This window comes from Chenopodium quinoa, unplaced genomic scaffold, assembly GCF_001683475.1.
Source record: "Chenopodium quinoa cultivar QQ74 unplaced genomic scaffold, ASM168347v1, whole genome shotgun sequence".
NCBI classification, from domain to species: domain Eukaryota; kingdom Viridiplantae; phylum Streptophyta; class Magnoliopsida; order Caryophyllales; family Amaranthaceae; genus Chenopodium; species Chenopodium quinoa.
The window spans coordinates 6,679,149-6,751,237 of record NW_018745410.1 but is presented as its reverse complement, the minus strand read 5'-3'; the positions used below and the strand labels follow the sequence as shown (position 1 = coordinate 6,751,237).

At 38.3% G+C, this 72,089-nt stretch overlaps 1 protein-coding gene and 1 long non-coding RNA gene across 2 annotated transcripts in view; both read left to right on the top strand.

The window, feature by feature from the left end:
• Window positions 1-991, top strand: part of LOC110713224 — a 1,003-nt gene extending 12 nt beyond the window's left edge. Inside the window, exons 1-3 of the long non-coding RNA XR_002509821.1 lie at window positions 1-122; window positions 549-672; window positions 830-991. The exon at window positions 1-122 is cut by the window's left edge and continues 12 nt beyond it. This is a non-coding gene — a long non-coding RNA (uncharacterized LOC110713224). The remainder of the gene's footprint in view (window positions 123-548; window positions 673-829) is intronic.
• Window positions 992-23,217: 22,226 nt separating this feature from the next.
• On the top strand, window positions 23,218-23,792 carry LOC110713288. The gene is made up of 2 exons (XM_021891747.1): window positions 23,218-23,239; window positions 23,284-23,792. The coding sequence occupies exons 1-2, from the start codon at window positions 23,218-23,220 to the stop codon at window positions 23,790-23,792; spliced, it is 531 nt and encodes a 176-aa protein (XP_021747439.1).
• Window positions 23,793-72,089: the final 48,297 nt, after the last annotated feature.

Genomic DNA, 72,089 nt, shown 5'->3' with positions numbered 1-72,089 from the left:
TACCAGTTTTAATATTTGACTGCCCTGTGGACTCATTCTGTTTATTAGATGGTTCAAAGTCTGGTTATGGGCGAAGAGCTTAATTGCATGAAGGACAGTGGGATGACATCCATGTTATTGAGGTATGTCTACAGACTATTGATCTTCTACTCATTAACTACTCCCTCCCTCCCCAAAAGTTCGACCCTTATGGCCAAATTTTAGTCCCAAAGTGATCATGCCATTTGCATTAAAATATTCATCAATTTGCAACAGTATTTGTGCAAAATTACCTTCCCATATAAAATTTTGTTTTTCAATGTATTTTTATTACTTTCTCTCTCTTTTTTTTAAACCCCATGTAAATTTAACTTTTCAATATAATTTTACTTCATTTTATTTAACTTTCTTAATACCCACGAAATCAACACAAAAGGGTCGTTCTTTCGGAGACGGAGGGAGTACAATTCTATGCAACCTCATTTTGTTTTAACATTTTTCTTATCCCTTAGATGTTTCTCGATGTCATTTTACTCATCAAGCACCAAATTATTTCAATGATAATATAGGTGCGACCTTAGGACGAAGGAACTGCAACGTACTGTTTAATCAACACTGTCATGCTATCTTTGACTACAAATAGTGACTCCTGCGTGCGGGACATTTAGATTATCTAGATCTATTAGAAGACAAGTACGTGTTCTGCACTCAAAAACTGTGACCATTCTAAACTCAACTTTACAATGTGTTTCCCTTTGATAACTGGGGCAACTACTAGAATACCACATAATTTTCACTTGCTTAAACCCTTTTCCTAGGTTTGTACGTAAGTTTTCTTTTCATGGTGTAGATGAGTATGCAACTGTCAGTGGCTAAAGGTCATCCTTGTGACATGGGAAAAATTATTGAAGAATTGGAAGGCAAGCTACGAAACTCACTAGGTCAGGTACTATGCATGACTGAAAATTTTATGCTTTTGATAGTTTATTGGACATGCCAGTTCGATGCACACACTCCATACCTAGACGGGATTCTCTATGTAAATATGTTTGAAGTGAGCAGCTTTATACTTATGCATATGTTTGGACTGTTTTTAACTGGAGACCTTGCAGACTAGGTGGTGGACTAGGGAATGACTAGAGTTAGAGGTATTTTATGAGCAATTTGGGGTAGGAGGACGTTAGGGTTGATCAGAATCTGTTTCACCTGTCAAGTGCATTTTCAACTTTCATCTTCTATATTTATCGAAATGAAGTGTATGCTTAACTGCTTAAGAGGGTCAAAGTTGCTAGAATCAAAGGGCTCATTAGGAATGATTTTCATGCGCTGCTTTATTAGACAAGTTTGATGCACAATCTGTACTTGAAAAGCTTTGATGCATATTATATGTGTTTATTTTATCAGTTTGTGGTGTACTTCACATTGTTCAGTTTCCTATTTTTTAGTCAAATGTGGCATTTCTTTCTTATGCAATGTTCATTAAAGTTGGGTTATGTTGGTTAAATTCTTTATAAAAATTATAATATATAGTTTATTTTATTAGGCTTATATAATAATTTTTGTAACTAATTCTTTTTTATTTTTCGTTCTTGTAGGTAAAAAGGAAACTGCAAAGCACAAGTTTTACTACTATTTATTTTTATCAAATTACATATAATGTAAATATTTTTATTTTACTTCAGTAAAAGGATATGAGGGCATAACTCTTTTTTTTTCCCTGTTTTCGTGCGTGTAAGTGAATAGTACTGAATCTTACTAATTTCGGATATATATTTGTTTGTATGGATATTAAACATCCTCCAAATTTATTATGTGTTACGAAATTTATATATTGATCTCAAAAAATATCAAATTTGACTTATTTAACCTATATCTGACATTTAAATTTTTTGGCCACATGAGGCGCGACAAAGATCGGCTATACAAGGTCAGTTATATTTTGTGGCAAACAAGCATATTAGCAACGGTAATATCTGTGGTTAGCAAGTTTATTAGCCACATTATAATTTTGTAGCAAATTAGTTAGCCTCGTGAGTATCTTTTGCCACGTGAATACCCGTGGCATAAATTTCAAAATTAGCCTCGACATCCTTTTTCCCATGGCAAATTTCTTGCCTCGGCCTCTTGTGCCTCGAGAGTAAATTTCATAATTCCCGTGGCTAAACTGCATAGCCACGGGAATTTTAAACTTGTGCCACGATTTCTCTCGTGGCATAAAAGTCGATTTGTTGTAGTGCTCCCTTGGTTATATTTTGCTCGAGGACGAGCAAAAGGTAAGCTTGGGGGAATTTGATGGGTGTCATAAATGACACCCATTTGATGAGCATTTAGTTTGTTTTTACTTTCTTTTCATAGCTTTCTTTCTTAATAAATGTTTAGTTTTATGCATTTGCTCTTGGTTTTACCTTACCGCTCTTATTTTATAGCTTTTGTGCATTCTGTTGGTTTTTCTACTCTTTTCTCCTTTACTTGTTTTATCTTCATGGTTATAGGTTTTGTACGAGTTCCGGTGTAGACACCCATTTGTGTCTCCCCAAAACCAAACCTAGTGATGAACACCTTTCTCGTCGAATCATAATCGAATGAAGTGAAAGTGTGGAAACTTTAGTGTTGCGGATAGTTTTAATTTCTTTTTTTCTTCTCTCTGTTTTTGAAAACTTAATTTTAAGAAAATAGCCAATCCAATTTAATTCGTCCATGATATGAGTCCAATAGTAGTGTAATTGGATGGGGCTTGACAAGAGGTTTTCAACGATATAGTATAAGCCCAATTCCGATGAATATTGAGGAAGTTATGGCCAATTTACTAAACTGGGCCCGTTTTGAGCCTTATATGCGGCCCAATGATATAAAGGGGGACCTAATATAGAATTATCATTCCTAATGCAATTAGGAATGGTTTTAGTCTTCTAGATTCTTCTAGAAGATTCTTTTCATTCCTAATTAAATTAGCATTGATAATCAAAGAGCATTTTTGAGGGAAATACAATTTTATCCTCCTGTACGACAATTTTTATTTGATTTTAAGAAAACGCGTGATTTTTCAGATCAGCGCTAAACGCCAGCTGTAGCGCTTGGCGCCTGGCGCCAATAGCCAGCGTTGGCGATGATCAGGTTTTACGTGCGCCAGAACTCTGTTTTGATATTTTATCTTTTGGCTGATTTTCTTTGTAAATAACGTCGTAAAAACTCCGTTTTAATTCACCAACTCTAATCAAGATTCTCTTGATTACTCTCTCTCTCTCTCTTTTCTAAACTAGCTTCTCTCAAATATAAAAATTCCGCATTCATTAGATCTAGAAACACCTAGCCATACTCGAAGTTGCCTTCGCTCTAGACGTGAAAGGTTTAATTTCTGAGGGTTTGTCCCAAATCTCTATTTCAATTATTTAATTTAGTTGTTTTGTTTATTATTTTCCTTGAAGTTACTAACGTGTGTATTTTGTTATTAGAAAGAGGTACGAGGCATCAAAGTAAGTACTTAAATGGTTTTTATTGATGTTATGATATAGAGTTCATGCTTAGATTGTTATTTTTATTCCTAGTATCATGTCTAGGGTAACTTTAATGTCAAGTATGATTAGTATGATGCCTTTTATGTTCTTCCTAATATTTATATTTGTTAGTATCATGTTAGGGTTAAAGCTTTGAATTTTTATTGCTTAGTGACATGCTAGGGTTTTTTATAAATCTTGTTAGTATCATGCCTAGGATTTTGCTATTATTATGCTTTAACATGATTTATGATTATAATTGTTATAATTATTGTTATGATGATTATTTTTAATTATGATTGTTATGATTATAATTTTATTATTTATGATTATTATTATGTTGCTTGATGATATATTTATTGTTATTGCTTAATCACCTTTTTATGCATGTTTAAAGGGAATTTGTACTTGTAATCACGCTCAATGAGATAATTAATAATCTTGTTAGGGTTAATGTGATTATAATTCAAGTGATCACCAATAATAGCTTATTTGTGCATTAAATTCAACCAACATAGATAAACAGGTTTAGGGTTAAACCTATTGATTGCATGTTAGTTAAAAAGCGCACATGAATACGATCAGAATAAAGTAGAGGCCTATTATTAGGGCAGGTTCAATCTCTTTTAGGTTGGATTTGTACCTTCATCTTCGGACGCTATTTGGTTCAAGACCTTATGGAGTTGAAGATCTCTTGGATCGTTAAGGGGTGTAACCTTCACCCTGTGAACGGTTTAAAAGTTTCTAAAAAACTTGTTGGCGACTCTTTTGCTCTATCTTCTTTCCCTTTGGACGCCACCATACTTTAGTGTATGATCACAGTGGGGTTTAGGCTAGGGGATTAACGCTTGAAATATTCCCTACAGTTTTTGGCAACTCCGCTGGGAAGGATTTCTATTTTAATTCCTGAATTTGTTTCGGCAATGATTTAGAATGAGTGGATGAGACTCGAAACGTTCTAAGTATTTCATGTGCGTAATTTTGATTAACATTATTGTCATATGCATAAAAAAGATCTCATTGAAAAGACCATCCGTAATGAGTTAAAAACATAGGATTTTACACGTAGGAAATTTGAGAAATATCTTTCACAACTAGGACCGAAATAACACTGCACAAAACTGGAAAATTTTATAGAGCACAGAAAGCTGTTGAGGCATGTAGGAATTAGGGTCAGCAACCAAAGCATTGGCGCCATAATTTTAACTGTAGCGCCAGACGCCAGCATTGGCGCCAGGCGCTATAGCTAAAACTTGGCGCCAAGCTCTGTTTGCTGGCGCAAATTCTTCCAATACCGAGCAAGAAATATGTGTTCTAATTTCGACCAGTTTTTCGTATTGTTTGCTCGATCCTACTTCCTGATTGAGTTTTTCTCACCTTTCTGAAACCCATATGTGTTCTACATATGGACATAACCCTCTGGGAATTCATGCTCCATCTACCTGATTGAACGCTCTGAGCAACAAAGGGTACATCCGAGAATGTTGAATTCACCAAACCATGGAAGCGAGTTTTTCTAAAACTCGCAGTGTCCCATCCACTCGCGCCAACCCTTCACGGTTAGGCTTCCGCGCGGTGCATCCGGACAATTAACCATGGACCCTCTATTGACTAAACCATATCCCGAACTTTAGAAAACTAGAGCCATAGTTAGGTTGCAAACTCATTGCATCATATTGTGCCTACTTGATTAATTGTGCATTATTTGTTTTGCATATATATGTTTTATAACCGTTTGTTTGACTTGAGTTGAGATTAAATAAATTAATGACTTAAAGAACTTTGCCTAATTAATTAATTAATTTGAGTAAATAAAGTCTAATATTTTAATTAGAATTGACTTAGTACGACTTTAGGCATACCCCTGTTGATTAATATCACCGAAAACAGTCCCAGATTGAAGCTTCAGCATTGGCGCCAAAGTCTGGACTGTAGCGCCACTCTGTGGAGTGTGGCACCTGGCAACAGCTCTATGGTCTGGCGCTACACTACACAGTGCGACGCTAGTCCTTTCGTTTTGCCGACAGTTTGAATTATTGGTCGAGTCATCACCTAGTGTCTAATTAACCAGTTTGCTAATTAATTCGGTTAATTTTCGCTGTCAATAATACTTGGTTGAGTCATTAATCGAGTTTAGGCACTAAGTCCCATGATCTTACACAAGAGTCCAAGCATGTCACTTACACTCAACACACACACCAATACACACACTTTGACCATGTCTAAGAGAGTCTTGTATGCGCGTTTTTTTCTTCATTTTTTTAGTGGGGTAAGTCGGATATTAATCCTCCAATTTAAAAACTATACTTAGTTCCCTAAAAATATTTACATTATTTTTGGAAAAAATATGCACCCATTTTTTTTTCTCCTTTTTTAAAAACCGTAAAGTTAAGTCGATTTAAGTCAGGTGATTAAAACGCAAAATGGTTTAAATTACAGCGCGTGGTCAAGAAAGGAAGGACGGTTAATCAAAGATAACCTTTTCATACAAGTCCAACTTTTCGACAAACCCATAGCTCGTAAGAGGAAAGCTAAGACCATAATGGCAACACAAGAAGAAGTCAATGAGCTTAGGAACCAACTGGTTACCGTGACTGAGGCACTGAAGCTCCTTACACTTAAGATCGATGATCTCGTGAAACAACAACTGATGGACCTCATGTAAGAGAGTCTAAGCAAGCTATCTAGCGACTACAAGTTTCAAGGGCTTACTTCACAAGGGGTCTCGGTGGACAAAGATCTTCTTCCACAGAAGTTCAATGCCAACGACATCCCAAAATTCAGAGAACTTGATAATCCTTATTTTCATTTAAGAGCATTTTAAACGATAATGAGTATTAAGGGTATCGATAAGAAGATTTTCCCCTCTCAGTTCTCGCTATCTCTCGAGACCGTTTGCCAACAATGGGTCTTTTCTCTCGAGAAAGAAAAGACCTCTACCTGGGAGTCTATAGAAAACGCTTTAGTTTATAGATACAAGTGCAACATTCAAGATGAGACTGACCATAGGGAACTTGAAATCCTCAAGCAGAAAGAGAACGAAGGCTTCACCTCTTTCTTTAACAAATGGAGAGAAACCTCAGCTAAGATGATTGAGGTGCCAAGTGAAAAAGTGTCTGTAAGGTTGTTCATCAAGAACCTTCAAGAAAAATATTCCAAGCATCTCAAGTATCAAAATAATCTCCATACCTTTAAGGCCGTTTACGACATTGGGATCAATATTGAAGACGACCTGGCTAAGTTAAAAGCTGCCAACAATAACTCCAATAGTGGCTGGAAAGGAAAGAAGAACGACAATCCTTCTTCTTCCAAAACCACCCACTCAAACAACGTTAGCACTTTTAATTTAGGTGAAGTCTTTGCTATGAACAATCAAGGACAAAAGAAACCATTTAGGAGAAACTTTACTCCTATTGGCATAAGTTATGACACCACATTTGATCGATTAAATGCAAAAGGTCTTATAACTCCTATTGGACCATTTAGGGACCCACCAGTCGAAAAGAGGTCGGCTAATTGGAACCCCAATGCACACCGTAAGTATCACCAAGATAAGGGCCATTTCACCGAAAATTGTTGGAAGCTTAAGAAAGCTATCCAAGACTTAATCGATAACAACAAGCTGCCATTGCCCCCTGCCAGTAAGAAGTCAAGCATTGATAATGCATCTCTTGCTCATGCCTTGGCTATCTCTGATGAGGAAAGCGAGGTTGACCCCTCATCTCTCATTAAACCTGTAAAAGAAATCCATGCCATTGAAGAAGACGAGAAGATAGTCTTCAACGCCATGGATAGCCTTCCAGAACCGGCAAGTAACTAAGACATACAAGCGCTCACACTGTCTGTGATGGAAGGGTCGCATTTGCTACGTGAAACTCTCAAAGATATAACGGAACTTCGAAAGAAATATGACGAGGTTCCATTCCCGAAAGATGTACCCAAGAGAGAATTCACACCCATGAGAACGACTTATGAGGCAAAGTGTTTTCCTTTACAAGTCACTGAAAAACCCAAGAAGAGTAATAGAATTTACACTCTAATTGGGATCCCATATGCACAAATGTTCGAAATGCTCTCCGAGAGTGGCGAGATCAAACCTCTTGAACCAAGACCATTCGAATCATTGAAAAGGACAGATAGATATTACTGTCAATATCATCAATCAGGGGGTCACACTATCGAAAACTGTTTAAAATTCAAGGATTTAGTTCAGAAAATGATTGATGAAAAGAAACTAGTTCAAGTTCCACAAGAAGACGATGCAACCATTAATGGAGTTTGGGATAGTGATGAAGAAGATGTCTACTTAAAAGATATAGTAGGATCTCCACCTTCTATGTCGTACGCCATCGATGACTTTTGGGCTGAAGAAGACTCATCGATAGACGTCCTCACAAGATTTGGGAGAATGCGACCTCCCGTTTCAACACAACCTATGCCGACCATACAACAAGTTCCCGTACCTATCATTGACGACAATGATATCGTTAAGCAGTTTAAGAAGACAAAAGTTGAGATAAACGTATGGAAACTTTTGGCGACATCTCGAGAACATAGGTTGGCTGTAATGAACTCCTTGGACAAAATAGGGAAAGACTCTGACACTACTCCCGAGGGGTTAGCCAACTTCCTCACAAGTGATCTTCCTAGTCCAATTAATTTGATCACCTTTTTCTGACAAGGATTTACCTCCAGAAGGTGACAAACATTACAAGGCATTAAACCTCACAGTAGTTTGCAAGAGAATGAATGTTCCTATGACTCTTGTAGACAATGGATCGGCCATCAACGTCTGTCCACTTAGAACTGCGAAAACGCTAGGCATAAGGGATGAAGATTTAACTCTGTCTACATAAGGAATAAGGGCCTACGACAACACTCGTCGTCAAGCTCTAGGTAAAATTACTCTGAATGTAACATCGGGAGCAATAGAACATGCTACCACTTTCCAAGTAGTAGAAATTAAAGCTTTGTTTAATTTACTGTTGGGGCGCCCTTGGCTTCATGACCTAAAAGTCGTCCCCTCATCTCTCCACCAACAAGTAAAAGCTATAGTTGGGGGAATTCCTATCACCATTGATGCTTCGCCTATGAGGATCAAGTCTATAGAAAATCCAATCACTAATGTGGAGCACGACGAGGATGATGAAGACTTATGGGGCTTTAACGAAGAAGTCTTCTTAATCCTGGAGGATGAAAGGACCCCTCTTTGCCATGACCCCATTCCAAAATGATTGTAAATGCTATCCTGAAAAAACAAGGACATTTTCCTGGGATGACCTTAGGAAAGAAGAAAGGAATAGCAAAGTCGCTGGAGTCACCTGGCCTCCCTAAGTTAGACACTTTCGGACTTGGTTTCGAACCGACTCGGAAAGATCTCAAGTGAGCCCAAGAAAAATCAAAGGCACGTAGAGACGCTCGCACTCAAAAGAAAGCAATCCCAATGGATCAATACCCTCTTACACTTAATGGTCAATTTATAAAACAAGGAGAGGACTATCCATGCCATGAATTTCCCAAGCCATTTGTTGTAAATGGCATAAGGCAACCGGGATTTGAGATTTTCTTGGATTGTTACTTCACAGATGAAATCCCAACTCCTGTCCATAAGGAGAAAGCACCCCCATGCTTTGACTTTAACGTCATGGGATTATGACGAGGGTTAAAACGGTCGCTACAATCTAACTCTCAATCAAACAATACTTATACGAACACCCTATAACCAAGTACAATGGCAAATAAAGGTTCGGTCCACGAGGAACGAGAGTAATTGCAAATCAATCTTAAACCTAAGCTAGTTCGAAATCAATGGAAAATGCTGTTCTAAAATACTACTAATAAGATGGGATAAACCAGATAAACTAAGACACTAGGGAAGACAGGAATTCACCAAACCATCGGTAACTACGCAACAAGGAATCACAGAGACAAACGGGATATGCAAAGACTATATGTCTGATCAATATCATGAGGTAGGAAGACAACGGGCAATATTAAGCTTGGATTTCTCATGCACTTAACATTACTCGATACATAAACAAACCACATTCAACAATGAAATACTCAATTCACAATCTCTTGTTCAAATCAAGGATATCATGCAATCAAATTCAAGATTCTAGGTTAGCTACTCCTATTATAATGAATTAACATGCAATCGCATATAATCAATTTAATCACAATCCGTTTATCAAAATCAATCCTCAATTACATAGGTTACCTAGGCCGGGTTTAATCCCGAAACCCTAGCTAGGAGACTACTCACACATATTCATAATCAAAGCAATAATGAATTCCAAAAGCATAATAGATATAAACATGAATTCTGATTAAGGAATAATAAAGCTTGATTAATAAACAAGAATGAATAATACCAATTGTATTGATACGAATCAATGGAAAAGTTCAGAACTTTGATATCCGTCGTCAATGAATAATACAAAGAATCTTCACAAATCTTGCTTCAAACCAATCCAAGAAAACTAAAATCGCTAGAATAATCTCTAAGAAAACTAATGAATCTCTAATACTAAGAACGTTCTCCAATAACTCTCTACAAAGGCTCTCAAAAACTATCTCTAAAACTGTCTCTAAATCTCCCCCCTTAACCCTCACAATAGGGTTATATATATATATATATATATATATATATATATATATATATATATATATATATATATATATATATATATATATATATATGTTTTAATTTAGAAAGCAATTGCGCAGGCTGCCCTTCGTAAATCAGCACGGCCGTGCTAGAAGTGGCACGGCCGTGCAAGCATCGCAGTAGCTGATCCGCAATATATTCAATTTTGGCACGGCCGTGCTGAATCTGGAAAATGGCACGGCCGTGCTGAATTTGGCAGGGCCGTGCTAATGCCTGGCACGGCCGTGCAAGCATAGGTAGGAAGGTTGCAGGCACTTTAGTCTTCTTAAAATAGTCACAACTTCTTCTCTAGAGCTCCGTTTGAGGCGTGCAATATATCTTTGGAAATCTCTTTAAGTCTACTTTCCAATGCAATTGGAATCACTCCTATATCATTTGTATACCGAAATTTATGAGCAAAATAGTGAACAGGTGTCATATTTGTGAACTGTTCTGCCTTGCCTGCTACTTAACTTGCCTTTCAAGGCCTTGAGAACCGCAGCAAAGTCTTAGCTTGGTGGACTAGGATCGATAATAGCCTGATTACGCACCAATGGTTTGGGACTCGACATAACTTGGTCAACTATACCTGTTAACACACCAAAAACAGACCGAAACCCGTGAAGCACGTAATATGAAGGAAACGAGTGTAACAAGGCAATAAACAACCAAAACGGGCCTAAATACATCCAAAATCACCCATTTATATGCCTTAAAGCGCGCCCTAATGTGCGCTTGTCAGATTACTATTTGGGCGAGAAAAGAATGAGCCAACTTATAAAGAGGATAACTCCTCGCTCATTCAAACAGTGTTACAAAGTAAAAGCTTCGATCCGTTGAAACTAATCCCTCCAGCTAAAGGATCACTACAAGGGTGGCACAAGACTATCAAGGTGACTACTCCAAGTGGAAGAAAAATATCTATCACGACAGGGCAAGGACCAATGTTTGAAGAGTCGTCTGAGTCAGAGTCCGAGTCGGAGTCTCTCCCTCTAGAGTCTTCTAGGTCTTTAGTAGTAGCACCTCCTCCCTCTATTACTTCTCCTAGAATAGTTAGTGATCAAGTCCTTGAGGACATATCACTCTTTGATGTAATGATCTCAAAGTATAATAATATTTCTCCTTCTCCTTATTTCTTGTGTTCTTCTCTAACCCAAGATGACGAGAATTGCTTAACTAAAAATGAAAAAGACAAAGAAATTATTAAAGCAATGGAAACACTCGAAAAGAAAACACCGGAATTGAAGAAACTAAAACGGTTGATATCTCAAATGATTCAATCAATAAAAGAGAAGTTAAAATCGGATTAACACTTAATGACCAAGAAAGAACCAATTTAATTAACTTACTTAAAGACTTCATCGATGTATTTGCTTGGTCATACGAAGATATGCAAGGCATTAATTGAGAAATAGCTCAACACACTATACCACTAATTCCAGGAATGAAACTTGTAAAACAAAAGTCACGTCGAATGAAACCTGACGTAGCTCTTAAAATAAAAGAAGAAGTCCAAAAACAAATAACTGCAGGTTTCATCAAGGTATCCAAAAACCCCGAATGGGTCGTTAACGTCGTCCCAGTTCCGAAGAAAGACGGAAGGGTAAGAATGTGTGTCGACTATCGAGATCTAAATAGGGCAAGTCCAAAGGACGACTTCCCTTTAACACACATTGACATTCTCTCGTTCATGGATGGGTACGCAGGTTATAATTAGATTCTCATGGCAGAAGAAGACATGGAGAAAACAACTTTTATAACACCATGGGGCACTTACTGCTACACGGTAATGCCATTCGGGTTGAAAAACGCGGGTGCTACTTACCAACGTGCGGTAACTGCCTTACTCCATGACATGATGCATAAAGAAGTCGAAGTATATGTCGATGACATGATCGTAAAATCAAAAGACCGTCCAGGCCATCAAGTAGCCTTAAGGAAATTTTTCGAAAGGCTAAGAAAATATAATATGAGGTTGAATCCATCTAAGTGTGCTTTTGGAGTCACCTCAGGCAAGCTTTAGGGTTATGTCATAAGCTCTCGAGGAATAGAGATAGACCCAACCAAGATCAAAGCAATCATGTCAATGCCACCGCCCAAAAGCGAGAAACAGATTCGAGGATTTATTGGCCGGTTTCAATACATAAGTAGGTTCATATCAAAATTGAGGACGATATGTGAACCAATCTTCAAAAAGTTTAAGAAGAATGTCCCAATGATATGGGATGATGAGTGTAAAAAAGCCTTTGAAAAGATCAAAGCCTATCTTGAAAATCCTCCCGTATTAGCACCATCCCTTCCCGGAATACCTCTTAGGTTATATTTGATGGTTACCAAAGAGACAATGGGAGCTATGCTAGCACAAGAAGTAGAAGGCAAAGAAAATGCAATCTACTATCTAAGCAAGAAGATGCTCGAATACGAAGCACGCTATACACCACTCGAGAAGTTGTGCCTCGCCTTGGTGTGGGCCACAACCAAGTGAAGACATTACAAGCTAGTGCATACCCTCTTCGTACTCTCCCGATTAGATCCACTCAAGTATCTATTTGAGAAATATACACTCAATGGACGCATAACAAGATGGATAGTCAATTTAGCCCAGATTGATGTATGGTTTATGCCGCAAAAAGCTATCAAAGGATCTGTGGTGTCAGACGTTCTAGCAGATTTTCCAATAGAACACTCGACACCAATACAAGACAACGAATTTCCAGATGAAGACTTAATGGTCATTGAATATGATACTTGGACCTTATACTTCGACGGAGCCTCGAACGAAAAGGGATGTGCCGTTGGAGTATTACTAGTATCATCTAAAGAAGTGCATGTTCCAATCTCCATAAAGCTTGATTTCAACGTTACCAACAATGCTGCGGAATATGAAGCATGCGTGGTAGGCCTTGAAACAGCTTTGGCATTGGGAGTAAAAAAGTTAGGGATATTCGGAGACTCTTCTTTGATTATCAAACAAATATCTAAAAGGTGGAAAGTAAGGAGCGAAAGTCTAGCCCCTTACCAAACCTATCTGGAAACTCTTACCGATCAGTTAGAGAAGGTAGAATACACATAGCTACCTAGGGAAGAAAATCAATTCGTTGATGCCTTGGCAAGACTAGCCTCAATGTTTAGGATTCCCACAGAAATCGAGCAAATGCCTCTCACTATAGAGAAAAGGCACAAACCAGCATACATCCAGGCTATAGAAGACAACAAAGTAGTCCAAGACGAAGAAGAAGAAGAATCGTGGTACCAGATATACTCAATTATGTCACCAAAGGAGAATACCCTCTCCACGCTGACAAAAGAGCAAAACGAGCATTAAGACTCTTGGCTTCCCAATATGTACTCATAGACAACGAGCTACATAAAAGGGTACCTAAGGGTCGAGCTCTCTTATGTGTAGGGAAAAAGGATGCACAAAGAGCAATGAGAATAGTCCACGAAGGAATCTGTGGCACTCATATAAATGGCAAAATGTTAGTCCAAAAAATAATGCGAGAAGGATATTATTGGACAACAATGAATAGGGATTGCCATCAATATGTATAAAGATGCCCTAAGTGACAAATCTATGCCAATTTACATCATGTTCCTCCATCCTTGCTCTACACCTACATATCGCCATGGCCATTTTCTACGTGGGGATTTGACATCATCGGCAAAATTACTCCCCCAGGAACAGGAGGCCACGAATATATACTAGTAGCAATTGATTACTTCACAAAGTGGGTCAAAGAGCAATCATACGCTAAACTCACTGCAAAACATGTAGCACTCTTTATCGAGAGAAATATTATTTGTCGATATGGAGTCCCACATGAAATGATAAGTGACAATGGAACTCACTTTCAAGCTGAATGTGAAGAATTGTTACAAAAATATAGCATTCAACATCATCATTCTTCCCCTTACAGACCTCAAGCAAATGGAGCAGTCGAGGCATCTAATAAAAATTTAAATACTATCATCGAGAAAATGACGGAAAATTATAAGGATTGGCCTGACAAACTTCACTTCGCATTGTGGGGATACCGCACGTCAATCCGTACATCAACAGGAAATACGCCATTTTCCTTGGTTTATGGAATGGATGTCGTACAACCAGTCGAACTAGAAATTCCATCTCTACGCATCGCGTTAGAAACCAAACTCGATGAAGTTGAATGGACTAGGGCAAGATATGAAGAATTAATTCTACTCGATGAAAAGCGACTAGAAGCTCTACATCACACTCAGTGTTACCAAACTCCTATGGCTAGGCATTTTAATAAGAAGGTCAAGACAAGAAACATCAAAGTAGGGTACTTGGTGTTAAAAGCATTAAGGAAAAATGTTTTAGATCCAAGGGGAAAATTTAGACCTAAATGGTCTGGACCCTACATTGTCAAAACAATCCTGTCAGGAGGTGCAACAAAACTAATTGATATGGATGGCAATGAGTTCTCGAACATGACAAATCTTGACCAACTTAAGAAGTACTACCCATAATTACTTTAGTAGGATACTCAAGAGAGCTACGTTTGGCCTGATTCCTTAAGAAAGGATACGTAGGCAACCCTCTACGGGTGCGGCCACTTTATTTTTTAAAAAAAAAAAATCTCGCGTCCCATAATTAATTAAAAATTCACAGAAGATCGGCGAAATATCGGCGTCGCAGAGAAAACTCTGGCGCCAGCCAGCAACCATCAGCGCCAGCCGACGACACTATCGCCTGACGCCAGATTGTTGTGGCCGGCGTCAGTCGCAAATAAGCGGCGCCAATTCACAGCTAAATTCTTGGCATATTTCAGTGTTTTTTTCGGAAAATTTTCGACTTCCGTACTCGAAGAATTTCTGGAAAATTAATTTTTTCGGTTTTCATTGCTTTAAAATAAATTTAAAGTAAATAATTAATTAAAAGCTGAAATTTCACTAATAAAATAAAATTACATTATTGATGGAATTTTAATAAAGCTGAAATAAATTAACTAAGTCTACTAATTAGAAATTAAACAATGCTCCTAATCTTTCTTTTCTTTCCTAACCCTTTTCCAATTTTTGTCTGCTTCCTCCTCCTCATCAATAACCTTAGCTAGTAGGCATCCTTTAGAGGACCTACATTCAATCTTAGAGTAGATAGTTTCCCCTTCAGCTAGGACTCCATGCTTCTTTTCTACCCAAGATTTTTTCTCTGTGGTGTCAGCTTTCCTTTTTCCCTTATCTTTGGTAGTACTTTTCTTCCTAGGCATTGCAGGTGTTTTGAATTCAATTCTTTCACCTAAGCGCTCCTTGGCAGGAATCACCCTGTCACTTAGACGACTCTTCACATCAGTTTTACCCTGATTTTTCTTCAAGTCCCTTGAAGGTTTCTTCAGCAACCACTTCTTCACATCATTGGGAAAGAAGGAGGAACCTTTTGGGTAATTACTTCCCATAAAGTTCTTGCACTCCAATAAGCATCAAATCTGTCTACTTCCTGGGAGACAGGGAACTCGTAGGGAGGACGAAAATCTCCGGAAGGAATATTCTGAAGTAAGTCGTATTGTCTTATTACCATGCAGGGATAGTAATAAGTCATACGGGACAAGCTTGGAAGACGTCAGAAAGGTTGATTGTTGACACCAACCATCCTTTCTATTTTCCACCACGGGATGACCAACTTGATAGAAAAATTGCGAGATTCAAAGACCCTCTTCCATTCATTGTGCCCCATTTTGGAGAAGCGTTTCTTCCTCCTCACGAAGAAATTTGGAGTATACTTCTCAATGTTGTCCGGAGGGCTAATTAATTCTAGCCTTTCCATTAGCCACATCTGTATAAAATTGCAATGCAAATAAATTATTATTACTATACAAAAATATATTTTTTGATTTCTGTAATTAAAAATATTATTTTTTCTACCTATAATAAAATTAGAGAGCCTCGAAAAGGTGCTTTTGGGTTCCTTTTCAATTCATTAAGACTAATCATAGTCTCTCCAACTATCAATGGCATTGGATTTCTCCCTGATTCAATTTGTTCTAGTACGGTGGTTATAATTGATTGACCCTCATTATTTTTACCACTACTAAAGAAAAATTGATTAAGCATACAAAATATGAAAGCCCTTCTTCTATATATGTGAAAAGATTCGGAGAGAGGTTTATCAAAATAATGGCAAGCAAATTCTTTCAAATTAACTATGTTGCCATCTACTATTTTTGATAGATCCCTTTCTTTTAAATTGAAGAAGCGTTCAAAATCCTTGTAATAATATGCATCTATTCTGGGGATTACTATGAGGTCTATTGTAGGGAAACCTAAAATAGCACCAAATTCTTCCGGCAAAGGGCTAATTTCATCATACCCTATTATAAAGCAATGAGTATCAACATTCCAATATTCTAGAGTGGTATGAATAAAATCAAAGTCAAGATCTACCCCTTTTATACCATAAATTCCCCCCAAGTGGAACAAATCTAATTCTTTTCTTTCTTAAACATTAAAAGACCGACACCATTCATGGGTGTATTGGGTAAAGGCTTTGGTGACTAAAGACATGATATTATTTTTCTAAGGTCAAGAATTATTTTATTTGCTGAAATTATGAAAAGAATCGGCTGGGCAGGGGGCTATTTATGCACAAATTAGGAGCAGTTTTAATCGGGGTAGAATACGAAGTCAGCGCTACTTGGCGCTAGACGCCGCGATTGGCGCCAGACGCCAAAGCTTGGTGCCACACGCTAAGTGTAGCGCCTGGCGCTACACCAATACGCGTGGCGCTAGCTGGCGCCAATTTACCTCATCATACGCGCTTTCTAAAACCGCGTTTTTACCTTAATTCGAGTCAACTAATGACTTTACGGCTCCCTTATCTTTTCTAAACATCTTTTTATTCTTTTTTTTTAATCAATATAGCTATTATATTATTATATTATTCTTTTTTGGATTTTATTTAGGTTAATTTTCAAGTTATTATAAACCCAACATTTTATTTGACTTTTCCTTTTTTTTCATTTTTCTTAGGGGAGAAAGTCGGATACCCTCCATCAATAATAAAAATGACGGAATTTTTGCGCAAAATTACTTGTCACACTTTCTTGCAAACACAAACATGCACATAATAATATAAATAAAAAATGAAAAAACATGATAATAAAATAAAATAATAATAGTATGTATATACAAAATATGTCTAAAAAATGAGTCTAACTAAAAGACAAAGTTCTATACAAAGTCAAAATAAAAAACAAAGCACAGGAACAACTACGGCGCAGGGGGACGTACACCCATCATCTCGTAAAACTGCGCCGTACGAGGAGTAACCTCTCAACCAACTCCGGCTCCAGCTCTAGTCTCCTCGGGAGGTGAAAAACTTAGCACAGGACTAGTCCACCCGAGATCAACCTAAGGTTGAGGCTGCGGAGGCTGCTGCGATGATGAGCCGACCTCGTACATCCCACCACCTCTAAGAGCCGAGGTAGCCTCTCCCTGGCCTACCAGCGCAGCATGAGCACCCTCAGAGAAAGAACCCGAGCCCTCTGCCACATCAGCACGGGCAGCCTCAGAGCGACCGCCTCTACCTCCTGAAGTAGTGCGGCGACGTCTCGAGCTAGACCTCGCCGGATCCCTCCGCACCTCAGGTCTCGTGCGGGTACGAGAAGCAATAGGCTGACCCTGCAAAAGGATTTAAAATCAGAAACAAGGCAAAATCGAAGCGATAGTGCAAAGACATATGACAGAAAGACTACCTCCTGAACGGCGTCGTCCCGACGGCAGGTAGCCACATTCCTCATCCGGACAAGCTGGCTCCGGAAGGCATCTATACATCGTGCCATCGCCGAAACCACCTCGCGCGAGAACTGCCAAAGAAATAAGTCAGTAAACACATATAACACATATGTGGACAAAAGTTGCAAACAAATAAGCTTACCCGAGTCTGGAGGCGAGGAATCGACCGCTCTACGAAGCGCTCGTCCTAAGGAGCCGGAGGAATCATCTCCTCAATCGGCTCATATGTCCCCTGGTAATGGATAGACATACGGGGTGGCACGAACTCAGCAGCTGATAAAGCAAAACAAAGTCAGTAAAGCATTACTTGGGGGCTACATAATGAAAGGTTAAAGCAGAAAAATCATACCGCAACATCCTCAGCCGGTACAAGAACTGGAGCTAACAACGGCAGTAGCTCCTCCGCATAACATCGCCCAGGGATCGTGCAAGATCACCAAGGGGTACCAGCTCCCTCTGACATGCTCAACAACCGCGCGGCGTCAAACATGTGACGTGGTGGAGGAGCAGGAACGACAAAGGTATCCGAGGAATGCTGTCTAGTAACCCTCTCTCCCAGGTATGCAATCGCTCCATAAGTCCCCAGGAAATAGCGACGCTCAGCAGAATACTGTGCGGCTAATCCAGGGACTACCAGACCGACCCACGGCCGGTACAACACCTCAGGCTCCTACAAAGAGCATCAATCAGGAAAGAATCTATCTAAAGCATCGTGAAATGGCAAATAAGAAAGAATCATACCGCGATGATCCAGTCTCGGACATACCCAGTGGACATCCCCACACAGCGGCTACCCCAGGAAGCACTCACTGAAAACCTGCGCGGCGACGGTCTCGCCGACGCAGCAGACGGGAAGTACTCGTATAATCAGATCTACAAGGAGATAAAATTATCAGCAAGTGCTAGCTTGTAATACCCCGTATTTTTATACGTATTTTAATTAAATTATGTATTTCATAAATTATTTAAATAGTTGTAATTATTTTAATTAAAGTATTTTAATTAATATTATTATTAAAGGAAAGTTTATTTAATTATTTTATTTAAAAGTTGGGGTTTTATTTTAGGAAAGTTTAATTTTCAACAGGTTTTATTAGGGAAGGAATTAGGAATACCTAAAAGAGGAAAGTTTAGGGAAGAGGGTTAGTAGAGAAGGGGTATAAATATCCCACTTATGAGGCAAATCAAACTTTGCCCAGAGTGGAGAAAACCCAAGGTAAACTTCTCTCTCTCCTCCTTATTTTTCTTTCTTTTTCTTTTTCCCCTTCCCCTTATTTTTTTTCGGCTGCCTTTCTCCCTCGCCACCGCTGCCAGCCACCGGCAGCTGGTGGCCGCTCCTGCCAGCAGTGCAAGCCGCCGGCAGCAGGCAGCCGCCGCCGCCAGCAGCCGGCAGCCGGTGGTGGCTGCCGTTCTTCCTCCTCTGTTTCCCCCTTTCTTTTTCGAACTATATATCAAAAAAAAAAAAAAACTTAGCTTTCTTATTTTAATTTAACCTATGCTTAGATCTAATTATAATTTATGAGTTTTAGGATTTAATTTTGATGTTTGATAATTGTAATTGTATGAATTAATTTTCAGATTTGGTTTTTAATAAAAAGCCCCAATTTTTGAAACCCTAGGTTCTTGTTTTATGATTTATTAAAAGATTATGATGTATAAAAGGGTAGGCCTTTGTTTTAAGTGTTTTAAAACAAAATTACAGCAAGTTTTAAGTATAATAAAGTGCTGAAAAAAATGTAGAACACTTAATATTGGGTTTCTTGAAGAAATTTTAATTACCCATTAATTGGGACTTAATTTAGGGTGTTTTAAATATAATTTCAGCTTATTCTAATTAATTTATGAAGGGTTTTAAAATAATATATATTTCTGGAAATTTGTTTAGAGTGAATATTAATACTCTATTATGGATTTAATGTGTAGGAGACTTTGAAGTAAGCGATTTCTACTAGTTGTGGCAGTTTTAATAACGTACTCATGGTACGTTCGCGTACTTTGTATATTTTAATGATGTAGAATCATGCTAGTTTTAGTTTCAATCAATTACAAGTAGTATCATGCTATGGTTTATGTATTGAGTTGTGAATTATTGGTGTTGGTCATTGAATTGTGAAGCATGAATTATTTGTGATGGTTTATGGATTGGAAAATTATATTTTTGCATGATTATATGGACTACATATTTATTTATGGCATGATAGAGAGCATGATTAATTAAACTAATTGTTTAATTATGTTTGGAATATAGAAAAGAAATTTTATTATGGTTCATATAATTTTTATTGATGCTTTAAGCATGAGAAAGGAGCTATATAAGTGTCTATGTACACAAGGAATAAATTGTATGTTGGTGCCTTTGTGCACTTAAGGTGTTTTTAACACCGAGGGATAGGATTTTTGGCGCTTTATGCGTTTAAGGTGTCTTTGACACTGAGGTAGAATTAAAAAGGGTTCAACATTAAATATTATGTGGTCACTAAATATTCAAGAATTAAATTGGTATGTTTGAGTGATTGAATTATTATTGATGATTGAATTGATATGATTTGAGGGTCATCACCAAGTCTAATAATATGTAAATAACGTAAAGTGAAAGAGATTACGCACCAAAACTCTTGGAACGTATATACCTTGAGTATGAACATATGGGGGGAGTTTTGTGACTTTATATTTGATCATAACTTCTAACGGAGTACAGGACGCTGTATATTCCTTTTTATTATTATTATGCGCTGGAATTCCGCCACCTATGTGTGGCACAGGTTTGTTGCTGGCACGGTTAGCTCCCGTGTCAGTTAAACTCAATTTATTGGGGGAGGTATAGTTGGAAACCCGTTCGATGCGTAATCAACACTAAATGAATTATTTAGTGTCTAGTTTAAGGGTCTTGTTGATTGTTGTGTGTGCTTGTAAACAGGTGCAATGAGGTAAGTGTGTGTGATGATAAGAGAATGCATGTTAGTGTGTTTAATTACGCTTATGTACTCAGCTTTGCTGATTGTGTGTGTTGTTTGTATCTGGCCATGTCTTTATCTTGGCCCTACGATGATCCATTTTAATGGAGAGTAGTGGGGGCAAGTAGAGATACACTTTTCAGGTATTGATGCATGTTCATGACGGGGCATGAGTCAAGAGAGAATCATGCTAGCTTCCATTAGGATATGATGTGTTTTATGAATTGAATATTTTATTATATTACTTTATGGACTAACACAAAAGTTTGGTTGTTTCGGTTTTGAATAAGGGCCTTAAATGGTTCCAAGTTGTAGTGGTTTTTATTTTACTTTGGTTTTGTTGATTTTCAACTTTACTTTCGTTGGTTTGGTTTTTGAATTGTGTTATTTAAATAGTTTTGGTTTTCAAGTCTTTCGCTGTGTATCTTTGATAGTTGCCTTAGCCATTTTCACGGTGGCGGTAATGTCTTAGATATTCCTAAAACGTATTTTAAAAAGAGTAAAGTGTGAATTTAAAGGAAAGGAATTTCTCGGGTGCTACAAAGTGGTATATGGGAGCTTAGGTTGAGATTTTAAATTACCACTAACCCGAAAACATTTTTTTTTACTGGATTTAAACTTGGCCAAGTGTTAATTTAATTTTTAAACGATGATTATTCTAATTTTATATTTTTTTTATATATATTTATATTTTTTTAAGGGCCGAAATTTTTTTTTTAATTAATTAATTTATTTATTTAATTATGGTCCGAAATATATTTTTTTTAAGAACACTCGAATTTTTTTTGTGTCAAAAAAAAAAAAAAATTTTGGGCCGAAATTTGATTATTTTTGGGGGAAATATATACACTTTATTTTTTTTATGTATTGCAGGAAGCAAGGATTAAGGTAAGTACTATGTGTTAAAAGATTTTATTAACATGTTGGTGAGCTTGGGTAGGACAAAGAAAGGGCATATAGGCTAAGATTTAAATTTCTCCCTAAGTGCATAATTTTATTTTGAGTATCAAGCATGTGATTTGACTAGATGTTCGTTGACGAGGCATGCAAAATATGTATTATTCTATGTGAACCCTAAAGATTGTATGATTGAACACTGAACTTTGTATTATTTATTTCATTTTATTTTATTTCTTTAGTGAAGGGAAATCTTTTCTAAACCTTTTCTCTACAGGATGCCAATCTTTCCTAGCAAGTTTACCCAAATGGGATCTCTCGTAAAGAAAAATAATAAACACCCCTATGACTTTGTAGAAAAGATCAGATACTTTTGTTCCTGCATGAGCAATGTCCTACAGGAGAAAGTTTATGACACCCCTGATCGTATTTCGGCAACGATTGTCCATTGTCTTCCAGAGGAGCCCCCTTACTTTGCTGTCAAACAAAGATTTTCTGATTTTTATCTTCCAGGAGACATCCCAAATTACCATAAATACAGAGACTATTATGGCTAGTGGTATCCAGACTATATTTTCTTAACCAAATATCTCGTAAGGGTGGAGAAAGCTTATTGTCGGCGCTTAAACCTTCCCTACCCTGACTACTACTTTGATAACCCAGCAGAGAAAAATCCTCCTCCAAATCAACAACCAGAAAATTCTGCTTCTTCTTCTTTGTCGGGGGGTAATCTAGCAGAGAATGGAGAACAACAAGAGGGTAATAGTTCACTTATGGACATTTCTGATCCAAATCTATCTCCAACTCCAATAATTATAGATATTTCATCGGATGAGGAAGAAGAAGAGGAGTTTGTTCCAGTAGAACCTGAACCTGAATCACCTGAACCAATGGAGGAGTCAAATGATTCTAACTTCGATCCTTCAAGCTACAAGAAATCCACCGACAAAAGGGACAACGTTCGAAAGGATTAAATCTTATGACTTTCCTCGCCACGAATTCATATTCTTTATTTTAAAATTTATTTGTTATTTCACTTTTAGCAAATAAGTGGCATGACCACATCAGTTTTTGGAACATACTTTTTATTTTAATATCTTCAGTATATTTTAATTAAAACCTCATTTATTTCTTTGATAAATTTTTATTTATAAATTCTTTTGTTTTACAAATATTCCATTTCACACCATTATTCCAGTAATCACCATTCCAAGCAACTTATCTCCAACAAACATTTATAAACCGCAAACGTCCATGGGAATTATTTTTTTATTTATTTTGATGCTTTATTAAATGCATGGTTGGTTAGCAATCAATATTAATTGATAAAGCTACATTAAGGGAATTTTTAGCAATTGCTATCCCAAATTGTTAGCTTCAAATTTTAATGTAAATGTTTAAAAAGTCGTTAGGTATATACGGGTGTTCGTCTTGAGAGCTAAACCTAGTCATTTCTAATAGTTATCCTTGTCCTATATTCAGGAGAAACCAAATGGCAGGGGGACGAAGTTCAGGTAGTGGTGGAAATTATTTGAATGATGTAGTGAGGCAATTGCAGCGGTTGCCCAACAATTGGCAAGGAACTCAACTGGTAACGGGGATGCTCAAGGGGAGCTCTTTAAAAAGGTGGCGCAGAGCAAGCCACCAACCTATCAGGGCGAGCCTGATCCTGTTGTGTTGGAAAATTGGTTAAGGGAATTTGAGAAACTGTTTGGAGCTGTGGGATGCCCTGAAAACTCCAAAGTGAGTTTTGCTACCTACTATCTGAGGGGTGAAGCTGACCTTTGGTGGCAACAAAACGAGGCTACCATTAGAGCATTACCTGGGTTCAACTGGACCAAATCCCAAGAAAAAGTGAGAGACAAGTTTTATCCTAGCTTTTTGCAAAAGCAAAAGGCTGAGGAATTTTCAAACCTTAGGATGGACAAGATGACAGTTACGGAATATTACACCAAGTTTATTGAGTTATCCCGTTTTGCTGAAGGATCCGTCTCTACGGAAAAAGCAAAAGCTAGGAAGTTTGAGAGTGGGTTAACTACTGATCTGCAGTTGAAGCTGTGCGGGTAGGTATTTGAGACCCTGGATGAAGTATATGGAAGGGTCGCACACCTTTATGCTCTGGAAAAAAAGAAGAAAAAAGAGTTAGCTGAAATAGAAGGAAGACAGAAGAGGAAGGAAGTGGGACAAGTTTCTGGAAACCAACAGGGAAACCAGAATGGTTTTAAGAAACAGAAGTATCACCATAACAATAACTTCCACAATAATAACAACTTCCATGGTAATAACCGTTAAGGGAACCGTAACAACAATGGAGGGGCTAGAAACAATAACCAGGGGAATAATAAGAATGGAAGGATTTACTTCTGCAAGAAGTGTAGGAACAATCACCTTGGGAGGGATTGTGAAGGCAATTTGGTTGCTTGTCGCGCTTGCAACAAACTGGGGCATAGGGAGTACGAATGTTACTCTAAGAATGCTAATGGGAATAAACAGAACAACTATAACTCAGAAGGAAACCAGAAGAATTTCCAAGGGAACAACAACAATTTTTCTGGGAATAAGGGAGTGCAGCAGAATTGGGGTGAGAAACAGTAACACCAACAATAGTAACAGCCAGCAAAAGGGAGGAGCTGCAGGGAAACTGAATGTTTTGAGTAGGCACGAGGCAGAGGCCACGAAAGATGTTATCACTAGTACTTTTTCTATTAACTCTTTTCCTGTTAAAGTATTGTTTGATTCTGGTGCAACTTTTTCTTTTGTTTCTAAGGGTATTTTTTCAAAACTTAAGGACTGCTTAAAAACAGTAGAGGCAGTAGATTTACCTATAACCATCCCGACAGGTGGGGTAGTGAAATGTACCAAAACATTTAGATATGTGCCTTTAGAAATAGAGGGAAAGATACTTCCGTCTGATCTTATTGAGTTTGGGCTGAGCGACTTTGACCTTATTTGGAGATGGACTGGCTGAGTAAGTATAATGTTGAGATTAGTTGTAGATCACATAAAGTGAAGATGGTCACAAGTGGAAATGAATCAGTGACTTACTGGATGAATGGTAAAACAAAGTGCCCAAGGGTAATATCAGTGCTAAAATTAGCAAAGTACATGAAGAAGGGACATCCAGTATATTTTTGCAGCGTTAGGGATATGAACCATGAACAAGTGGCAAATCAAGGAAATATAGAAGTGGTCAACGAATTTTTGGATGTGTTTCCGGAAGAGATCCCTAGGATGCCACCTAAGAGGGCAATCGACTTTACCATAGATTTAGTTCCTGGAACAGCCCCAATATCCAAGGCACCATATAGAATGGCACCTGCAGAAATGAGTGAATTAAAGGATCAGTTACAAGATTTGTTGGACAAAGGGTACATTACACCAAGTGCTTCTCCTTGGGGAGCACCTGTTCTATTTGTGAAAAAGAAGGATGGAAGTATGAGGTTGTGCATTGACTACAGGGAACTACATAAAGTAACCATAAAGAATAAGTATCCCTTGCCAAGAATAGATGATCTGTTTGACCAGCTGAAGGGTGCCACTGTGTTTTCAAAGATCGACTTGTGATCTGGGTATCACCAACTAAGGATTGCCGACGAGGACATTCCAAAAACTGCATTTAGGACAAGATATGGGCATTACGAATTTATAGTTATGCCTTTTGGATTGACCAATGCCCCAACAATTTTTATGGATTTGATGAATAGAGTGTTTCATCAATTTATGGATAAATTTGTAGTTGTATTCATAGATGACATACTGGTGTACTCGAAGAGTAAGGAAGAGCACGCAAAACACTTAAGGGCAATTCTGCAAACACTAAGAGAAAACCACCTCTACGCAAAATTCTCTAATTGTGAATTCTGGTTGGAAAAGGTAGCTTTCTTGGGACATTATGTGTCCAAAGAAGGAGTGGAAGTAGATCCAACCAAAATAAAAGCAGTTAAGGGTTGGCCGACACCCAAGACAGTATCTGACGTGAGAAGTTTCTTAGGCTTAGCAGGGTATTATAGACGTTTTGTTAAAGATTTCTCCAAAATTGCTAAACCCATGACCACCTTGATGAAGAAGGACAAAAAGTTTGAGTGGGACAATAAATGTGAGGAAGCGTTCCAAACCTTGAAGCAGAAACTAATCACAGCACCAGTACTTACACTCCCGGATGATAATGGACTACATGATGTGTACAGTGACGCATCAAAGAATGGCTTAGGATGCGTGCTTATGCAAAATGGGAAGGTGATTTCATATGCATCGAGACAGTTGAAGAAGCATGAAGTAAACTATCCCACTCATGACCTGGAATTAGCTGCAATCATTTTTGCGCTAAAAATTTGGCGCCATTATTTATATGGGGTGAAATGTAGAATTTACACCGACCACAAAAGCTTAAAATACATTTTCACCCAAAAGGACTTAAACTCCCGTCAGCGAAGATGGTTAGAGTATACGACAGATTATGATTTAGACATACAATACCACGAAGGGAAAGCGAATGTGGTTGCGGACGCTCTAGGTCGTAAGACTTGTCATGGAATCAACTCGTTGGTAGTGGCTAATGAACTATGCAGAGAAATGATGAAATTGAACCTGGAGGTCGTGGAATGGGGAGTACCAGCAGGTATTCTTGCAAATCTAAGCATCCAACCAACTATCTTTGACGAGATCCGAGTCAACCAAGAAGGGGATGTAAAGTTGGATAGGATTCGCGAGAAAATTAAGCAGGGAAAGACTACAGATTTCAAAATCCACGAAGATGGGAGTTTGAGGTACAAAAATAGATGGTGTGTACCATAGAAATGTGAGGAGGTGAAGAGGAAGTTGATGGAAGAAGGCCACAATACACCTTACTCTGTACACCCGGGAGGAGACAAACTATATAAGGATTTGAAGAAGATGTTTTGGTGGCCAAGAATAAAAAATGAGGTTGCTGAGTTTGTGGCAAAGTGTTTAACATGTCAAAAGGTAAAGATAGAGCAAAGAAGGCCTCAAGGAACATTGCAGTCACTAGAAATTCCAGGATGGAAGTGGGATTGCATTTCAATGGATTTCGTGACTGGCTTACCTAAGTCAAGGAGTGGAAATGATACCATTTGGGTAGTGGTGGACAAACTTACGAAATCAGCAGTGTTTATACCAATGAAAGAAACTTGGAAGATGGAGAAACTTGCGAAGGCTTACATCAAGCATGTAGTAAGTTTACATGGAGTTCCAAAAGATATTTTTTCTGACAGGGATTCCAGATTTCTCTCAAAATTCTGGAAAAGTGTTCAAGAAAATTTTGGTACCATACTTAAGATGAGTACAGCATTTCACCCTGCCACAGATGGGAAAACTGAAAGAACTATTCAAACCTTGGAGGACATGTTGAGAGCTTGTGTAATAGACTTCCAGGGAGGTTGGGAAGAAAGTTTGGATTTAATTGAATTTTCCTATAATAATAGTTACCACGCAAGCATAGGAATGACACCATTTGAGGCTTTATATGGGAGAAAATGTAGAAGTCCAATTTGTTGGAATGACATTAGTGAGACCATGATCCTAGGGCCTCAAATGATTGAAGACACAGTTAAACAAGTAAGGTAAATTCAAGCTAAAATTCAAGCAGCTCAAGATCGCCAAAAGAGCTACGCAGACTCGAAGCGAAGGGAAGAAGAGTTTGAAATTGGTGATAAGGTGTTGTTAAAGGTGTCACCAATGAAGGGGGTGATGAGATTTTGAAACAAAGGAAAATTCAGTCCAAAATACATTGGTCCATATGAAATACTACAAAGAATAGGCAAAGTAGCTTATAGGTTAGCCTTACCTATGGAGCTTAGTAAAGTACATGACGTATTTCATGTGTCCTAATTGAGAAGGTACATCCCCGATAAATCCCATGTGCTACAACCCGAAACCATCGAGTTAGATCAAAGTTTAACCTATGAAGAGAGACCTGTCAAGATTCTTGACAGTAAAGTGCGTAGTACACGCAACAAGAACGTTAAGATTGTAAAAGTACTTTGGTCTAACCAAGAATATGAGGAAGCAACTTGGGAGGCAGAGGATGAAATGAAAAAGAAATACCCAGAGTTGTTTCAGGTATGTAGAGTTACGGGGGCGTAACTCGTTTTCTTTAAGGGGGTAGAATGCGGTAGAATTTTGCGCTTTTTCCCTATATTTCAGTTATTTTTGTGCTCTTTGCACGAATTTAAACAAGTATTTCGAGTATTTGCTCCCAAAGAGACATAAAACAGTAAAAGAGTGACAAAAAGTACAACAATACTATACATATTAAGGAAAAAGGTTTGAATTTCGTTCCCCAAGTTTCGGGACGAAACTTTTTTTTAAGGGGGGTAGACTGTAATACCCCGTATTTTTATACGTATTTTATTTAAAGTATGCATTTTATAAAGTATTTAAATAGTTGTAATTATTTTAATTAAAGTATTTTAATTAATATTATTATTAAATGAAAGTTTATTTAATTATTTTATTTAAAAGTAGGGGTTTTATTTTAGGAAAGTTTAATTTTCAGCAAGTTTTATTAGGGAAGGAATTAGGAAAACCTAATAGAGGAAAGTTTAGGGAAGAGGGTTAGAAGAGAAGGGGTATAAATATCCCACTTATGAGGCAAATCAAACTTTGCCTAGAGTGGAGAAAACCCAAGGTAAACTTCTCTCTCTCCTCCTTATTTTTCTTTCCTTTTCTTTTTCCCCTTCCCCTTATTTTTTTCGGCTGCCCTTCTCCCTCACCATCGCTGCCAGCCACCAGCAGCTGGTGGCCGCCGCTGCCGGCAGCAGGTAGCCGCCTCCGCCAGCAGCCGGCAGCCGATGGTGGCTGTTGTTCTTCCTCCTCTTTTTCCCCCTTTCTTTTTCGAACTATATATAAAAAAAAAAACTTAGCTTTCTTATTTTAATTTAACCTATGCTTAGATCTAATTATAATTTATGAGTTTTGGGATTTAATTTTGATGTTTGATAATTGTAATTGTATGAATTAATTTTCAGATTTGGTTTTTAATTAAAAAGCCCCAATTTTTGAAACCCTAGGTTCTTCTTTCATGATTATTGAAAGATTATGATGTATAATAGGGTAGGCCTTTGTTTTAAGTGTTTTAAAACCAAATTACAACAAGTTTTAAGTATAATAAAGTGCTGAAATTTTATGTAGAACACTTAATATTGGGTTTCTTGAAGAAATTTTAATTACCCATTAATTGGGACTTAATTTAGGGTGTTTTAAATATAATTTCAGCTTATTCTAATTAATTTATGAAGGGTTTTAAAATAATATATATTCCTGGAAATTTGTATGGAGTGAATATTAATACTCTATTATGGATTTAATGTGTAGGAGACTTTGAAGTAAGCGATTTCTACTAGTTGTGGCAGTTTTAATAACGTACTCAAGGTACGTTCGCGTACTTAGCATATTTTGATGATGTAGAATCATGCTAGGTTTAATTTCAATTTAATTACAAGTAGTATCATGCTAAGGTTTATGTATTGAGTTGTGAATTATTGGTGTTGGTAATGGAATTGTGAAGCATGAATTATTTGTGATGATTTATGGATTGGAAAATTATATTTTGGCATGATTATATGGACTACATATTTATTTATGGCATGATAGATAGCCTGATTAATTAAACTAATTGTTTAATTATGTTTGGAATATTGAAAAGAAATTTTATTATGGTTCATATAATATTTATTGATGCTTTAAGCATGAGAAAGGAGCTATATAAGTGTCTATGTCCACAAGTAATAAATTGTATGTTGGTGTCTTTGTGCACTTAAGGTGTTTTTAACACCAAGGGATAGGATTTTTGGCGCTTTATGCGTTTCAGGTGTCTTTGATACTGAGGTAGAATTAAAAAGGGTTCAACATTAAATATTATGTGGTCACTAAATATTCAAGAATTAAATTGGTATGTTTGTGTGATTGAATTATTATTGATGATTGAATTGTTATGCTTTGAGGGTCATCACCAAGTCTAATAATATGTAAATAACGTAAAGTGAAAGAGATTACGCACCAAAACTCTTGGAACATATATACCTTGAGTATGAACATATAGGGGGAGTTATGTGACTTTATATTTGATCATAACTTCTAACGGAGTACAGGACGCTGTATATTCCTTTTTATTATTATTATGCGCGGGAATTCCGCCACCTATGTGTGGCACAGGTTTGTTGCTAGCACGGTTAGCTCCCGTGTCAGTTAACCTCAATTTATTGGGGGAGGTATAGTTGGAAACCCGTTCGATGCGTAATCAGCGCTAAATGAATTATTTAGTGTCTAGTTAAAGTGTCTTGTTGATTGTTGTGTGTGCTTGTAAACAGGTGCAATGAGGTAAGTGTATGTGATGATAGGAGAATACATGTTTGTGTGTTTAATTACGCTTATGTACTCAGCTTTGCTGATTGTGTGTGTTGTTTGTGTCTGGCCATGTCTTTATCTTGGCCCTACGATGATCCATTTTAATGGAGAGTAGTGGGGGGAAGTTGAGATACACTTTTCAGGTATTGAAGCATGTTCATGACGGGGCATGAGTCAAGAGAGAATCATGCTAGCTTCCATTAGGATATGATGTGTTTTATGCATTGAATATTTTATTATATTACTTTATGGACTAACACAAAAGTTTGGTTGTTTCGGTTTTGAATAAGGGCCTTAAATGGTTCCAAGTTGTAGTGGATGTTATTTGACTTGGTTTTGTTGATTTTCAACTTTACTTTCGTTGGTTTAGTTTTTAAATTGTGTTATTTAAATAGTTTTGGTTTTCAAGTCTTTCGCTGTGTCTCTTTGATAGTTGCCTTAACCATTTTCACGGTGGCAGTAATGTCTTAGATATTCCTAAAACGTATTTTTAAATGAGTAAAGTGTGAATTTAAAGGAAAGGAATTTCTAGGGTGTTACATAGCTGAAATGTAGAGCTAAACTTTATAGGGAATAATGTTTACCTCTACGACCCTCCAAAAGATGGACAAAACAACATTCTCCCAATGGACCGGTGTCGACACGAGTCCCTCAGCGCTCGAATGAAGTCAGCATAGGCCAAGCTGGCCCAGTCATAAGTCCCGATCCGGTGTAGATCGCGGATGGCATGAAGGTAGTAAAGCAGCGCCCTACTACCCTTGTCAGGGGAGAACGTCCTTGACAACAAAATAAGCACAAAGATGCGCATCCGCTGCTCTCGGGTAGTCTCACCATCATCGAAAGCCGCTGCCAAAGTCGAGCGGCGAATCCCCCTAGCGCTGAACTGAGTGGACTCTACCTCAGCTCGGGTCTGAATGGTAATCAGCCCCAACATCTCCTCGACCTCGGGAGAAAAGACGTCGATCCCACTGTCGAACGGCAGTGGCACAGAGCTGCACTCCACTCCTGTGATGAGACTGAAGTCGATAGGAGTGACCGTCATCTCACCCCAAGGAGCACGTACTACATGATGACCCTCGCTAGAGGCAACCATCGCCTCAGAGGTCTCAAACAACGCAGCGAGACCGTAGGACTTCCATAGGAGTCTCTTCTCGACGTCCCTAGCGATGTACATCTTGTACAGGTCACCCAAGCCGTCACAGCCAGAGCCATGATAGCGCGTCCTCCCAACTGTGATACCCCGTCTCACCCTCTCAGAAATGTGGTGAACGGGGGCAAAGAATAAGGTCCGCTCATCCCACTCGGGGAGTCGACCAAGCGAAGTGGACGGTGCGGCGTCGTCCTCCATGGGCTCATGCTCCCGTTGAGTGTCTCGGGACCGTGAACCAGAGCCTCGTTGTCTAGCCATGCTACATTGTGCAGAATTATCATAAATTAAGGTTCTATAGTATCTAAGGTTTGCCTAGCCGCATGATACTATGTTCGCAAAAAACAGAGTACGTAGTACTAAAACAGAGCACAAATTCAAATTGAGCATAGAGACATTCTTCAAGCAATCAAACAATCTTGCAATACTATAGTATTTATTGTGACAAATTGGACAAGAATTTCTAGCAAAAACATCAAGAACAAGTCACATTGCATTCTCGACCTCAAGGGGTCCAACAATGGCAATTTACTCATTTCTTCACCAAATTGAGTCAAACAAGTCTCAAATTACTCCCAAGGCAATATATAAACATAATCAAGCAATTTCATGGCATAAAATTTGACAAATAAAGAGAATTAAGCATTCTAAGTTTTGAAATTTCATAAAATTCGAATATAAACATGTACAAAATTCATAAAAACCGGTGTGAGTTCAAAAAAAACTTACAGAGATCGGGAAAGTGGATGAAAAGAGCTTTGATTTTCAACAAACTTGAGTGAATTTGGTTAAGAAACGAGCAAGAATAAAGCAAATGAAATTCTGCGAATTTTCGAGCAAAACACGACGAGCAAAACATCGAAAATGAAGAAGAAAGGGGTGTTTAAGGAAAACCCCGTTCTGGCGCCAAGAGCTACGCTTTGGCGTCAACAATAAGGCTTGGCGCCTGGCGCCAATCCCAATGCCTGGCGCTACGGCTATTTGTGTGGCACTAATGCTTTTTCAGCGGCGCAAGGACACTCAGCCACATAATGAGGTTGTTCTACCTTTTTGCAATATATTTTGGGTTCCTTGGTACGCAAGTTAGCCCCTCTAAGAAATTTGACACGATTTTTAGTAATCGGCTTGATTACATAAAGTCATCGACCTGATGAAAGATCGTCTCACTTAGCTTAAAGCGCCTAAGCATTGGGTCATTCGCAAAAGGCACCGACGTATTGGTTCATTCAGCAAAAGGCACCGACGTACAGGTTCAAAAGCAACAAAAGCGTCGACGTACAAGCATAGCGGAAGAAAAGTTCAAGCAGCTTTTAAAGATCGACAAGCGGAGATCTTCGGTAATTTCCTTTGGAAAATTATCGCAACAAATGAGGATAGCTTCAAGCGAAGCAATCTTGGACAGTATTCCCTTGGACGTGGAATATTATCAATGCATATGAGGATTGTTTCAAGCGAAGCAATCTTCGATAGTATTCCATTGGACGTGGAATATTATCAATGCGGGAGAGGATCGTTTCAAGCGAAGCAGTCTTCTATATTGGAAGCAGTTACAAGCGTAGCAATTTTCTAGAAGGATGACATTCTCTTGGCAGGAGGTCATCAAAACAGTAAAGCAGCAACAAGTCGATTACCTTCAGAGACGTGTGCTCGACGGTCAAGATACGCGTTTCTTAACTCTTTTATCTGTTTAACTAACGCTAGTTTTGCAGGTATCGGCATTACAAGAGTGGTTTAGGATCGCAGAATGTTCTGAATCATTCTCCGTCCCTATCGATACTTTGACTTTTGTTTTCGAAACATGCGTTTCTCCAAACTCAGTCAAGGTGGGGGCTTCTGTAGACACCCATTTGTGTCTCCCCAAAACCAAACCTAGTGATGAACACCTTTCGCGTCGAATCATAAACGAATGAAGTGAAAGTGTGGAAAGTTTAGTGTTGCGGATAGTTTTAATTTTTTTTCTCTTCTCTCTGTTTTTGAAAACTTATTGTTAAGAAAATAGCCAATCCAGTTTGGTTGGTCCATGATATGGGTCCAATAGTAGTGTAGTTGGATGGGCTTGACAAGAGCTTTCCAACGATATATTATAAGCCCAATTCCGATGAATATTGAGCAAGTTATGGCCAATTTACTAAACTGGGCCCGGTTCGAGCCTTATATGCGGCCCAATGATCTAGAGGAGGGCCTAACATAGATTTATAATTCCTAATGCAATTAGGAATGGTTTTAGTCTTCTATATTCTTCTAGAAGGTTCTTTTCATTCCTAATTCAATTGGCATTGATAAATTGACTTTTGTTGACTTTTCAGAGTTTTAATTAAAATCAAAGAGCATTTTTGAGGGAAATACAATTTTATCCTCCTGTACGGCAATTTTTATCTGATTTTAAGAAAACGTGTGATTTTCCAGATCAGCGCCAAACGCCAGCTGTAGGCCTGGCGCTACGCTTGGCGCCTGGAACCAATAGCCAGCGTTAGCGCTGATCAGGTTTTACGTGCGCCAGAACTCTATTTTGATATTTTATCTTTTGGCTGATTTTCTTTATAAATAACGTCGTAAAAACTTCATTTTAATTCACCAACTCTCATCAAGATTCTCTTGATTTCTCTCTCTCTCTCTCTCTTTTCTAAACTAGCTTCTCTCAAATATAAAAATTCCGCATTCATTAGATCTAGAAACACCTAGCCATATTTAAATTTGCCTTCGCCCTAGACGTGAAAGGTTTAATTTCTGAGGGTTTTGTCCCAAATCTCTATTTCAATTATTTAATTTAGTTGTTTTATTTATTATTTTCCTTGAAGTTACTAACGTGTGTATTTTGTTATTAGAAAGAGGTACGAGGCATCAAAGTAAGTACTTTAATGGTTTTTATTGATGTTATGATATACATGCTTAGATTGTTATTTTGATTCCTAGTATCATGTCAAGAGTAACTTTAATATCAAGTATGATTAGTATGATGCCTTTTATGTTCTTCCTAATATTTATATTTGTTAGTATCATGTTAAGGTTAAAGCTTTGATTTTTTATTGCTTAGTGACATGCTAGGGTTTGTTATTAATCTTGTTAGTATCATGCCTAAGAGTTTGCTATTATTATGCTTTAAGATGATTTATGATTTATGATTACATTTGTTATTACTATTGTTATGATGATTATTTTTAATTATGATTGTTATGATTATAATTCTATTATTTATGATTATTATTATGTTTCTTGATGATATTTTTATTGTTATTGCTTGATCACCTTTTTATGAATGTTTAAAAGGAATTTGTACTTGTAATCACGCTCAATAAGATAATTAATAATATTGTTAGGGTTAATGTGATTATAATTCAAGTGATCGCCAATAATAGCTTATTTGTGCATTAAATTCAACCAACATAGATAAACAGGTTTAGGGTTAAACCTATTGATTGTATGTTAGTCAAAAAGCGCACATGAATACGATCAGAATAAAGTAGAGGCCTATTATTAGGGCAGGTTCAATCTCTTTTAGGTTGCATTTGTACCTTCATCCCCGAACCCTATTTGGTTCAAGACCTTATGGAGTTGACGATCTCTTGGATCGTTAAGGGGTGTAACCTTCACCCTGTGAACGGTTTACAAGTTCCTAAAAAACTTGTTGGCGACTCTTTTGCTCTATCTTCTTTTCCTTTGAACGCAACCGTACTTTAGTGTATGATCACAGTGGGGTTCGAGCTAGGGGATTAACGCTTGAAATATTCCCTACATCCGGGTCTTGATATTGGTGATTTACTAAGGTGGAAGATTCTTTTGGAGCAAGCTCGTGGCAATTGGAAAGCACAAGATGCAAGGAAGTGGATTCTCCAAGTTCTAGCTCTTGCGCTCTCAAGCCATGCTCTCATAAAGATGGGGTGTTGAACCCACTATCAAGTGCTTTTTTGGACTGCCACTCTATGTGTTTATCGTCATCATGTTGCGCGTTCATTCAAAGACCTTAGCAAACGCACGAAGCCGTGAGAAATATCAAAGAAACCCAGATCAGCGCAGGCGCGCATCCCTGCTGCGCTGGTGGGCCTCCTTACCAGCACGGCCGCGCCTCCCTGGGTATCCGTCTTGCTCAGTTTTTGTTCGCGCCTCCTATATAAATTTTCGTAACCCAATTTTTGGGGCAAGTTGGAAAGCAAGTTTTATTTTAGATTTAGATTATAATTTTAGCTTAGTTGAGAGTTTCTCTCTCTAGTTTTTAGGGTTTGTTTAGGAGAAGATTTTAGAGAGTGAAAGTGAGGAATTTCAATGGTGATTGAGAGATTGAAGATTCAATGGTGACAATTGTATTGAAGATCTTCTCTATTATCAATGATCATTTCTAACTCTATCTCATTTTATTGCTTTGTTTAATATTCTTGTTAGTTTTGATTGATTTTGATGTTTGATGCTTCATTAGTGTAGTTATTTTTCATATATTGTTAATTCTTGATTTCTTTATTTGTTAGTTGATTAGATAATGATGTTTGAGTAGTTGTTTGGCTAGGGATACGGTGAAACTTTTATGATTGATTGATTGTGCTTAATTTGGAGATTGTGTTGATTAATTGTTGAGATTAAAGTGATTTATGGAAGTTTGCATGTGTGTCATTCGATTAGGCCTTGAGAATTATGCTAGATTGCATTGTAGTTTCTAATGATACGGACCATTGATTTAGGAATTGCAATTGTCAATTGAGCTTGATTAGTAATGCTCCTAGGTAGAGTCTCTCGTAGTTGGAGCTAGTTTGACCTCTAAGAGATAGCTTGTTGACTCTTTTTATTGAGCTTGCCATTAATCTTCACAACCATTGACTTGCATGTATTTCCGAGTTGCTACAGTTGTCATGATTACTTGTTGATCCCCATTCCTAGTGCTTTATTTGTTTAGTTTCTTTATTTGGTAGTTGGTTTGTGTTCTCCATTTTATCCTTAGACTTTGACCTAGCTTAGGCGCATAATTGAGAGCTCTTGAACATTACCGTTCCTTTGGGTTCGACCCTTGACTTGCCTTTATACTAGTATTTAGGTTAGTTAAGTGTTTATAAATTTAGTTTGACCAAGGAAGGATTATTTTCAACGACCTAGTTCACCCCTCATCACAGCATAGGCGGTACACGACTCATACCGGCTGCTCATCGAACCTCCAGATGGGCTGACCCGAGTCTTAACTTCCATGAAGTTAAGAGGCCAAGGGGGTTTGATTCGTGTCTTACCTTAGGTTCGAGGCTGGAAGGACTCTCCCCCTTCAGACGTTGCACCGCCGACTATAACATCGAGTGGCTCTCTACTCTTCGATGTCGTAGGGGCATCTAGCTATTTCCCAGCAACTCGCTGTGATCTTTCACTTAGAGCCATCATCAATTTTGTGCTCTTACCCCTGGTTGTGAGTCAATCTTGGTTGGCTAAAGAGGTGGGTTGAGAAGGGTTCCTCTTTGCCATCTTAGCCGGGGTTTTGTTCAGCTCATCCCCTGGCCGTTTGAACATCTTGGAAATGGAGCGGGGAACGGATTTGTTCCCACACTTCAAATGAAAAGCAAGGGTTACAGTCGTTAAATTAACAAATTTAGAGAAAGGGGTACAGCCGGTAAATTATTAAGTTAAGACAAAAAAGCTAGAAAGCATGGCAGGCGATCTTACCCCGCCCTTCTTAGCCTCCTTGGCATCCAAGGTGGCCTTCCTCTCAAGCAGCTGCTCTTCCCTCAGCTCAGCAGCCGATTTAGCAGGCGTTTTGCTTGGGTTAACCATATTTAGTGCGTCTTTTACAAAAAGAAACGAAAAAGTTGGTTAAATGGGCCAATCAAACAGTTAAGGCATTAATATAAACGGCAGATTGCCGGATGTATAGTGAATCTATCCTATCGGAACATGGTGCTAAGTCTGCAAACGAAAAGGAAGGCATCATCCTTCAAAAAGTCCGGATGGGGTATCCAGTTCTTAGGGACAATTATTTGGGTACCATCCTCCAAAGGCTCAGTTCTAGTCTCAAGGAACCCGGGCTCTACTATTTTTTCATAGGCCCTAGACGGAATGCGGGGAAGGGTGAATTTCTTCCCAAGAAATGTCGAGTTTGTATTGTACCGACGTAACAACCTATTGTGTCCTAATTTAGGAGATGAGATTAAGTAAAACTTCTCCTTCCAGCCGGACCACTTGGACAGTTTGTCCAAAGACATCAAATGCCGCGGATGGGTGGTTAGTGTGTACCGTGCCCCATACCCGCCTGGTGCCCGGCTCATGTAATGTATATGAGCAAAAGCTGCAAAACTTGGCTCTATATCTTAAAATTTGCAGGCGGCGATGTAACTAAGTATATTAATCCATAAATTCGGGGTAAGTTACCAGACTCCTAAGTAAAAACCCTTTAAAATTTTCTTAATACCCCTGTGGAGGGGAAAACGAAGGTCGGCTCTAATCACGGCTTCATAAGAGCCGAAGCAGTTTTCGACGTTTTCAATGTTGTTCTCCTAGGCAATCGTTACCTCAGTAGGTAGAACTTCTATTCTCTAGCCTTCCCCAACCAGATGAGCATCTTCAAATTCTCGGAAGATACCCCTTATAATATCTATAGGAAGCATCCTAGTCTCTAAGGAATTTGGCAAGATTGGCCCCCTAAGCGGCTGCTGGTAGTTAGTCGCAATATCTCCTTGATCAAAGCCCGATGCTTCTGATCTAGATAGTTCAGCGGCTTCCTCTCCGCCTGACTTCTCTTCATCAGAGCCTTGGGAAGAGGCAGCATCCTCGTCGCCTGTCTCCCCGGAGAAGATTGAGTCACTAGGGGTTGAAGGGGTGCCACCCGGAGAAGATTCTGCCTGCTCCTCCGAACCCTCATATTCCTCATCCGGAATAATTTCATCAGCGGGCACTTCTCAAGCGGGCCGCTTCCTAGGATTGATAGTCGTCTGTTTGACTCAGGCCATTGTGTCCTGCATAGACACAAAGACGAAGGGATTCAAGAATGAGCAAAGCAGGTTCGAATGTCTAGAAAAGGCACCCCCGGCTCTAGATTCAGTCGTACCAGGAGACCAGCTGAAAAACCTAGGCAGTGTCGTGTGTGTCAAAGGAAAGTCCATTTTTATTTTGGAAGTCTAAGTACACAAACGGGAAAAGTATAAAAAGCTAGAAGAGAGTAGAGGAAGTTACCTTTAACTTAACTTTGGAAAATCTGAAAACTGCTACAAACGATGACCGGATGTGTTCATCAAAAATGCAGACGGAAGCCTTGAAACTTGCTATAGGACGGGGCAGAGTCTCTCTCTCTAGAATTCTCTCTTTCTCTCTCGAAGAAGTAAAAATAAGTAAAGTAAGGGGAAAGAGAGGATGGTAAAACCCTATTTATAGAGGGGTAAAACGAAAGCATCCCCGTCACACCCCAGAAGGTGAACTGTCTTTTACTTCTCACCACTCCCGAAGTGCCGCGTGTCACAGGCACCACATGGCCGGCCACATGATACCTGTGAGGAGTAAATATTTTGGGTAAAAATACCCTAGACATGTGGACCAATCAAAGAGGGCCATGTGTCAAGCCTGGACAAGTCCACTTAGGCCAATTACCAGCTGACGCGTGCCAACCTCAGATACCTGCTAGAATTGCAGCCTTCAGGGCTCAATTCTCTATAACGCCACAAAACGGCGTAGCCCATCAAATCAAGGTCAAAATGACCCAAGAGAGGGCACCTTTCCCAATGACCCTATAAATACGGAGATATTCCCCATTTTTGGGACACATTCAATCATTTATTACACCTACCTTACATTCTCTCACATTAGAGAAAACACCTGATCTCGGAATCCAAGAAAATCCCACGTTACATTCTGCACCTTTTTCATATTCTCCTACATGTTCTAACTTGACCATCGGAGGCAGAACTCCAACCACCCGGAGTCTCCGTTATTTTGCAAGTACAGGCGTAATTAGACCAGTCTTCGAGCCGTAACTCTCCCGAGGGAAAAAACACCCAAAACAATAATGATAAACTAGTTCCCTCTAGGCTTGTTACCGGTTGGCATATGTATATTGACTATCGCCAACTCAACACAAGTACATGCAAAGATAATTTTCCGTTACTGTTCATTAATCAAATGTTTGAGCGGCTTACAATGCATTCTTTCTTTTAAGTACTTGACGGTTACTCGGGATTTTTCCAAATCCCGATTAACCCCAAGGATCAAGAGAAGACGACTTTCACATGTCCTTACAGTACCTATGCGTATTGTAGGATGCCTTTTATAGGCATCGTTTGAAGGTGCACCTACGTTAAAGCATGTGAGAATATGCTCAGCCCTCATAGAAAGTGGGAAGTGACCTATAGATTAGGGACAAGGAAAGTAGGGAGCCGCCAAAAAGTTTTTAAGGAACCTGTAAATCGTTCACGGATCATAAAAGGCAGCCACGAATAAAGGGACAACTATAGGCAACAACAATTGACCCGTGAAGGTTACACCCCTGTAATCCATGAGATTACTAACTCCATATGGTTCGGAACAACGAAAGGAGGATCGAGGATGATGGTACGAAGTGAGTTATGGAGTCACATTTGCCTGTATTGGCCTCTACTCGATTCTTATAGTGAAAAATAATTCCAGCGATCTCAAAGGCATATAAACAAAATATTCAATTTGCTCCAAACTATTATTATGATGAATTGGTTGAATTTTAATGCAACACATAATTCTAAAATATTTGTGATCACTTGATTAAACAATAAGATTAAAAAGAAACCTAAACCGGTTGTCCAAATTATCTTATTAGGCATGATATTCAATTACATATTCCCTTTAAAGATGCAATATGGTGATCATAATAATAATAGAATAAACATTAATATTGGAAGCAATTTAACTATAATAGTGTTAGTCAAATCAAATATAAAATAACCTAATCATGATACTAGCAATATTAAAATAAAATAAGTAATTAAATTAATTAATTACTCACATTCCGCGCGTTCCTTTAAATTTCTACATCATGAATAAATTGTTAGTAACTTCAATAAAAATATAAATCAAATGAAAATTAAAATAAATAAATGTAGAGTTGATTTGGTGCAAACCCTTAATCAATTATACCTTTCACGCCATGGTTTAAGGACGGAACCTTGGGTGTCTTATGGACTCCTTGGAGTGCTTAAGGGAAAAATGGTGTAATTAGATATATAGGTTTAAGGCTTAGAATATAAGAGAGAGAGAGAGAGAGAGAGAGAGAGAGAGAGAGAGATATGAGAATGAATTTTGGGGTAAAAGAGAGAACGAGAAAAGAATTTGGTGCCCCGAACTGTAGAAAGGAGGGGGGTAATTATAGGGAAAATGAGTAGGGGGAACATACGGAACCCTAAAAAGGATAAAAACACTAAAAAGACTATCGCGACACGGCACAAATCCCCGTGACATGGGAAAATTTTGTGTGACGTGGGAGGTAAAACGGGTGATGGATTGGGAGCTGCCCTGTGTCACGAGATGGGCACCGTGACACGGGAAATTATACCGTGACACGGCATTAATTCCCGTGTCGCGACAGAGTTTCCCGTGACGCAGGGAATTATCACGCGAAAAGAACGCGGAAAAAAACATAAGAATTTTCATGTCACGGCACCACGCACCGTGACACGTTGAGAATTCCCGTGTCACGGTACCAGGCCCCGTGCCACATCACCATCTCCAGCGATGCGACAATTTTACACTGCGCACGGTAATTCCAATTTTTTTACGCGTTTTTAAAATTACAATAACTTTTGATCCGTAACTTGGAATAAGGCATATAATATATCATTGGAAATCTTAAAAAGTCTACTTTCTAACCCAGTAAGAATCAGGTTAAATTACTTTGTATATTTTATGATATGACCGTTTTAGTAGAAGGGTGTCAGTTTTGGGCCGAGTTTAGTGTTTGACTCATATCTTCTTCGTTTTAGATCGAAATTGGGCTTATGATATATTTTTGGAAATCTTATTTTAAGGCCTGTCCAACCCAATGATAATTTGATTAAAAATATTATGCCAAAAAATCAGTTTCTCTCGGTTTTGTAATGTGGACACGACAAGAGAAAATAAGTTGTGGTTTAGGGAATTGAGCTAGGAAATGGATTGGTTTATGAAATATATTATATTGATTTAAGTACTCCAAAGTTTAAATACTCAACCCAACCAATAATGGCGGTGAAAGGTTGTTCAACATCGGGTTTAGTTTTAGGGAGACATTTTTAGGTGTCTACACCTTTCGGGCTTTGTAATGCCCCGTAAAATTCCAACTTTGTATGATGTCAATCTTCAGTGATATGATTGAGAATGAGATAAAAGTCTTCATGGATGACTTCTCCATTAGAGGAGCAACCTATGAAGATTTTCTATCTAATTTATCTCGTTACCTAGAAAGATGTAAGAGGACTAACCTCGTGTTGAATTGGGAGAAGTGCCATTTTATGGTAGAAAGTGGAATTGTTCTGGGGCACAAGATCTCCCATGCCGGCATCGAGGTGGATAAAGTCAAGGTAAAGGTCATTGAGAAACTTCCTTCCCCCCCCCACCAATGTTAGGGAAGTGAGGTCTTTTCTTGGCCATGCCGGGTTTTATCGGCGTTTCATAAAAGATTTTTCATTAATTTCCAAACCTCTCACGTCCCTCTTGCAACAAAATAAAAAATTTGTGTTTGATTATGCTTGTCAAGAATCGTTTTATAGGTTGAAAGAAGCTCTTTGCACCGCTCCCGTAGTCCAAGGATCGGATTGGTTTCTACCATTCAAACTAATGTGTAATGCAAGCAATGAGGCCATTGGCTCGATTCTTGGACAACGAAAGAAGGAAAACTTCATTACATTCACTACTTGTCCAAAACTCTCAACAATGCTCAACGGAACTATAAAACTTTCGAGAAGGAATTCTTGGCGGTTATTCACTTATTTGAGAAGTTTAGTACCTACCTCATTGGTTCTAGGACAACGGTGTATACCGACCACTCAGCTCTCAAATATTGGATTAGCAAGAAGGAAGCTAAACCAAAATTGTTGAGATGGGTTTTAGTTCTTCAAGATTTTAATTTGACTATGAAATGAGAGACAAGAAGGGGGCCGAAAATGTGGTAGCGGATCACATTTCAAGGTTAGGTGGTGCAAGGTTTCAAGATCATGGTTTGCTAATAAAGGATTCCCTAAGGGATGATGTGTTATATGATATTGAGGTGAAAATGGAACCATGGTATGTGGATATAGTGAGTTATTTATCTTGTAGTGCCATACCTCCGGATTTCACTTCATAACAATGTCGAAGACTCAAGCATGAGGCCAAGAGATACATATAGGTTGACCCTATTTTGTTAAAAAGAGGGGTCGATGGTTTATTGAGAAGATGTGTCCCGAACGACGAGGTTCAAATTGTTCTCCATATGTGCCACTCTTCTCCTTATGGTGGGAATATGAGTGCTCAAAAGACCGCCTCCAAGATCTTACAATCTATGCTCATTTAGCCCTCTCTATTTAAGGATGCTTAGAAGTTTTTCAAGACCTGTGATAGGTGTCAAAGGACGGGGAACAACTCTAGAAGGGACAAAATGCCTCAAAGCCCTATCCTTGAGCTCGATGGGCTATACATTTCATAGGCCCTTTTATTTCTTCTCAATGAAACAAGTATATCTTAATATCCATTGACTATGTCTCTAAATGGGTGGAAGTTATGGCTTCTCCTATAAATGATTCAAAAGTGGTGGTCAATCTATTCAAGAAGGTGATCTTTCCGAGATTTAGTGTTCCTAGGGCCATTATTAGTGATGGGGGGTTGCATTTCAAACATCACACATTCAATAGACTTCTCAATAAGTATGGTGTATCTCACAAGAGAGGGCTTCCTTACCACCCTTAAACGAGTGGTCAAGCGGAAATCACCAATAGGGAGATCAAAGTGATTTTGGAGAAGACGGTGGCTAGAACAAGGAAAGATTGGTCTTCTAAGCTCATTGACTCTTTATGGGCATATAGGACCGCTTTATAGCTCCAATAGAGACCACTCCCTATAAGCTTGTTTATGGAAAAAATTGTCATTTGCCCGAAGAGATGGAGCACCGGAATCATTGGGCTATCAAGAAAATAAACTTTGATCTCCATAGTAAGGGTGAGCAAAGAATCCTAGAGCTTCATGATTTAGAAGAGTTGAGAATGAATGCCTATGATAGTGCAAGAATGTACAAGGCGAGGACTAAATCATGGCATGATGCTCAAATTGTCAAGAAGGAATTTGTCGAAGGCTAAAGAGTCCTCTTTTACAACTCTCGTTTGAAGTTCTTTCCAGGAAAGCTTAGGTCACGATGGAGTGGGCCATTGATCATCACAAGAGTGTTTCCCTATGGTCCTTTCGAGATTTCTAATGATGAGCACCCCCCCGTTAAAAGTTAATGGTCACCGTCTCAAGCCCTATTAAGAAGGATTTCCCATTGATAAGCCGACTTCTGCAACACTTCTTTATGTGCATCATTTGATCCTTCTTGAACTCAAGGAGCGTCGAGCTAACAACGTCAACCAAAAGCTCTTCCTAGAGGCAACTCGTGTTTCTAACTCTCTTTATACCTCTTTTCATCTTCTTACTTTTATTTTCAGTCTCACCATTGTTATTTTGGTGGATAGGTGTTTGGATTTTTTTGGTCGAGTCTTTTTGGGTTCATAGATGAGAGAAATAGATTAGAGTTCAAAGATTCTTGAAGACCCTTTGCGTGGGAATGCAACCTTATGAGAAGCCGCGCACAGAAGAAAGCAAAACTAAGAATGAGGAAGAAAGTTTTACACGCCTTCAGCGCAACCTGGGTGCGAGCGCCCAGACCTGTTCGCGGACGTGCTAAAGTTGTGCATGGGCGTGCAAAGATGGGTAAATCGGGGTTAAATCCCTCTTTTCCCCCGATTCTTTCCCTTATCTCTCATACTCCAAACTGGAATCCCCTTCTCTCTCCTCACAGACTCAAACCCTAATTTCTCAAATTCACCAAATCTCACCCATAAGTCACAAGTTACCTTGATTTTTCACCAAATCCATCACATTCCTTCACTCTTCTCACAAAATTCCTCACTTTATCTCTCCAAAATACCCAATTTCCCCCATTTTTGCGATTGGAAATGCTTGGTCGAAGGTGGTGGTCGTGGGTGTTCTTTGTGGAGTTCAAACTTCCATCGTGATAACTTTCAACTTTGTTACTTTTTTGCTCAATTTCATTAGATTATGTAAAGTTCTTGAGTTATTAAGCATGGTTTAGCTTAAGTGGATTTTGTGTGATTTTGGGTATTATTGCTAGTAATTGTTGGATTTTGGTGTGATATTATGTGATTTTGGGGTATTGTTGTTGGAATTATTTGTGTTAATGCAATTTTCATAGGAGTTGCTTGAGTAATTTGGTATTGTTGTTGAAATGCCTTAATCTTTATGATAATATTTTGTGATTTTGTGCATTGATGTTGAAATTAGTTGTTATTGGAGCCATTATTGTGAGGTTTGTTGTTGCTACTAACCTCTTTAAAGATTGTTAAGTTGAAGCTCACCACTATTACATTTTGTACCAAATGCAACGGCCAATGACAGGCTAATGCAACAACATTTTTACTTCCGTTGCAATAGATTAGGCTAATGCGACGGATCCTTCATTTTAACTTCACTAAGTAAAGCTAATACAACGGTTGTTGAGAACCGTGGCATTAGATCAGTTAATGCGATGGGTAAATGGATATTGCAACAACACACCCAAAAAAAAAATTAAGTCGCTGGAAATTCCCTCTAATTTTTTCCCCAAAATTTAGAATGCCTTATTATACCTTGATATAGCCCTTATACCCCTTTTAATACTATTCCTTTTTTTCTTTTCAGGTTCTTCACAAAAAATAGAAAACCCAAATTGCTTTCTGTCTGTCTCTCTCTCTCCTTAAAATCTTAGAAGAATGGTAATTCTATACAATTACGAAGAACTCTATCCTCAACAACCACCATAGAAGAATCGACTCTAAAACCGTAATCTTCAACTCTTGAACCTTTTAGTCTGCTAGGGTTTCTTCAATCAGCCATTGATTTCGTCGCCAAAAAGATGGATTTTTTTCGGCGAAGGAGGTTTTTAGTTCACTTAAGGATGTGTGGGAGATGCTTATGGTAAACGTAGATGAGAAAGAGTAAATTTTTGTCTTAGTTATTGCATCTGCTTTAAAACCCTGACTCAAAACCACCAAAAATGGCATTGGCTATTCTAGCAATGGCGCAACCAGGCATGCACCACCACCGCGGTCATACACCAACCTCTTCGGTGACCCAATCTACGATTTAACCCCTCTATGGTTCAAGAACGACCTTTTTCTCCCTCCTGATTTCGACTCTAAACCCTACATCTCTAACCTCCAAACCTTATAAGTTCGTACCCTTCGACTCTCTTCGATCTTTGCTTCATGCTCATCTTTCTTCGCTCAAGCATCAACTCGGAATGATGATGAGAAAGATACAGAGACATCTAAGTATATAGGTTTACTATCTATCTCTATGATCTTTGAATTATTTTTTTTGTTATGGATTTAATATGCAATGTTGTTAGGTTTACTCGTAATTTTGGGTTTTGATAAATATGATCAGCTTTAATTCACATTTTGATTGCATATTATTTGAATAAAAAATAATGAATAGATTAGTGCATTATATTGTGTGGAATTGGCCTAACTTCTTTATTAATTAAAGATGAATAAATTTAGTCGAATGAAAATTGTTCTGTTTAGTTAGTATTTGTTGGCGCTTATATACTTGTGGATCTTCAGTACCAGCATTATAGTCAATTCTAAGTATATGCCAAGAGTTGGACTTGGGTCAATGTAGCAATACTATTATAATATCATACAAAATATGCATGTTGTTAGTGTAAGTTAAATTATTCATCTCTTGAAGCTATAAAAAATCATCATTTAAATAAGATACAAAAAAAAATTAAAATCATTCATCTAAAGATTTACGGAGTGTGTGATATGCTGCTATGCATAATTGATAACTTCATATGCATGGGTCCATTTGATCTCAAAAAGGTTTAAGAAAGTAAGTTTAGAAATATGTTGATGTATTGGGATCCATATTTAACACAACATTTAGAAATATACAGCCCCTTGTAAATTTGTACTCAATTATGTGGAGGGTCTTGACTGAATATGTTGATCAATAAAAGATATGGAGGATAAGACCCTATGTAATAAGACAAGAAGAGTGAAAGTGTTTTGGAATCATTGTTCCTCTGTTTGTGCTATCTGATGCTTTCCCCTACATATTTGCTAATTGATGAACGGCATGATTGTATGCTTTCTTTTCTCTGTAAAGAGGTCTATTAATTTTATATTGTGGTTATAAATTTTTATTCTTATCTTAAAAAGAGCTGGACACAAGGGACTGGTGGATGTCTACTTGTCAAATCGGTTGTGAACTTATTATTATTATTATTATTATTATTATTATTATTATTATTATTATTATTATTATTATTATTATTATTATTATTATTATTATTATTATTATTATTATTATTATTATTATTATTATTATTATTATTATTATTATTATTATTATTATTATTATTATTATAGGAGTACACAGGAAGATGCATTGATGGAAACAGAATTGGCTAACGGGGATAAAAAAGGTGTAGCTAAAAGCCAATGTGTGAATGAAGTAAGTTTTTCTGCTCTTGACTAAGCTATGTGGAAATTAGGTTGAGGCAAAAAACATAAAATTCATAAGTAATTAATTCTTAAAAGGAACATTTACTTGATTAATTCTATTATAATACTTATTACCAATCATTATTACATAAGGAACATTTTGTGAGTAATTAATGATTGAAAAGGGACATTTTGAATGTAGTAGGTTAATGCAGTGGTTTAATTTGGTGGAGAAAAGGAAGGGCCGGGAAACAAATTGTGGCACAATTTGTGTAAGGAAAAGGTTTGATCCATCAACCTATCCTACTAAAATATAAATTATTCCATATTTGCAAAATGAAAATTTAACTACCAAAATAAATGCTTAAAATTTAAAGGCTAATTAACTAGATCCGCTACCGTGTACAATAATTATTGTACACCCGATTTTTTTAAAGTTTGGGTTGAACAATACAATAATTCACCTAAGATTCTTACGGGATAAACCATAGATAAAAATACAAAGTAGTTGTTGATGATTAAATGTCATCTTTGTACCCAACAAATCAACATCGATTTCATCCCAAATTAAAAAAAAATACCCCAAATTCAAATGTAAATATCATTTTAGATTTACATAACAGTATAACACCCTTTAAAATATTAATTGCCTAATAACAGAGAAATTTATTCACTTGGCAAATTCATACTTTTCAAACCTTCACTTGATGTGTACCAATTTTATTTTTCTGTGCTATTGACCCGGTTTGCAAATTATGTGCTCCAGTGGTTTCTGGTTTTATTGTAAGCTTTGTATCACTGACAACATCAGCTATATTTTTTGCCCTTCGGAACGTTGTATCCGTTTGTGTTGAATATTGGTTATTTAGCTCTGTATATGAGGGGATTCCGGCTCTACATTTGAAAGATAGCACAAGAAAGCAGATCCCATCTTCTGATCCTGAACCAAGCAAGTCTCTTTGTGAGCAGAACTCTCACTTGCCTATTAAATACAAAAACAACATTCCTTCTCCCAAAACCCATAAATTTGGATGTTTTTCAAAACTTCCTTGTCTCGGTGCTTGGAAAGTATACTTAAACCAGGAAGTGGTGCTTCCTGGCCTATCTCTGGCTTTGCTGTTTTTTACAGTACTTAGATAATTTATGTTTTTATGGCTACTTTACATCCTGGTCATAAAATTACAGAAAGGTGTTTGTGGAAGAAATATTAAAATTGCATACAAAACTTTTCTAGACTTTCTACTGTCAAGTGGTGATCATCATGAACTCCATGAGTGAAGCATGTTTAAGCTAACACTATTGATTATTTGTATAATGATTCTCTGATTATTCTATTGTGAGTGAATTAATGTTTTTCTCTGATGATTCTATTTTAATGTGGAGCTAATATATAGGGTATTAGTGGATTGTATTATATCTTATTAATTTTCATTGCTAATACTACTCCGAGTCTCTAGTATAGTAACAGGTAAGATCCTACCTCGAGTATATCATATTCGAGCCTATCTCTACAGTTTTGCCATAGTGCTTTGACAGTTTGACACCACTGCCCTTGCTATTACTATACTAATCAAATCTTCTGAATGAGTCTTGATGGTGTTTATCTAACTCTTTTTTTCATTTTGTTTTTGGTTGGTGCCTACAGTAAGTAGGTGGCAGAACATGAAGTAATGGCTCATCAATCATCAACGTTTGGTCTTCCTCGATCATTTTTTGGCTCCCTACCATTTGAAGCTGTTGTGATTCTACATTATATAATTTGGGAACAAAAGATGCAGAGCTTTCATTTTGGTGTATTAAATTTCTGTAATGATCTTCCTCAGTTATTTAGCTATGAATTTTGATGTTAATTTAAATAGTGATAATTTATTTTGTAATTTTCCCAACGAAAACAATGTATAACCCTTTTTTCATTAATGAAATTTCAATTTCGTCTTATTATTATTATTGTTATTGTTATTGTTATTGTTATTATTATTATTATTATTATTATTATTATTATTATTATTATTATTATTATTATTATCATTATTATCATTATTGGCATTAGGTAAATACACTTTGTGGCATTGGGTTTAAGAAACCGTGGCATTAGGTTATATGCACTGTGGCATTAGGTATAGGAAACCGTGGCATTAGGTATTATAGCTAATGCCACGGTAATAATGTTTTCGTTGCATCGGGTATTGATGTAACGCAAGAGATCACTAATGTCGTGGCATTAGGTATCATATGTCGTGGCATTAGACCTACTGCAACGCTAGCAGATGCCACGGTACATGGTCTTTGCATTAGGACTAATGCCACGGATTTTGGCGCCTAATGCAACGGATTTGGGGGTTGCAATAGGTCAAAAATGTAGTAGTGCGGCCAATTTTGTTGTTGTTGTGGTTCAACTTTGGTTGGTTTGGAGAGTTGAGTTCCTTCTTTCGCCTTGGTTGTTGGTGTGTTCCTTTGGGATATTTGTGTTAAGATGAAGAGTAGAAAGGAGCCCTGACTGGTAGTTAATGAGCCTCAAGCTTAAACTCAAACACAACCACCCACTGCTCTTCCTACCTTGAAATTTAACAACAAACTCCATTCACCCTTCTATAAAGACCTTATAAAACGCAAGCTTAAACCCACAAGGAATTAATATCAGCATTCTATGAGGGATTTGGGGATAGATGAGGACCTTAGGTCGCTCCTCAACAACCTTGGAATAAGTGAGTTCATTAACCACAACTTTTGAACATACAAAGAACCCGTTTATGAATTCCTCGCCTCCTTCGAAAAGGAACCTTGTGGGAATAATGACTTCCAAATTTCATTCCAACTATTAAACGATCGCCATAACATGAAGCTTCGTGATCTCAATGCCTTGTTTGCCTTCCACCCTGATGATAATCTCCTTGCCCCATCCACAAGGCTCTTCCCAAATATGATGCATTCCGTTGGTGGCAAACAATTGTTGATATTGAATAGTTTAGTACTTGGTATTCGGTAGCGAGACATGGGCTATTGGTTCGCATTATGTTGTGAAGCGATTCAATTAAGCAATATAACAGGTGAAATCGCCCTTGGAGGGATGGTAGGTAGGATTGCCAAGAAGCTTGGGTGTGAGCGCTTCTTTCCCGCTTGTACTGAAGTTGGGACCGATAAAGATGTCTGCGTCGATGACCAAAAAATGAGAAGGGCGGGATTCATCCAACCAACTTTCGATGTCAACAACTTTCATGATTGTGTGCCGAGCGCCAGCACCATTGTATCTTGCCTAACCCCAATTGCACATCTTTGGGGCAGAATGCTAGAAATGTGTGGAATGTTCCACAAGATAATGTTGTGTTTCCCAACACCTTGGGAGGCACGAGAAACATGATAGTTGGAGAGGAATAACAACAATAACATCATCATCATCAACAAAATCAACATCAACAAGGCATGAGTAGCCTTGAGCAACAAATGATGGGCATACAACTTGGCATGTAAAGCTTGCTTGAAAACCAACAAGGTATGTTCATGCAAACTCAAGCTCTTTATTGTGCATCCGTGGAGAGAGGTGAGGTCACCCCTCTAGTCAATTACCCTTATTGGTCGCCTCAACAAGGATCGGTCCCTCAATGGCAGGGATCACAACCTTCTTGGTCCTTTTGGCGAGGGCCCTCCTCCCAAGGCATCCCCCGAGTAGACTACCTGACAAATACCAGGTACGATTATCGTGCCCCGAGATGGAGTGATTTCAGGGGTGACCCCAACTACCCATATGTTGACCATTCGCACCCCACCCCTCTTCAAATGCCCCCACCCTTCGACCCGTTGCCTCAATGGCAACAAGACCTCTTTTGAGGTCACTATGGTTGGCCCCTAGGTTTCACCGGTGGTTGGGACCCTCATGGCGTTCCATCGGACAGGTTTTCTAATGATCTCGTGGAGGATGGGAGTGATGATGGAGCCGACCCTAGTGGCCACTAGCTTCCCTTATTGATTGTTTTTACCCTTTGCCCCCTTCCCATTGTTTTTATAATATGGCGCACCGCAGACGGTGCTTTGTTTTAGTGTGGGGGGATTTAAGTGGCAAAGGGATGTTTTGTGTAGTGTGGGGGAAGGTTTAGTATCATGCTAGTGTGGGGGGATTTTATTGTGGGTGGTAAAGTTTGCATGGTTTGGTTGGTTCTAGCATGTATTGATGTTGGTTGTTTTTCTTGATTTTGATGATGATTTTTCATGGTGATTTTGATGAGATTTTGTTAATGAGTTTCCAATGAAAATGTGACAAGTTTTGAGTGTTTGTGTAGACGAAGACGCTCCTAAGGAGAAAAAAATCCAAACTCCCGATAATTCAAATTCCCTTGATCCAAACTTTGTAGATAGCTTTTTGTTTCTTCACTTTCCTATTTGTTTATAACTTGGACCCCCCCCCTCCTTTTCTCTTTGTTTACTAAATTTTTCTTTTTTAGTTGTAGTAGCTTGAAGAATGAAGACAAAAGAAAGATAAGGAGCAGCGAGCTCCCTCGGTGAGATTGCGTAATTCCCTTGTCTTCCAATTTAAGTGGCATTTAGTGAGACCTTTCCTCTCTTTTACTTTCTCTTTTGTGCATAGTTACTTAGATTAGGTTGGAGTTTATTGTTTGAGGTAGTATGCATATGATTCTACGGAGTTTGGTGACCGTTGGTACGATGCCGAAAGATCTTTGTTTGTCGTTTGGGAATTAAGTGTGTACCTGCCTCTTAATTACTTTTACCATCCTTCCTTTTTCAAAAAAAAATGAAAATGAAAAAAAATTGCTCTTCTCGTTCAAGACAAACCAAAAAATCTTTAGTTGTTTCATCTTCATTTTGAGCTTAATAAAAGTTAACTTGCATGATTGAATGTCTTTCTTACTAAGTTATAAAAGTTTACACGCTTCCGGATTGCCGTCGGTTGACTCTAGGATAGGTTTATACTAAGGTAGCCGGTTTAGAACCTGTAAGGCCCATCGAACCCAATTTCATTTGTTTGTGGTAAGAAGGTGTTGCTCTCATTTGGGGATTTGAAGCCCTGGAGGTAGTTTTTGTAACCCGATGTGAGTTTTATTGTTCAAGCCTCCAACAATTTTTGTATGAGCGGCATAGGATCCTTACCAAGGCATGCTTAGATCTATAACTTGGCGTTTATCTTCCCGAGATCATAACCAAACTAATAATTTAGGGCTGATAAAGAGCATTCTTCATTCGGTGACTATTTTGTTTTCTAGGATTAGCTTTTATTTTATTTTCTTTTGTATTTTTTGCTGCATTTTCCCCTTTTTCTTGCCATGTTGAGCCTTCCCCTCCTTGATTATAGCACATTACAATCCCATGGCCTTTTGTTTTGCTTTCACCTTTAGTATCGTAAAACTCAAGCCACGGAAGCTTATCGATGTTTTGATTTGAAATGTGGGAGTAAATGGTTCTAATGAAAAGTGAAATAGTGATGTTGTGAATATTTTTACAAATAAAAGCAAGTGCTAATCCTAGAAAAAGCCGTCCATAGTTATGAAAAAACATGGATATAATTAAAAAGAAAAAGAGAAGAGTTTGCAAAAAAAAAAAAAAAAAAAAAAAGAAAGAATAAAGAGTTGTTGAATGATGATGAAAATTCTAAAATGTTTGGCAACGTAATTTAAGTTTGTGGCAATGTAGTTTGAAATTGGTAGATGTTTGATTTTGGAATAGAGGCTTGATCACCCTTTGTTTCACGATTAGGCTAAGCACCAATTTTCAAATTTTACCACACCTTTACCCACTAGCCAACGTTACAACCCTCTTAATGCTCTTTTGACTTAGGGAATTTGAGTCACTAGTCGATGGAGGGAGCTATATTTCAAGCATATGGAAAGAGCATGACTTGGTAAGATGTCGGGTTTCCCTATTTTGTATTGTTTTACCTATGTTGCGACTCCTTCGTGGAGTCATGAGACGCTACCTCCAAGGGTGGATTTGAATCTTGGTGAGGGAACGCAATAAGGTTGTATAAAATATGGGGGGGAGTGGTGCATGTTAGATTTCTATATACTTTGCATGATTTATCGTTCAATCAACCATCGTCATCTCCTTGCGTGCTTACTTTCACTACTTAGAAAGTTTGACAATCACTTATGCTTGTTACCTATAAAAGCTTGATTTGATTATGATTTGCATGTGCTTGATAATTCATATTCTTGTTTTCTCCTTTTGGTTTGTCTTGGACACAGTTTTGTAAGTGTTATGGGGTAAGATCTTTGAAAACCGTCACGAGATCACAACTCGTCCTCATCGGCAACCTTGAGGTTTAAATGGCTTGTTGCTTACACTAAAAGAAAATTCGATTTTACTTTGTTAGCTTTAAATTCTTCTAGCTTTCTTTGCTTGAGGACAAGCAAGAGGCAAGTGTGGGGGAATTTGATGAGTAGCATTTATGCCACAAGTAAGAGCTCATTCTAATGGGTTTTCCCCATACTTGTAGCTTGTTTGTACCCCTTTTCTTACCTTTAGTTCTCCCTTCTTTTGTCTGTCTTCTTTCCTAGTTTTTACCTCCTCTGTGTATTTTCTAGTTCGGTTTTCTTGTTTATGTTTTGTAGGAACCATGGTGTTAAAAGAAGAAGGCCTTGGGTCAAGGAGATAGTGTTGCACGCCAACTAAAGAAAGCGCGCATGGATACTGCGCGGGCGTGCAGCCTTGTGAGAAGGCGTGCAAAAGGAAGGATTCAAGGGGCTAAGCATAATGTTTTGTGTGGCCACTGTGCGACCACTACGCGGGCGCACATCCAATGCTATGCAGGTGCAAAGCCCTACGAGAACCCGCGCAGCTAGAGCTTAAGAAGCAGAACAAAACCAGAGAGTTTTGCGCCACTGTTGCATGACCATTGCGCAAGCGCTCATTCTACCTATGCGGGTGCGTATTTCAGGGCTTCACTTCTCCGTACCCATGAATTTGCGGGTGCACAGTAATTGGAGAGGGCGGGCATTTTTGTGCACAGGCGCGCAGTTGTGCGGGCGCACATTGTTGGTTTCCAGCTTTTACTTCGCCTTGTTGCTTCAATTTCTTTCTTTTGAGAAGCACCCACATATATAGTCCGCCCTCTCCTTTTGATGTAATTAGATTAGTGTAGCTTAATTTTTTGATTTTAAGCTTAATCTAGATTCTAGAGAGAGAAACACCATTAGTTTTGGTATTTTAGAGAGAGAAAGTGTGGATTACTCCATTGTTGAGCTTGGATTTTGAAGAAGAAGCTTCATCAACCTCTTTGTAGAACTTCAACTTCAATGAATGAGCATTTCCTTACTCTTTTCTCTTTACTTTGCTATTTGATTTTGTTTAAAATTGCTTTTGTTTTGTTAATTACTCATTAATCGTGATTTTACTTGTTAATATGATGACTACCTTGATGATTGCCATGGATAGTGAGTAGTTACTTAGCCAACGGTGTAGGGATGATGTAATTGGAATTTGTTCATATTGATAGTGTTGGGATTCAAGTTGATTGTGATTAAAGTCTTTACATGCTTGATTGTTCTTTGATCTTCTTCCAAAGTGCACGTTGTTAGTTGATTAAAGGTGAATCTTTTTTTAATGAAACGATGGTTGACTTAGATAAGTTCATTTATATCGATTGTTATTTGATATCATCTCCTAGTATATGGTTTAAATGCGACAACATAGAGGCTATCTTAGGAGAAGCCAATTGACCCCGACAGGTGGCTAGATTTGACCCTCTACATCGATATTCATGCATGTTTAATTCAATATCGATTTGTTCCCATGTCATTGTATGTTCAAGTGAAACCTTCCCCTTGGTGTTTTCTTTATATTGACTTTAATTTACATCTCTCTTAGTTTAATCTCTTAAATAATTCCATTCTTTATCCCGAGATAGCTTAATTGATTAGTAGTGGTCAAAGTGTTTAGCTTCTCCCTGTGGTTCGACCCTTTCCTTAACTTATACTTGTATTAGGCTCGTTTAGGTTATATAAATCTTATTAGATTTAGGGTTATGCACTTAAAAATGTGTTTATATCCCTTTGTCAAATTGGCGTCGTTGCCGGGGATACGACTTTCATTGTTGTTTCATTGCTTTATTGAGACTATCTCACCTTTTATTTGCTAGTTTTGGTTTGTTGCTTATCAGTGCTCACTTTGTTCTTAGTTTTGTTATATGATCAAAGGTCGAACTCGTTCAAGATCTTTGGTCCTCATCGACCCCGAGCTCGAGAGGTCTTTGTCATTGCTAAGAAGAGAAGTGAGAGCAAGGAGTACAAACTCCCATACCCCTACAAGAGAGGGAGTGAGTAATGAAGAAGATACTCCACCCTCCTCACCCTCAAGGGAAGACGTAGGTAGTCCTTATTCTTCATAAAGTTCGGAAATCAATCCTTTCAACCTTTGACTTTGAGAGTGTGCAACCCCCAAAAATGGGAGAGAATATGCCTTTGATTCATCTTGGGGCACCCGAAGCCTTAAGAGTGCAAAGTGGAATCCAAGATCCCACTACTCAAGTCAATATTGGCGACGACCTCTGCTGCCGCTGCCTCACCCACTGCCTCGTTCTCTGCTTCCTCTTCACCAGGGTGAGGAGTAGGCGAGCAGCTACAAACTCTGAGGAAAAAAATGTGTCCAAGTCAGCATCCACGGCCAAGCTCCTACTTCTGGATCCTTGGACGCCTCTAGCAATCACCACGCCATCAGGCGTCAAGGGACCCTTGCCCTTATCTCTTGCAGCACCCGCTTCATTTCCCATCAAAGGGGCACTGCGAGGTGGCAAGTCGGACGGTTTAGTAATGTTGGAGATGGGGTTGTTTAGGGACTGGGACGGACGGTCCAGCCTCGTTCGCCCTAGAAAAGGAAGGAGGTCTCTCCTAAGATAAAAACTCCGCCAGGTCCATGACCGAGTTGGCATATTGGGGGAACCTTAGTTCTAGAGTTTGCCCGGACGCCTCCCTAGAAGAAGAAACGCCTTGTGCTCTTTGAAGTTCTTCAAACAAAGCGGACACTTCAACCGCCGAGCATCTAGTGCCACTAGTTGAGGTCGTAATAGTGGTAGACTTAGTCTGGGTGTTCGTGTTGTTCGGGTCATAAGGGACCCTTGGATGTACCAGATTGTCGTCCGGGTTTCTAGCAGCATCTTTATCATATGTTTGCATCGTACGACCATTTTCGACTGCAAGGACAAAGAAGAATAGGTTGATGAGATTTGGTACGCACTAGAAATGGACTCACTCCATGAAGGAGACAACTCATCTTTGTCCACTCTCAACTCCTCAGTCCCAGGCGAACGGACGATGCCGAGTGTTAAGTCAAGTTTGAACAAAAAGAAAAAACTAAGGCAAGTAAAAAGAAAAGTAAGAAGAACAGTCGGCCTACCTCTTCACATGTAGAAAACTCTAGAAGTCTTTGAAAGTCATTGAAGTTGGCCGGAAAACTCAAACTTTGATCGGAAAGTTCAATCCTACAACGAAGCTCTTGAAGATTCAGGGAAGAAGTCACTTTCTCTCTCTAAAAGCTCTGACTTCTCTCTAAAAATCTTAAATTTCCAAAGTGCCAAAATGAGGTCATACCTCTTCTATTTATAGGCCAAATTTATAGGGGTAAAGTGGTAAATCCATCTTTCCCGCCTAAGTTTCGAACGGTTACTTTTTGAAGTTAAACTAGAATTCAAAAAGTTAAAAAGGTGATTCTGTTAATTTGGACTGGAAAAGAGACGGACGGGTAACGCCACGTCCAAATAGAAAGCCACGCCAGTAGAGTTAAAACTGCCATACTAAGAAGTTAGGCGTCCGAACTCTCGTCCAAAAATTTAAGAATCATGTTCCGTCCGCCTGATTCCCATACTCAAATGTCCATTAGAGTGATTACAGATGGACATGATATGTCATTCATCCCAAGGCAACCATCCATTAAATGGGAAGACATATTCGTCCACCTATTCCACTATAAGTTATATTTCCACATACTCAGATGCATTAAGACGAGTAGAAAATCAAAGGAGGCGGTCCGTAGCGTACGAGTCACCCCCTCTGAGGGGCAAATGTTTAGGGTAAAAATACCACTACAGGTCGTCTAATCCCGTAGTGACACGTGGCCCAATCAAAGGGAGACATGTGTCCCTATTAAAAGATGACGTGTGTCAAGCTCAAGAAGAGAACCTAAAATGAGAGAAAATGGCCTCTTAACATCAGGATGCCCAAATCCTAAGAAAGCCGTAAAATGGCACTGACCCCTAGACATGTGTCGCTAATTTATTGCACCGCTAATCAAATCGCGTCATTCTAGGGTAATAAATGTAGGAGTTTATAGGTACTATAGAGCGGAAAATCATAAATCATATTCATAAAGTACCTAATCCCAAGATCACATGCATAACACACAAGACACATAATTATACCTTTGAAGCGTGAATTCCACGAAGCTATATGACAGGCAAATCAGGGAAAGAATAGAGACTCAAGCGTTGCTCCTTTACTTGGTCCACGGGATTCGAATGAGTAGTCCACCAATACTAGATTGGTTGAGTGAAGGGAAGACCCACGATAACCACCTTTAACGGACAGCCGACCACCACACGAACCACCACGACCACAAAACACCACCAGCGGAGAGGAGGAGGGGAGAGTCGTGAGAAAGAGAGATTTGAGAGGGTTGGCTTCGTGTTTGCTAATTCGAGTTTGATCAAACTAATCATTAAATTCAATCTATGTAAACCCTAGGCAATTATTTATTTTATAATTCCATTATAATTAGACTAAGTCATGAATCCCAAAACCCTCCTTATTCCTCCATATGGCCGGCCACCTAGAGTGATGAGGCCAATGATGGGCCTCATCCTCTAATGCTCAATCTAGGCCCTTTGTGTGACCTTATAGGATCTGTCCAATTGGGCTTTGTCCTATTTAACTACCCCAAATATCTTAGTACCTCTAGCTATGATATAATGACGACCTAAATGTATGAACTTAATTATCTCCATAATGTGATCCATTTATATTTCTAGTAATTCCTCATGAGGAAGACATAATTCCTTCAATCTCCCACTTGTCTGAGACAAGCATGCAATATTCAAATTTCTTAAGTAAATATGCGTCGATTTGATAATATGATTGCATCACATGTCGATATCACAATAATCTACAAATCATTTCTTGAAATCTAAGTTAGAATTACAAAACCAAATGAGTACTGAGTAATACATTAGAACGCGGCCACGTATTTTCTAAATTCTCCCTCTTAAAGCGGCCATGACACATTCCCTAATTTAATAGGTAGACTCAATCCAATCTTGTGGCAACAAGGCTCCCACTTAACTTTTGAAAAAACCAGGAAACATCCTTTATAGACTTCAATTACGAGAAGACATTTGAATGCACCATAGTCAAACATCCATTGAATGAAATCAATGTCCCACTAATGTGAAAGGAATCCACTAATATATCTGGAAGCTCTATACTTGAACTTCAAAGTAGGTCAATAGTTCGATCATGCATAATTCATGCATATCCAAGTGATTAACCGAGCATCACTATGCCCCTATAGCCCATGAAGCTGTGTTATCCAATCAATCTAACATGCTAGTCCATTCATTGAAATCATTTGTGTCCACTTTAATGATTTCAAACTAGGAACTTATATAATATATGATTTTTTTCACCTGTGGGATTTCATTCACCAAGTCACCAATAATAATTTTGGACATTTCATTTAATTTCCAAAACCATAACTAAATAAGATAAATAATAATTTCTATTTATAAACATAATTCTTCAAATATATGCATTCCTTATGTAATATGTTTTCTCAAAACATATAAACCTTGAATAATATAATTTGCTACAATCCAAGACTTTAATATGACTCTCATACTTTAGTGTGTGGAAAGGGTTAAACAAATGATATTCTCATTCATAATAAAACTCTGCAGATCACGACATCCCGCTTATCATTGATCTCATAAATGAGGTGAAATCTCATATTTATTTGTTTGTATTTGTGATGTAACCCTGACTCCTTATCATTGATCTCATAAATGAGTTATAAGACAATTTGATCAAAATCTCCTCCTTAACTACTGATACTGTAGCTTAATACTCATGTTCTGACATTAAGTATGCGACAGTGTTGTGCTTTGAACTTTTCAAGCTTATTGTCCTTCTCCATACAGACACAAAATGCAGCTAGATCACCATCTAAAGTCATCTTGCCTGTTCGAAAATTTGCATCCATATAACCTTTTGACAACTTGTTCACTCTTGCCACTATAAAGGCATAAACTAGAGACATTCCTTTAGTCCGTATCAAGTACTTAAGGTTTTGTTCTTGGTAACTTTTAATATGTTGATTCTGAATTTTTTTGTAACCTTGCTACACATGCACAAGTCATATGTAACATCTTGATTTGTACATATTATGACACATATAATGGACCCTTTAGCAAAAGCGTAAGGTACACTACCCATACGACTCAACTCTACTAGCTTTTGAAGGCACTGAGTTTTTTTTTAGCGTAATAGCATGAAACATTGGAAGATATCTTCTCTTAGAGTCTTGCATCTTGAACTTTTCAAGAACCTTATCAAAATAAGTATCTCAATGTTGTCCAATCATTCTTCAAGATTCATTTCATGGATCTTGATTCCCAAAATGTACTCAAACATCTCCTAAGTCTTTCATATAGAACAACTCCTTAACCACTGCTTAACTTATTCAAGCATTGATATGTCATTTCAAATGAACTGTATGTCATCTACATACAAGTCTAAGAAGTCCAATTTCTCCCACTAAACTTCTTGCCTCTACAAGAATCCTTTTCGTTCTTTGAGGAAATAAAACTGTTTGATTGCCTAATCGAAACGAATGTTCCAACTCATTAGCTTACTACAATCCATTAAATGAATTTCTGAAGTTTGCAAAACTTTCTAGGATTTCTGGATTTCAAAACCCTAAGTTTGTATCATATACATATCCTCTATCAAGAACATCTCAGGAAGGTGATTTTGATATCCAATGCTAAACTTCGTAATTGAAATCAATAATCACTAGAAGAATCAGAATAGGTTTACACAACTAATAGGTTTGTCACCATTTTAAAGACTATCATATATCAAAGCTTGCTTGTAGGCTATGGGTTCTAACCATTCAAATAGGAAAATTTTAGAATCCACCTTTTCTCTAAATTTCAAAAAACTGTTTTGTTTTGATCCCAAGTAACCTATGATAGGTATGAGCAACAATAGAATTATTCTCTTCAACTCTCTGAAGCCTTTCATTCAAGTGGGACGATAGAAGCCTTGCAAGTTGAATTAGCTTGCATCGACATATGATTTATCAAATTAGCTGATTTCATACACCCTCGTCTTTGATGTAGTGTTATCCTCCACATCCTTTTGTCGCTCATCTTGAATCGCATCGAGATCTAACTTTACTCCCACTTGGCTTTGTAGGAAGAGATTCTTTTTATAAAGACATTATCGCGAGCAACAAACACTTTTTTATCTACGCGATTGTAGGAATAATACCTCTTAGTTTTCATGGAAAAACCCACAAATAACTATTTACTTGATTTAGGGTGCATTATGTCATCTTTGCAAACATTTTACAATGATTCCATGACCCTTAATCTTGTTGAAAAAGACAACTTTTGGAACATTTCCAATTCATAACTCTTACGACGTCTTTTCAATTGCTTTGGTTGAGTATATGTTTGTTCTAATATATATCCTCAAAATGATTTTTTTAAATCATTAAAGCTAATCTAGGATCGAACTATGGCAAGCAAAGTTTGATTCCTTCTTTTCAACATACATTTTAATTGTAATGTTTCTAGATTGTGAATTAATTCAACAATTCCTTTAGATGATCATTGATTTTGAGTTAAATATTTATCACAACAATCATTTTATGGTGTTAAATTGTTTATCTCAAATTGATTTTACATTTCATTTTGGAATTCTTGAACTTTTCAATGATTCCAATGCTTTACTTCATTAAGTAATTATCGATATAGTTACTTAAATCGTTAGTGAAAGCAGTGACAAAGTTAAATCTCTTTGCTAATTCTTGAACTTATGGTCCACACACATCATATGTATGAGTTCCAAAAGGTCATTAGCTCTTTCACCCTTTTAACAAAAAAGTGACTTGGTCATCTTACCTTATCAAGCGTAACTTTTAATTCTCAAGTGATTTATAATCAAATAAGGGCCTGTTCTCATACGTTGAAATTCAGTTCAGTTCAGTTCAGTTCAGCTCAGTTCAGTTCAGTTCAGTTCAGTTCAGTTTAGTTTATGTCTAATGATATTGGTAATGATATAAAGCCAAATTTCATTCTTTTAAGCTCTTATTACAACGACGATAATAATAATAATAATAATAATAATAATAATAATAATAATAATAATAATAATAATAATAATAATAATAATAATAATAATAATAATAATAATAATAATAATAATAATAATAATAATAATAATAATAATAATAATAATAATAATAATAATAATAATAATAATAATAATAATAATAAGTGTTTTGTGTTCTTTTGTCATAATACTATTTTATTTTTAAATTATATAGTATATGTGATTAAAATGTTTGGGGGTTTCATGTTTATAATATATTTTCCATAAATATTATAATTATAAATTATATTTTTCATAGATATTTTAATATGTACATATTTATATACACATATGTATAGTAATAAATAATCAATAAATAATCAAAGATCACTAATCCGTAGTTAAAAATCACTAATTACTAAGTTCAGTTCAGTTTAGTTCAGTACAGTTCAGTTTAGTTCAGTTCAGTTCAGTTCAGTTCAATTCAGCTGATTTCAGTCAATGAGAATAGGCCCTAAGAATAAGAGTCCATCAAATTGTAACTTTGGATGTGCAAATGGTTTATGTGACCTAATCTTACTTTGTTATAAGTAAGTTTACTTTAAATCATCTAATTTTTCTTCTGTGATCTACTTAAATCAATGTCTTAAAACAAAATTATCTCGTATCTAGAATAAAATGAAACAATTTATTACCTTCGTCATGGATCAACACTTGTCCATGCCAAGTAAAACCGAATCAATATTCAAACCAAAACTGAAAGTTGTCCCATCAAAACTAGAAATTGTTCTAAAATCATGATAAACTATCAGAAATAAAACTATGAAGCTTTCTTGGTCACTTGAACACTTCTAGTGCACCCTTTAGCTCCATTTCCTTGTTAGCCTCACTTCTTTGCAGCTTTTGCACAACATTGATAATGTTGAGCACTGCAACTTGGTATCACATACCTAAGTGAAAGTTAAAATGTTTATAACAAGAATATTAGGTAACTTTTACCAGTCACTTCATCCCAGTTAGGACATCCTTGTTCAAGCTCTAGCTTATTCTCCTTTCAGGCAATTCTCTAAATGATTCTTGAGTAAATCAACTAGCTTGACTACAGAATCCTCATCATCTTGTGAAAAGTTTCTCGAGGTCAAATCCATCATGTAGAGAATGCAAATTATATCTTGAACCTGATGATCTTTGTATGGTCTTCCTAACATACTCTTGCGCTTAAATAATTGAACCATCATATCCACATGAATCTGTACTGACTGGCCTGGCATGAGTTTTCTCGAAATCATCTCTCCATTGATCTTGTAGGTTTCAAACATAATATTTCCAGTCCAGGAGTCGTCGTTCTTGGGAACCATATTAATGAATTCCTTGACGCTTCCATTAAAATTTCCATCAACATGGGAATTCAGTATTCCATTGCAAACATCATGTAAGCACTTGAAAAAGAGATAAGGTTCATAGTCCATGAATCTTCTAGCCCGATCCTCTTGAATAGAAGATAACATTACATATGCGACTCTCTTAGAGTCTAAAACATTTCTCAAATAATTCTCAGGAGTCATGCCTGGACTAAATCTGCCCTCGATTGGTAAGTCTAAGCGAAATTCGAGATTTTTGTTCCTTAGAACACTTCTAAGTTTGGTTTCCTAGTCGCTGAAGTTGAGAAAGTTAAGCCTTGTTTTCATTGTTGGTGGTAAAGAATTACTATCATAATTGTTACGGCTAGGGGTGTTCAAAATTACCCGACCCGACTGTCCCGACCCGCTGACCCGATGACCCGGTGTAAATTAACCGAGTATTTTTTACAAAAAATCAATTTTGTGGGTCGGGTACCCGACCCGAGAAATCTGTACAGCTTTCGGGTCGGGTCATGGGCCGGTCTTTATAACTGGCGGGTACCCGAAGACCCGTCAAGTAATTTTAAAGCTCTTTATTTTTCCAGATTTTTAGTAGTTGTTAGGGACCTTAGGGTTTATTGGCTTTTAACTTTTCCCCTTTTACAGCCGTATTCCCCTCTCTCTCTCCTCTTTCATCTTCTTTTCTCACCTCTCTCTCTCTTTCTTTGGTTATTTTTTCCTCTAATCTCCATATTCATCTTACATTCTTTCATTTCTTCTCTCGATCTTGCCTACAATTGTAATATCTACTCCTTAAATTCGTGACTCATGGTCGTTCTTATTCATCAATGGATCTCGAGATTCACGTCGTCAACAAATCGATCTATTTCACCAATCTTCAAGAACACTTCGAATTCATCACAGGTTCTTTCTTTATAGCTGTAGTGTATAGATGATGAAGCAAGATCCAATTGAGTAGAGCTACAGTAGTACTACCAATTACCAAAGTACTAATGGTCTTTTTTTATTTTATTTTTTTTTGTTTATTTTGTATGTATTACGATGTATCAATTTGATACACTCCTCCACTAGTTCCTTCTTTATTTTCATTTGTCTACTATTATTATTTTTACAGTAGATCTTTTGTTTTTAATGTATGGTTGTTTACTTGTTTAGATACTAATAAATATATATTTTTCTCTATTTTTCACTTCTAATTCTTTGTAAGTTTAAACCTTTTTTTATTTGCATCTAGGTATTGTGTGAAGGATGGGTTGGTAGTAAATTGTGCCTCATTTTTCAAATTTTTGGGGCAGAAAATTTTTATGGTAATTAATTCGGGTACACTATGATCCGTCCCGAGATTTTCGGGTACCCGAAACCCGGGTACCCGGTAATCTTAGGTCGGGTCATGGGCCGCGTTTTGAACTACCCGGAGATCCTGGTACCCGCATTTTCGGTACCCAAAAACCCGGGTACCCGGATTTGAACACCCCTGGTTACGGCTACCCATCTATGTCAAAATAAGGCAAAGTTTAATTATTACGTTTAATATAATAATTAAAGTACCATAAACGAATTAATTTGGTAACTTTAAAAGCACTTTATTCAATAATTAAATGATCCCAATTGAATTTTAAGTGATTCCAAGACCCTTTATTCGTGCAATAATTGACCGGACTTTAGCCCTACCATCAACCATTACATTTTCAAGGTGAGTAAACTCTTTACTAATTACTACTCTTGTATTGGTTGAATAATTTATCATCACATGTTTAATTATTACCCTTTGCTTAAAGGTTCTAAACTCTTTATGTATAACCTTGTTGAGCATAACCAATTAAAATTGTAAAACTTGATTTACCCCAACTCTCTCAAGATATAAAATGATACCCAGCTTTGGCATGACCTATCATAAATATCAAAAGTTTATTGGGTTTTTAATTGGAAAAACAATCTCTATATTATTGGGACCTAGATTTATTATGTTGTGATTATTCAGTGAACTCTAGCGCATCATCAATCAACATAAATAAAATATAACATGCATAATCTACCAATGCAATAAAATATGATATAGTATGGCCCCTTAGTCATAAGAAAACTAAAAATGAAAATGCTCCCACTTGAATCATCATGGATCTCCATCCATCTTCACTACTAAAAATTAAGGTTTCTGCGACCGCCTCTAACGACCGCAGAAAATAGGAAATACAGTCACAATTTATAATTGTGACCGTCTACGGTCGTAAAGGGGTGGTCGTTATATACTTGGTCGCAAAAATAAATTATTACGACTGTGTTACGGTTGCAGATTTATTGTGATCGTTTTTATTATTTTCAACGACTGAAGGGGAAACAGTCGTAAATATTAATAATTGCGACCGGTAAAAGAAACGGTCACAATTTTTGAAATAAGTGACCGCTTTTGGTCGTCGCAAAAAGTTTTTTAAAAAAAAAGAAAATACCCACCCACCCCTGCTCTTCACAACCACGCCCCCCACCGCTTTTCACACCCAAGCCAACTTCCACACTTCCTGTACTTCACAGCCTACCCCACCACCACTGCCCACCCTAAAACACCACTGCCCACCACCCTCGCCAGCTATAACCACCTTTACCCACCTCCACCCTTCTTTAACCCAAAAAACACATTTAAATTTATTAAAAAATTAAGCCCACAAAAAAAAAACAAAAGTTACCCAGAGTTTCGAACAAAAATTACATAAATCAAACCAGAAATTGAACAAAAATCACACAAATTTCGAACAAAAATCGAACCAATACGAATAAAATCAACAAAAACCAAGGAATACAAAATCAACAAAAACCCTCAAAGAATATTAACAAGTAAATTCGAAAACAAAATCAACAACAACACCTTAACCCATCCTAAAAAATCGAACAAAACTAGCGAAAACTCAAAATCAAAATCATACCCAAAATAAACGAAATTCGAACAATTTAAAAACTCAAACAAATTTTGAAAAAAAAACGAATTAAAACAACAAAAACAAAAATAAATACAAACAAACAAAATTTTCAGAAAAAAAACATACCTTTCCGCATACTTCTTCCTCTTTGGGGTTATATGATCAAATTCGACCACGAAAACTCCAAATCTGGAATTTTTATGGTCGAATTTGACCATGAACACTAAATTCATTTGTTTCTCAAACCCTTATACCAAAATTCAAAAAGTTACAGACGGAGGTGAAGAGGCGTGAAAAAAGAGAAGAGAATAAGGTTACAAATAAAAAAAATTCCTCCAATTTGTTACAGATCCGAAATCATTGAGGCATTTTTCTTGATTTTTTTTGTGGAAAATGGAAAATGCAAGTTTAATAGTTGAATTTGATTAAGAGAAAAGAAAGAGAAAAAGAGTGAGAAGAGAGAAAAGTGGAGGGGAGTAAGAAGAGAGAAAAGTGGAGGGGAGTGAGAAGAGAGAGAAAGAAAAGTCTTGATGATGAGCGACGTTAGTATTATTTAGGGTTAGGGAGTCGACCTTTTATATCCTTTTTTTAAAAAAATTAACCATATTGGGACGGTTAAAAGCCGTCGCAAAATTGCGACCGGTCAATAATCGGTCGCAATTTACAAAATTTGCGACCGCCAAAGGCGGTCATAATAGAATTTTTTTAATTTTATTTTTTTTTGCCAAGCTTTTATTAAAAATAAATATTTAAGTACTTTTGCGACCGTTCTTTAGCATGAAAAAGATCGCAAATCTACGACTGCCTTTAAACGGTCGCAAATTTGCGACCGTATACAAATCGGCCGCAAATTTCATAATTTGCGACCGCTTTCTTGACGGACGTAGATATTCGGTCGCAATTTCACCAAATTTTAGTAATGCTTGCTCCTTGGCCCTCACTTCATGGGCTTCTTTGGACCAACACTATTTAAATAACTAATCTATTTACTTTAAATAAAAGTTACAATAATACTTAACGATACGCAAACCATATTTAGATTACAAAAATACATCATGATGCGCTGATCGTATTAAGAATTTATGGGTCATACTAGTCTATATATAGCAACATAATATCATATATTATAAAAGTGTCATATAATAAATCACTCAACATGCTTGTCTAAACTACAACATCGAATGTTCATAATTAAGGCAACGCATTTCCTAAAATATTTCATATTTTAGATCATAATTAGATAATATCATATATTAGTCATGACCAATTATAAAATATTATATATTTTAATTTAGGTATGAGATAAAATCAAATCTTATTTTAATTTAGAAAGATAAATCATATTTAATCTTCCATGATTATCCTAACAAACTTAGGAGATTCTATCCTAATTATTAGCCAATCAAATAAATTTAATATTAATTATATCCTAATCTAATTTTGGGATAATCACATTATTAAAATCAATTATTATCCTTTTGGAATATGCTAAGAATATCCTAATCAATCTTATTCAAAGTTAACCACTTAATTATGGATAATTACCAATTTAACAACTTTAAATATTAATAATATCAAATTTAACAACTTTTTTAAGATTTGATTTTATCCTAAACAAAAGATTTTTATCCAAAATAAAAGATTTTTATTCAAAATAAAAGATTATATTTCAAAATATCTTATTTTATCCCAAAATAAATCATATTTATCTTGAGCCGGCCACCGTGGTTGGCTAGCTGAAGCTAGCCACGGTGGCTTGCTGCCTGTTTCAGCAACCACTACCGCAAGGACAGCAGTGTGGCAGCAGCTATGTTGGGCGTTAGGCTACCATGGTTAGCTAAGGCAGCAGCAGTAGCAACCCTGGTGTTTCGGGGTTTTCTGATGTCCTGCGGGAGAGTTACAATTCCGAGACTGGAACCGGACGCCTGTACCTGCAAAATAACGGAGACTCCTGAGAGCTCCGCCTCCAACGGTTAAGTTAGTACCTGATTAAGGAGTAATTAATACGGAAATTAAAGTAATAAGATCTCTCTAGGTGAGAGTGTTTAATGTTGGTAATCTGCTTTGTTAGCGAGATTAGCCGGTTATTAGTGTTCCGTAATGTTTCTGTTCTTCTTTGTTCTTTAGGTGAGATTAATTGCTTGATCAATTGCTCTCTCAATTGCTTGATCCCCTTTAATGAGGATTAATTAAGTATTTATAGTCTTGAGAAGCGTGCCACTCTCTAGGTTTAGGGTAAACCTAGGGCTGACCGGGCCTCTAGACAGGATTGGGCCTTGTTGGCCGGTTTTCCCATTTGGCATGGGTGGACACGTGGCGTGCCTCGATTGGTCCGTAGAGGACGTATCTGTGATTGACACGTGGCAGGCTCCTATTGGCCTACGTGAAGGACACGTGGCGGAACCTGGTTGGTCCACTTGTCAGACGGTGATTGGTGGATAAAAATCCCCTAATCATTTGCCCCTCACAGGTGGCACGTGACTGGTCACGTGTCGCCTGTGACAATTGGTGACAGGCGACGGCCTGCTACAGGTGTCACCTTGCAAACGGCCGAGAGATTTTCCCGCCTAAATTTTGAATTTGGAAGCGACCCTTCGCCTTCTCACTTTGCCTATATAAGGAAGTGCTGACTTCGGTCATTTTCACATTTGAGAACTTTGCGAGAACATTCGGACCCCTGAACTTGCTCTGACATTTCGGACCTTTTCTGCCTACCGCCTGTTCTGACAAGCCGACTGCACCGGATTTCCAGAACTTCATCAACCGTCACTCGTTCAGGTAACTCAGTTCTCTTACTCTTAATTTTCTTTTTATTTTTTGAAATGGCACCACGGAAGCACACGACACGACCTAAGTTAGTGATCAGCCGGTCACCGGGGACGGCTGAATCTAGGACTAGGAGTGCCGCCTGCCCTTTTCTGGACCCATCTTTGCCCTTTATACAAAGTCCGACTGTATCTGTGTCTATGCAGAACGTGATGGCCAGAACAAAAAAGACTGCTATGATCTCAAACTCAGACGGCTCCTCCCAAAGGGTGCTCATTAGTGAAACATCTGACCAGGCGCCAGATGTAGAATTGAAACGAGGCGGCTGCCAAGCCGACAGTTCTGAGAGAGGGGCCAAGGTGGTCCCTTCCCATTTTACCGTTGATATGTCTAATTTTCCTCCTGCTCCTTCTAAGGGAGAGGAGGCGGGCCCCTCTGGGAGAGGGGAGGAGTCGTCCTCTTCGGACTCGTCAGAGGACGAGTCCGAGTCCAGCTCTTCTGGCCACAGTTCTCCAGGCTCAGAAGAAAGAAACAGCCGCCTACAAGAGGCGAGACTTTCTCATGCAGTTGAGAAGGGGGACAATTGGGCGGAGCCGTCCGCCTCTTACAGAGAGGAAAACGCCCCCTACTACTGCATGGTACCCCGGGGCCGGATCGCAACCATGCAAGACAAAGTGGAGAGCTTTATTGCTAACCACAGAATGGGCCCGGAATTTTTACTGTTCGTGCCGGATCCAGAAGACACTGTCGTCTGGCCGGCTGGTACCAGCTATGATGACGGCTGCTTTGGCTGCTATGTGGCGGCCATCAAAGCTGGACTGCGCTTCCCATTACATCCGGCTGTTCAGCGGATTTTAGATGGGTATGATTTGGGGTTATGGCAGTTAGCCCCCAACTCTTGGGTAAACGTACTCGGCTATGTGGCCGGGTGCGAAATGTACGGGGTGGAGCCAAGCTTTGAGGCTTTCGCCCACATGAACTATCTCAGCCGGACCCCTAAGTCGGGAGGTACCGGCTGGTATCAATTAACAAGCCATAGGGGTTACCTCATGACGAGAGGTAAGGCGAACAAATGGAAGGATTGGCGGAACACCTTCCTTATCATCGAGGGTTCGGACACGGAGCTGAACCAACGCTTTAACAGGTGGAATAGGGATCCGCCTCTTCTCGCAGGCGGCCGCAGCATGCCGCCTGTTCCCCCAAAGGCTAAAAAAGAGATCCTAGACAAAGGACTCTTCAAAGAAGAGACTAGGGTGAACTCTACTTCAGGGGTACGAGAGCAAGTACCCCTAAACTGCGTCCCGAGCTTCAAGTGGCTCTATGACGAGTACTTTTTGGCCGCCTGTGGCCTCAGCAGTCGGTGCTCTAGAGGTAGCCGGCCTGTCAAATACTCTGTTTTTTCACGCTTTGTTTACTTGGGATTTTACTAACTTTGCTGTTCATTTTTTTGCAGCTGACGCCATGAGTAAAATAACAGCATCCAAGACTGCGGCGGCCATGTTGCGGGCCTCTCTCATGCAACAGTCTTGTGCCGACTCCCCCAACAAGGGGGCACCCTTGGTAGGCTTCGAAAACTCTTCCTCTTTTAGGAGTTGTCTTATGCATATACTAACTCTTTTTATTTTCAGTCCGGCACTCCAAGAGCTTCTTCCTCGCAACAGCCGGACCCCAAGGCCCGGAGGACGACTGTTGCAAGCTCTCCTGGGTCTTCCAGGAAAACAGTGGCGGCTGAGAAGCAGCCGGCCACTTCTTCTAAAACCCCGGCGGGGCCGCCTAGAAGTATGGACAATCACTTGTAAAAACTTTCACACTTGCTTCCTTCTTGACTAGGTCTAACTTGCTTTTTTACGCTTGATGCAGCCGACCCTCAGGGGCTTGACTTGGTTGAGGTAGCCAAGTCCATGATCAAAGTAGTTCCTCCATCTGAAAGGGAGGCGGTCAGGGGTGACGGCACCCTTGACCTTGATGGGATTGCATGGGTCCTTGCTGAGGTATACTTTTTTGAGTATTTGAATTCCAGGACGCCTGTTATCTTTTTTGTTTGGAAACTGACGCCTGTTTTCTTTTTGTACTTAGGCCCTGCTCCGAGTTAACAGCCTTCGCAAGCCGCTTGATCGGAAAAACAAAGAGGTAAAGGCTGCAAAAGCTATGGCCGCCTCCAACTGTGATAAGGCAATGTTTTAAATTGCCCAAAATGAAGTACTTACCATTGATATTCTTTATTACCAGGCGCAGGCTACCGCCGCTGTTCGGGCTCAGTTAGAGGCGGCCCAGAAGAAGAATGACGAGCTGGAGGCGACCGTCACAAATCTTAAGGCCGAGCTAAAACCTCTTCGCCAAAAAATGCACTCTTACGAAGCCATGGAGAAATCTTTGGCCAACGTAAAAGAACGCCTGGTGAGCCAAGAGAAGAGTCTTACCCAAGAGCTCTCGGAAAAGGCCGAGCAAGAGAAGAAAGAGCTCGTCCGGGAGATGGTGGAAGACTCCGCTCAAATCCAGCGCATGACCTGGGGCCGCCTGTTCCCCAAAGCCGACTTTGCCTCATGGGAAAGAACGTACCGCCAGTGTTCGGAAACATATAATCAAGAGATCCTGGCGGCTGCTGAAGAAGAGGCGTTGGGAGATGCGTTGGAGGAGGAGGAAGAGCCGGTTGTGGCGCTTGTGCCACTTGGGGGTAAGGCATCAAAAGAGGATGCAGCTGAAGCCGAGTCCAGCAAGAAGAGTGCTGACCAGGCGGCAGCTGCTAATACTGAACTGCCCCCTTCTTAAGCTTAATGTATTTTTTCCACGGCCTGCGTGCCGTTTTCTTTGTATTTACCCGGCCAGGGGGCCGGGGCTTTGAATATTTTGCTGGTCTTTAATGACCGGCTTATTTTTAATCAAATTTTTGTTTTGATTCAAATTTGTCTAAGTATTCCATATCTAATATCCCATTGTTCACTAGACCGACTGTTGTACATGGCCGAACGTTGCAGACAGGTACAAATAGTAAGTACGCCGCCTATGCCCTGGACGACTGGTTGTCTGTTTCCAGGATAGACGATCAGTCGGCCATTTATTCAATCGGTATTCGAACTATTTATTCAATCGGTCTGACCAAGTAAATAGTATTACCTAGTCGCCAAGGAATTAAGTAAGTAGGATAACAAGCGGCGGGTACCGGTTGTTTCCCTTTATTGCCAATGTTGGCTTTTAACTCGTAATTTGTTAACCTAGCAAGAGTAGTGGTTGAGAGTCCCTGTTTGTTAAAAACAGGCGGACGACTCATACCTTTTAGGCTCCATACTAAGTTTGAGTGACTATTAAGTTAACATAGGAGTTACTTAGTCTTCGTCACACTCTAGATTGAATAGTAGAGGTACCAGGCGGCGGAGGCCGGCTGATCCTCTTGATTTGCCAATGTTTGTTGGCTATTAACTCAATAGGTTACCTAGTAGGAATAGGGGTTTGAGTGCCCTTGTTTGTTTAAAACAGGCGGACGACTCAAACCTTTTAGGTTCCATACCAAATTTGAAGGAGTGACTATGAGTTAACGTTGGAGTTACTCAGTCGCCGTCACTTTTGTTTGAGAAGTAGAGGTACCAGGCGCCGTAGGCCGGCTAGACCCCTTGATTCGCCAATGTTTGTTGGCTATTAACTCAATAGGTACCCCCTGCATTTATCCCAAGTAATACAGGCGGTCATCTGACTCAGATGTCAACTGCTACCACTGGTTTGGTTAGTGATAGAGTTATCCTTGTCTCAAAAACGGCTACGTGGTTGCCCTTGGGGACAGTCGTATAGGTGCCGTGTAATTAGTTTATAGAACAATGTTCCACCCAAAAGGGAGCTGCTCTCTGCGACGAATTTCATCCGGAGGGATGCCGTCGGACG

What these genes read in the sequence shown, in the direction of transcription:
- LOC110713288 (XM_021891747.1), top strand. Translation starts at nt 23,218, where the DNA reads ATGGCAGGGGGACGAAGTTCAG. An exon ending in GGCAGGGGGACGAAGTTCAG is followed by an intron (nt 23,240 to 23,283) that starts GTAGTGGTGGAA and finishes AGGCAATTGCAG; the next exon opens with CGGTTGCCCAACAATTGGCA.